Genomic DNA, 72,089 nt, shown 5'->3' with positions numbered 1-72,089 from the left:
AGCCTCATATCTCCTCAAAGTCATGGAGAAGTGCCTTCTTCCCATCCAAACCAACCAGATTCTGCCATGTAACTCACCATTCATTCACTACGCCTTGAAACGCAGGTCCACCATTACTAACCTACTGCAAACCACCAACACCATTCTGGGGGCTCTACAAGACAGGGCTGAGATGGCAATTGTTTATCTGGATATCCAGTCTGCATTCGACAGCATAGACGTCCAGCCCCTCCTGCAACTTTGTGAGGATGGATACCAGATAAAAGGCAATATACTGGAATTCTTGAAGTCGCTACTTACGACCAGGGTCCTTCACTTGACTGTGAATAAAAAATCTTTCACAAGGAAAGTTTGTGTAGGTGTACCCCAGGGCGGAGTTCTTTCAGGGCTCCTCTCTACGTCTGCCATCCACCCATCTCTGTGCCAGCAAACAGAATTAATCAGTTATGCAGACGACTTGATGTGCTTGGTGACTGGAAATCCAGATGCAATAGTACCTACAACAGCATTGTCGCTGTTGTAGGTACTATTGCATCAGGCAATCATGGAACCATTCACTGCAATAAAGATATTAATAATCAACCTTCATTATCTAAAAATATTACTAGATTATTAAAATATCTCAATTAATTTAATATTTTAATAAAATATTTAGCATTTTTGTTTGCACTATATTTTGTAGCTGATGGATACTGAAATAATATCTCTAATGCACGAACTCATAGAATCATCTCGATTGAGCATCAGAAAACAAATGGGACATGACATCCACGACATGTTGGTGAACTGCACATTTTCTGGGTTGACCGACGTCAATTTTACCAACTGTTTTAGGTAAGTTTGGAAAATATTTGACTCTCTGTTCTAACCATTCAACCTCCAATTTAAGGGATCAATGGCAAAGGTGTAAAGTAACCTCACCTTCAGATCATAAGCAGCATTTGGAGCGTTATTAATCCGTCTGTATAGTGTACTGGTTTCTCTATTGATTAGCTTCTTAGGGTGATGTTTTTGCTATTTGCTCGTTAATGGGTTAACTGAGTTAAGAGTGAAATACGCTCTGCAATAATTCGTGACACCCTTCCATTAAGTGTCCTCAATCATTTCTGGAATCGATTGGCTATAAGAGAAATACTGCACGCGAAACTACCAATATTCGCGAGAGAAATATGTAGTACTGTGAAGACGGAGTCCAAAACAGAAAATGCATGCATTTGAACTGAACTTTTGAAATTTTAACCACCATTTTGAATTCCAATTTGAAATTCTTCTCGATTTAAAATCTACTTTATACATTCCACCTTCTTTGTCTTCTTTTATAGACATGTGGACAGTTTTTATGATCCCGAGTTTGGAAACTGCTATACCATCCATCCTATTGACGATAATGGGGACTATCTGACAGTTGCAGAACCGGATGTGTGGCAAACCAAGAATGGTCAGTAATAGCTCAAAACAGTTAATTAATTAAAGTAATTACTTCCACATTACTATGGATAGAGCATGATGTTGGAGTAATCAGGAGTGTGATAAGCATACACTCATTGGGCAAAAATTAGAAACCTTTTGAAATTAACATCAACAGATAAAGCCATGCATCCAGACTGTCTTGTGTCCACCACAGAACAGCTGGAGGTGATATCATGGTAGGTTCTGTTGGTACGGACGGATCCTCTATTAGAAGGTAGTGCAACTACCCACCGTGCAAAAATTGTATATGAATGGCCTGAGAAACATTTCTAAGATTTTAAACATCTACCCTGGTGCCTAATTCTCCAGATCTGCATCCTACTGAGAACGTCTGAGACAAGAGCAATTCTGCTTCTAGTTCTCTACCGACCGCAATGCAGAAGCTGAGAAATATCATGATTCAAGAATGGTAAAATCTGGAGTTAGACTCCCTCAGACACCCAGTGAAATCCTTGTCACGACGTGTTCGGGCTGGAATTCGAGCAAAAGATGGCTCTACTGGATATTGAATAAAGGTTTCTGTTATTTTTGGCCACTGAGTGTAAATTAAAATGATTTCGAACTAGAAAGGAGCTATTGAGTTTAGATTTTTTTCTTGTGTTTATTTGTAATAGTTGCATCCTCTAACCAAGATTCCATTTCACAGAGATGCACCTGGTGTTGAACACCGAAACAAAAGAGCACCTGGAGTACAACAAGGAGCCTGCGATAGTCATAACCATTCATTCCCAAAAAGTTGTTCCTGATTTACTGGTCGATGCAGTTACCGTTAGGCCTGGACAGTGGTACACGCTTGGTGTGCAGCAAGTAAGTACCATTTGGTAGGAAAATGTTCCGGTTTCAACAAACACTCGCTTCTATAAACAGATAGATTTTAAAATTAAGTGTCGTGCCAGAAAACTTGTGGAGGCCAGTGTATGTTCGATATGTTCTTATGGACGCCCAATTAATAACGCTGTGTTTTAAAGAAGGGAAGATCGATATGCCACAAATGGCAAGTTCTAATTATGACCACAAAATAGATGGGAGCCATGACAACGAAGTCAACAATCAGAAGTAAACGCCTTGCCTTTCCTCCGATACTCGATTTATTTCCAGTACACGCAACAGACACCCGGGCGAACAAAAAGTAATCACACGCAGAATATGGAGTGGGGGGGGGTGTGCCGGCACCTCCCAACCCCAGATCTGCATCAAATATTTAAATTCCGTTTCGATGGGAGATGCCACTTTGCTCTGAAGGCAATAAAGCCACTTTCCAGCAATTCAGATTAAAACTTATTACATAACAACGCCGTGTAAGAAGCACCAGTAAGGGTGACACTTGATGGTCAAGTACCACCTCCTGGCAGATGAATAACATGATGGGTGTCACTCTCAGAACGACTTCACTTTGAAAGCATTCCAGGCAAAGCCAGAAATGGAAGCGGCAAAAGTTTCTGGGATTTTATACCGAAGAGACCATACACTCCATACTATACACACCACACCATAGATATCTTGACGTCTCTATAGCAACCACAGAAATTTTGGTTTCTATCTGACAATTCTTTTTTTTTTTTTTATTTGCAGCTCTGAATGAAGTCAAGCATCACAATGGATAAAGTGAAATACAGGTCAGTGATTCGGTTCCTCTTTCTTCAAGGGAAAAGGCGAGGTAATCGGATTGAGGTGTATAGGGCTTTGAATGGGTTGAGCACGCTGAATTCTGATGGGATTCTTCCACTTGCTCAGATTAAGGGGGCATAAATTCAAATTGAGGATGTAGAATAGATGTGCGGAAATTTGCCTTTAGCCAGCGGGTGGTTATTTGCTGGAACAAACTTCCATCTGTCGTTGTGGAAGTTGATAGCTTAAATAAATTTAAGGAGAAACTGGACAAACATTTGGAGGGAATGGTTGTGTAAATTTATTATTTATTTTTATTTTTTGGCTGATGCTGCATAAGCTCATACACTTGCTTTCTTACATCACATGCCTCCATTACTATTATTATTACTATTACTATTAAAACAGCTTCTCCCTCAGAAAGAGGAACTGAAACAATCCATGAAGAAATTGTTACTGTTTATAGAGAGGACCTCCCAGGTTACAGTGTTGTTACACATTGGTATAAACAGCTGAAATGTGGAAGAACCTCAGCGCATAATGAAGTCTCAAGACGCCCAAAGATTGTTGCAAAAACTGAGGCATTAATCTTGACAGATCGCTTATTAGAGTCAAAGAAGGGTCTGTGAAGAACATCATCCATCAGCGTTGCATATGAGCAAAGTGTCTGCTAGATGGGTTCCCAGACTTCTGAACTCTTACCAGAAGAAAGGGTACAATGTGCACATGAAATTTTGTCGATGTGTTAGGAAAACCAAGAGGAGTTTTTTTTTTTGTTTTTTTTTATCATGGTTAGTCACCATGGATGAAAGTCTGATCCGTCACAATGATCCCGAAACTAAACAAATGTCAAAACAATAGAAGCATCCAGAATCACCACCCTCTTTCAAAAGGGCTTTACTGTGACGGCGAAGTATTATTCTAACCCCCCTCATAAAGCTGTGCTGCTATGAAAGAATACATAAGAGGAAAGCGGTCAAAAGGTGTGCGCCTGCTCCATGATAATAGCCCTGTGCAACCCTTGCATGCTGCAGTGAGGTCTGCCCACGAATGTGTGTTTGCAACATTGATGCATCCTGCTTTATTCCCCTGGCCTTGCATCCTCAAATTTATTCCTCTTTCCTGCCCCTGAAGTCCTTACTTTGTGGAAAACACTTTGATGCTGATGATGAGTCGATTTCTGCGGCCAAGTCGTGGCCTGAAAGACAGTCAGAGGACTTAAGTGAATGAATAAATAAGTAAATTATCTTTATTATTGCTAAGTACGATACGAGTGGTGGAGACATATTACTCATCACGGCGACATGGCCAGGAGTGTTCAGGAAAAGTGCGATTAAGTAAAATTAGGAAATAGTACAGCAGTATCTATTGCCAGGAGCGTTGTACACTGCATCTGAAAAATATGGCATCGCGCATAATGCCCAATATTCAGGCAGTTGGAGATGGTTGCTTAATATGGGGACTGTTTTGCTGGCAAGAACTAGGACCCTGGGTGCGTATGGACCAACGTTTCACTGTTGAGATCTACGGGCAACTCTTAGGAGACGATCACCTGCACTCTGTCATGGTGAATTTTTCCCGGACAAAAAGAGGATCTTCCAAGATAATGGACCGTGTCATCGGGCCTGCACTAGCGATTCCAGGAGCACAGTGAAAATATCATCCATCTTGATTGGCCTCTAAATTCGCCTGACCCCAATCCAGTTGAACACCTGTGCGATGTTCAACTGGATTGTGAGGCGTATGGACACGCAACCTTCATCTATTCCGATATTGTTCAGAGCTTTACAGGCTGCATGGCTGGAGATCTGTACGGACGTCTTCAGACATCTAGCGGACTCAATGCCTAGGCAAATATCAGTTGTTGTCTGTGCGAACAGTGGCCCAGTGCTGCATTTAGCAAGTGGTCATAATTCAGTGATCATTCAGTGTATATCAGTTCATTGAGAACAGGAGCAGTTTAGTGAGAAGTAAAATACCGAAAACAGCTTGAATAATTCATTTAGATCTCATACAATTTCTGCAAATGAGACTTTAATAGTAATCAAGTGTTTGTGGCCTCCAGTTTTTTTTCTCCTAACATTGGCCGCTTTGACACACCCATCCTTCTGGGTTAGCTTTCCACCAACGAACGGATTTCATCCAGTTCCATTTCATTGCATAGAGTTCTAATCGGCACTCTGCGCCAGCCATACGAAATTTTGAACATTTATGTCTGTGAACCATTTATGAACATTTATGTCTGCCATGGGACATTATCCTCTTGAAACAAAACTAGTTCTACACAAAGCCACATGGAACTGTCCAAAATGATAAGATGGGCGTCCATATCTATGGTTTCCTCCCATACCCACCATAGATCCTACATGAGACTTAAGTAGACTGCCTGTAAATCGTATGTGTTCTCTGGTCGATTTGCTTGTATGCTGGAAGAAAGAATCCGTTTCCAGTGAGGGAAACCATGCTCCATTGCCCGAGGACAGCATGGTTTTTTATTCCCACTAAGTGGACCACTTTCTGCCTTGCTTCATTGAGGATTCGAAATCAGATCTTTTTCACCCATTGTGGGGAAGAGAGACGGTTATTTGGGTAACATGGTGGAAGGTTATATCCACACCAATATGTCTTGTTGCATTTTAAAAACTTCTAGAAATTATACTAGCAATCCTTCATAATCCACTACAAATTACCATCGGCACATATGTTCGAAAAGGTAGTGTTCCCAGTAGATAATAATAACTGTAACTCCTTGAAGGTGTCGTTATGATAGTCCTTCAAAACACTCTAATTTTGTGTAGTATTATTGTACATTATTGTTTCGTTCATTTTCTATTTTTTGGGAATTTAACTTTTTGAATCTTTGCAGATTACGACGATGTACCAGCCCGAGCCTTACAAAACCAACTGTACTGAGTTTCAATCTCTGGACTGGTTTTATGAAGGAGACAAGACATTTACTTCTAGAGTAAGTATCCGGTTTTCTCTTTTAAGGTGCACAATAAAATGAATCATTTAAAACACACACAATACTGAACCTGACTAACCAAAATGCTCATTCTGAGCCCCTTGAAACATCTTTTTTCCAGTACTGTACCGTGGCTTGTTCACAGCATTTCCAATGGAACCGATGTGGCTACATTTCTGGTCAAGTTGCACTCTTTCTCAATGAGGTCCTCTGGAACAACCATAATGTCACACACGGTGAGTTCTTCGATTCTGGAGTTATTCACAAGAAATACAGAATTCACTGGTTTGGGTGCATATTGAAACCTGGATGAAAAACGACTTTTCTTATCTTCTAGGTATGAAGACCTGCGCACGCAGAATAGAGGAAGAAACGAAAAATTATTGTCGCACAGAATGTGCTTTGCCTTGCAAGTAAGTACGTAATGCGTTCGATCTTTTCAGCAAATGTGAAGTTTGTTTGTGTATCCTGTTTATTGCTAATTAGCTGGGATGAGTTCCTTTTGCCACAGGCGGGTTAAGTTTTTTATGACAGCCCCAAAGTTGTTTGTACTTACATTAATTTAGTAGTGTGTATAGGTTTGTTTAGGGTAAGTTTTAATTAGCACCAAGGTAACGTGGACCATGGAGAGAATATGTGATATTGGAGTGGGGTTTCAGTGTTACCATGAAAACCGAATGGCTGAATTAGCCTCCTAATGTGCAGTTTGGTGAAATGTTAATAAATAATTGCTTTAAAAAATTCTTAAACTTTGAGGAATCTAATCTCTGGCCTTGTTTCCTTAGGGATGTTATGTTTGATGTTAACGTTGAAGCATTTCCAATGACGTGCCATAAAGAGGTAGGTGCTGACCTCAAGGTCATATTTTTGCTTTTAATTTTTGTCTGGTCTGTTGATTCTGATCTGGTATTCTTTCTTCAAGGTTGGCAAGATGGACTCCTTGGGTAGATGGAAGAATGAAAGTTGGGACTCTATTATGTAAGAAAGCGCTATTTTCTTTTTCAAGACTTAATTAAAGTTAAATTAAAAATGTCATTAAAGATTCATAACATTGCAGATTTATTTATTTTCTGAAGAACACAGAAACAGAATAATTTAAAATAATTTTATTTTAATTCATTTATTTTGGACATTAAGAATATCTCTTATTTTTCTGCAGGAGAAATCTGGCTAAGGTGTCGATTGGGTTTGACACGACCGAGAAGAAAATTTTCCAGCACGTGCCCAAATATAATGTAAGTTTTTGCATACACTGAGTGGCTGCTTTATTAGATACACCTACCCTTTCCATTAAATGAGGTATAAGAGTGGAACCCACCCAACTAGGTTCCATTCCTGACACTAAAAAAACAAGAGGGTACGACTACAGTCCAAACTTCCACTGTCCATTGGTGGTATGCTCAGAAATACCAAAAATGGACAGTGGAAGCTTAGAATTAAACGCGGTGTAGGGACACAATGTTCATGGTACGCGATGGAATTTTAATTTTTGTATGAAAACACTTTTGTTTTAAAATAGGGCCGGCGCGTTAATTCTAATAAATGAAAGCGTTAATTAAAACGAAAATTGATGAAAAGCACTCAATGAACCAGTGAGAATTATTTATTAGTACGTTTTTTTTTTAATTCCAGTCTCTCCAGATGTTCAGTTTCCTTGGTGGGTACAGTGGCGTCTGGTTGGGATTTTCATTACTCACCCTGTGCGAATTTCTGGAAATAATTTTCAACGTGTTACAATTCTGGAGGCAAAACAAGGTACAAAATATGTCACAGTGCTACAACCCGAAGCTCTCCAGCGTGGAAAATTCATCAAAAAGGCATTCTAAGAACTTTTCGCAGACTTGAATCCCAGTCCACTCTACGATATCGAAATGCTAAAGAAAAGGGTAACAGTCTGCCCCATCAGAACACAGATGGCTCAACAAGAAACTGCTTGACGATGTAAATACGATCTGTAAACTATTCTAAATTAAAGATATTTCTTAAAATCGAACCGGTTGTTTCCCTTAAGGTGGGATTGTAAGCAGATAACAGAGTTAATTGGTGTTTATTAACAGATTGATGCAATTTGTGGACCAGTGATCTACGATTATTTTCTTTTTAGATATACAAAGATTTTTCAGAAGGGCGATGGACCTTTTTTTTCTTCAGCAGCTTGGTTACTTCCCTTCGGACCCAAGTGATCAGTACCATGAAGATAATCTCCAAAAACTCGTAGATGGTAAGAATGGAATAGCCGAGCCACACTCCACTATAGCTTCCCAAATAGGCCATGAGCTCCATTCTCTATTAGAGAAAAGTAATATCTAAATTAACGTTAATGACATTAATTAAAATAAATCGAAATTAAATAATAAAGAGCATAAATTAAATTTCACTTTTAAATAAATTTACTTTATTTTTATAAAAATAACACAAGATTCCAAGAAGATTCCATCAAGAAAAATCTTACGCTATACTTGGGAACATGGCGATAAATCCTTTGATCTATAATCGAATAGTAAATGACCACCTTGGCAAAATCTCTCCTGGCAACGAAAAATGCAAACATTAGAACTGGTCGGTCAAGTATTTCATCTTAAGGGATAAGAAACAACATTATGAATATGAAATTAAATTTTAAACATTCACAATATTCATGGAATTCGTACAGTGTTCAAAGCAATAAGGACATTCTGCATAATCAGTTGGGCAATCTACGGTATTGATTGCTTGTGGGTGGTATCAATGTCCGTGGTCGTACAGATCCCGGTTCGTACAGGTTCACGCCTCACGTTCATCCTTACTATTGGTGAAAAAACTATAAATTGAGACTGTGAGACCACATAGCTTTTTACACCGTTCCACAGTCCACTCTTTGCGTTGAATGCACCACTCATGTCAAGTCTCTATTTTTTACAGGAAGAAGTAGCTTTCACATACTTCTTTCTGTAACGTAATAAAGAAGTGGTATTTCGTACCAAATTGCAGATTCTTCAACTCCCATAGTTCTGTTGGAAATTAGTCTTTCTTTGCCTAAATTATTGAATTTTTCAGCCATTTTCTGCCCACTGAATCTTCTATTCTAACGCACAAAATTCGCTTTAAATTTTTCTGCGGACTCCTCCTTGGAGCACCGTCTTTCTACGTCATTCCTTCCTTTTAGAACTATTCCTTTTTATCAGGTGCTTTTCCCATGACTGCATCGACTAAGAAAGCCCATGAAGCGTACAGTATTCATCTGTATTCAGTATTTATACTGACGATTTTTTTCTACTAGTTTCTCGATCTTCTAGATGTGACTTTCAAACATAAGTGGCAGATATCGTTGACCAAACCGATATCTGCCACTTATGTTAAAGAGCCAAATAGTATGAGGAATTAAAAACATGGTTCTTCTGGCATATCCATATCTCCAGTACTCAGGATGGCAAGACATCGTCATTTAGATGATTTTTTGAGATGGCTGGCCATTGGACAATTTGAAGCCGGCGAAAATAGCACATTGGGTTAATGTGTCACGCAGTATCATCTCGGCCCTATTGAAGCAGATTCAAGAGAGAGGATCCATTACAAGAAGAGGTGTCCAAGGACGCCCGGGGACTTCGTCAACCTGAACAGACCGCTATCTGGCTCTAACAGCAGGACAGAACTCTACGATGTCCTGTCATCAAATGTGTCTTGAGGTTGCCTCTACCACAGGTGAAAACATTTCCAAACTGGCTGTTTCAAGAAGGCTGAATTCATGTGAACTCCATGCAAAGTCAGTGGTTTTAATCCCATTAACCCCAAACTACAGTAGAGCCCGTCGAAACTTGTGCCATCAACATGTGCCTTGTAGCCTTGACAAATGGAATGCAGTTGTGTTCTCTGATGAGTCCAATTTTAGCCTACAAACAGATTCTAGACGTTGTTTCATCAGATGATAACCAGGAATGCGGTATCATCGCTTCAACGTCAGAGAAAGGGATATTTACGGTGGAGGCGGTGTTTTCCTTTGGTGTGGAATAATGATCAACGGCACACCCCCCTCTTTACATTTTTGATAGTGATACTGTAATTGTGCACAGGTATCGAGAGCAGATCCTCGAACATACGTGCGACTTTTTAGAGGATATGGTTGGCCCAGATTTTCTTTCCATGTACGAAAACGTCACTGCACATAGAGCTCAAGTGGTGGAGGAATATCTTGAAGCTGAAGTATCCAATGGCTGCCATTACCAGCGCGGTCACCAGACTGAAATCCGATCGAACGTGCGTGGGACGCCCTTGGGCGTTGCATTGGACGTTGGGCGTTGCATTGGACGTTGGGCGTTGCATCCAACTCCTCTCCCTTGGGCGTTGCATCCAACTTCTCGGTCACTTAGGGAACTCTGGTGGAAGAATGGGATTTGTTGGCGTAGAATGTTATAGACCCCCTTATGTCGAGCATGGTTCACCGCTGTGAGGCCTGTTTAGCCGTTGGAGGGGATCATACATCGTACTGATGGCATGTGACCATATTTCGATAATCTTGTATCGACTTGTGTATTGTGACCTTTTTGGTGATTCTTATACAACCTCTATAAATGTCCAGCATACCCGAACGAAGTTTCTTCTGTCACCTCATTTCATCGTTATTCTATGGTACACCATCGTAGTAAATTTCGTTCCACTTCATCACAAGCTGCATGAGTTACACGAGTTCCATGAGTTCTCTTAATTTTATCGAGCAGTGTAGAACACAAAAAATTGATCGCTAAAATGCTAGCTTATCTGGAATCTCTTCTAAACTACTTATTGCTTCTAAATATATATATGTATGTGGTTCTACAGGGTGCACTTCTATTATTAAGCAACACTCGGTGGTACTCATTGCTGCATGCTACTTAGAATCATCAATGCTTGTGGAGCAGTTTCACCCTCGTGGGTAGAACAGTTGGTTGAATCGTCGTCCTCCCCACACCGGGTGGAAAAGACCTGAGTTCGAGTCCCGTCGACGACGAGAGGAGTCTTTATGGGCCTTTTTCACAACATGGCCGAGTTATTCGGTCTCAGGCGAAGGTGGCATGGTTTTTTTTTTCCTTGAAACTCTGGTTTTTCGTCCAGCAAACAGAAAATCGACTACAGAACACACGCAGTTTACAAACAACATACACGGAGCAATATGCCTTAGTTGCTAATGCTGGTGAAACCCTACTACAACAACAACGAGCAGTTTCAACGTCTGCGTGCAGGTAATTGCAGTACAGATGCCTCTAAATCTATAGCTGTTTTCTCTGGCTTGTCGTTTTGCTGCTTCAGATGGATGGTGCTGGCAAAACCTTCTGACATGGAACGTAATATCTTGGTTGATCCTAAAAGTGAAAAGAAAACAAACAGAAATTAATGAACCATCTGGCAACCTGTTGTTGTAGTTTTAGCAGCAACAGCGACTAAGGTCATATTGCTCCGTGTGTGCCATCTGTAAATTTGCTTGTGTTCTGAGGTCGATTTTCTGTTTACTGGACTGAAAACTCGAGTTTCCGGAGGAAAAACCATGCTACCCTCCCTTGAGACCAACTAACTGAACCAAAAAAGTACATAAAAGTTCCTTATATCATTGACAGGATTCGAACTCAGGTCTTTCCCACCCGGTGTGGGGAGGACGTCGATCCTTCCAACTGTGCTACCCACAAGTGTTACCGGACACGATTGAGTTAGACTTGACGTTGACTGTTATGAGTGCCCTCCTCATTTTTGCTGTGATCTTCTTTAATCATTTTAAGCAGTGTACATTGTGCTATTAATTCATCAAAACAGATTGACTACCCTATCCCTCCACGTTAAAATTAATACGTCTTAAATTGCTAAAATAAAAGATTCCCATACTTGATGACTTCTACTGGCGTTTGATTCCTTGCCTGAAACTCCTGCAGATGTCTTCGCTGTAATTAGAAGATAAATATAACATTATTATTATTATTTGAAGTAAGAAATTGAATTGCATAATACAGGGTGTTTCAAAAATGATGGTCAATAATTTAAAGGTGAAAAATACAAACTAAAATAAGCAAAAAAGTCCCAGTGAACATCGGGCCCCAAAGGAACCGTTTTTGAGATTATGCACATTTTCTGTTAAGGTCCAACACTCACTTTGGCAGCACTAGTTTAGCAAAAAGCTGTGAATCCTATGCTAAGGGTGGTTTCATTAAACATAAGATAATTCCTTTTTAATTTTTGGTTTCAACACCACAGGATCTTACAGATGTTACAAAAGGTGTCCTTGCATCTGTACGCGGCTTTTTAGTCTTCTGTTCATTGAGTTGCGAATCCTATCAGGCATTCCTGGGTCATTTATGATTTTCTGAAAGCCTTCTTCAACCCGACGCTGCAATTCCTCAACTGTGTTAATGTCACAAGTGTACACCAAGCTTTTTACAGATCCCAGATACAAAAATCCATAGGATTTAAGTCTGGTGATCAGGGAACCCACATTACAGGCCCACCTCTACCTATCCACCGTTGACCAGATATCGAGTCACAACTCGAGCAAAATGTATCGATGCAACATCATGCATAAATCACATGTTCTGACGTTGCTGAAGTGGAACATTATCATCATCGAGGAAGTCTGGAAGAACATTCTGCAAGAACTAAAGGTACAGCTGTCCTGTTTGGCAGAAAGTCTGATCCAATTAGATGGTCTCCCAGTGCTCCTTCCCAGACATTCAACGAGAAATATTGCTGACGTTCGAGACTCGTGAATTGCATTAGGTTTTTCGTCAGACCAAACGTGACAGTTATGAAAATTAAAAATACCATCACGAGTAAACCAAGCTTCGTCAGTGAACAAAATGTTGTTTAAAAATTGGGGATTCAGGACACACTGTTGTTGCATCCACTGGCAGAAGTTCACTCTGGGAGAGAATTCTGTAGTGTTGAGACTTTGTACGCGTTGGATATTGTAGGGGTACAGCAACTGGCGATGTAAAATTCGCCACACACTGCTTTAATTCAGTACACGCTCTTGCAGAGCAACCCCCTCCTTGTCGAAATACCTGGATTTTGTTCTATTCTTTCTAACCCTTTCCTCAACATCAGATGTTATGCTTTTGGGACTTCCTGCTCGTACTCCATGTGCGAAGCGCCCGTGTTCTCTAAGGTTCCATGCGCCCACGTTCTCCATATTTGTCGATGTACCCTGGTGAACGTGCGCTTATTGGGCTGCCTTCGGCGGGGAAATGTGTCTTGGTACAAAATGTGCAGCCTCGAGTACACTACCATTGGCTTTACCATACATGAAGTGCATATCCGCATATTCGTTGCTGTAAAGTCTGCGCGGCAGCGCAGTGGTATCGTCACCATCCTCCCCACACCGGATGGAAAAGGCTCAGGTTCGAATCCCGTCGATAACGCAGGAACTTTAATGGGCTTTTTTCACTCCGTGGCTGAGTTAGTCGGTCTTAGGCGTAGATAGCAAGGTTTTTCTCCCCAGAAACAGACAAATGGACCAGAGAACACATGCAATTTACAGATACAAATACGGGTTAATGCATTCAATTACTGGCAACCCTAAAATAATAATAATAATCTTCGTTACTGTAACCTCTTTCCATGTTGGCTATCCTTTGACAAGTACCAGTATGCCTGCTACGTCTCAGAGCATTGAGAGAGGGGAAAGGGAGAAAATGAGCATAACCTAACCTAAACAAACAAGTCAGTGGTGGATCCCAACTAGAAATGTGCAATATCTCGAAAACGATTCACTTAAGGACCCATGTTTACCAGGTTTTTTTTTTTGCATATTGTAGTCTGTACAGTTCACCTTTAAATTATTGACCATCACTTTTGAAACACCCTGTATATTCTTAGAATTATGAACTCGGACACTAGGCTATTTGCAATTAAAGGTACTTAATTACCCGAGGATATGTTTAGTACAAGAAAATCTCACGAATCCAATCTCAATCTAATATTTGTATACTCACTCTAAAACTTTCTGGAAATGGGGAGACCTGTAGGTTTACTTGATACTGGATATCCCTGTAGGGAGGAGAAACACAACCGAGTATTATTTGCTATCCATGCCCCCATTTGCTACTTATTACTAATGTTCGGTCAGTGTAGAGTACATACGTACAAATACGTTTTCTGAAATCAAAAATCAAATTCAAAAATGTAAAATGATTCGGTATTTACTTACCTACAAGGTAATCCACACACTTCCAAGCAATGCTGTTTAGTGTGCATTTTTGTGACGTAAGCGCAGTTTTTCTTTTCTGGAATAAAAGTGAATCCCACATGAAATGTCTTTCGCGTACTTTCCAGTCAAATTACAACGTGACATTTATTTATAAAAATAAATCGAATAATAAATTTAGTGAAACAACATTTCCTACAACAACATATAATTTCTTACAATATGTGACTCACTGAATTTAAAAAATAAAAAATAAAATAATAACCCAACGAAGGAAAGAAATCCGAATAAAAAATTAGACATTCAAAGATTGCTTTCATTGTTCCCCGATAGATGGCAGTAGTACTCGAATGGACTCGTTTTCTTTACAATTGTGGTTACCAAGAACTCCAACATCATAAACAGACTTTTAAAACTAAGTACTGTCCAGTTCTTCTTGGTAAAACGAATCTGAATTAGTTGGTCCACTGCAGTTGGGAGAATGCCTGGACGTTATTCCTCAGCTGTTCTCTGGATTCATCTTATATTGCACAGTCGAAGAGTGCGTGGGACCAGTTCTCCTTCGCTCCACAGAAACAGAAGTCTGACTCTGCAAGCCTAAATTGAAACAATTTCTCATTGAGGGTCCCATGTCCTGTGACTAGGTAGGAGGTTTCCATTCTGAGAGTAATCCTGAGAGTAGTGTCGTGTATCGTTGTTCTTCTGGCCATTTAGCCGCTAGACCCTTGCTTGGGCCCCAATGTTGCAGACCAGGTACACAGTAGTTTGAAATTTTTACTCTGGCAGGCCCTGCCACCTAGTGTCCTGGTAGTTCAGTGGCTAGTGCCTTAAAAAAGCATCGTAGGGGTACACACTAGATTTTGTAAGGCCTAAAAGTTTTCGCAAGTTTGATTTAGACATTGTTAGAATTTTAGTGTGGGACGTGCGCTGCCATATAGATAGAGTGGGGGGGGAGGCTGAAGGCTGGGGATTGAAAGGTTGAAAGAAGTATGGGGACGGTAGAGAAGGCGACCCCAGATTGTCAGTGGGCCAGGCCCATGCCTCACCAGACGGAGAAAGGGAAGGTGGTGGGGTAAGGAGGCGACCACGGAAACTGTCTCCTGCTCCCCCCCGCCAGGGGAAGGGGAAAGATAGGACCACACCACGGAGTGCGGTCATAAAAGCCAATTTGGCCATACAGCAACGCTGTTTCTCTCTTTTGCAGTTATGTTTTTCCTATCCGGGTCACCAGAATTTGGGAGTCACTCGTGGAACCAGATTTCCGTCCGGTGTGGTCAGGGCTATATAGGCTTTGGTTGCACTTTGGTTTGAGGTGTGGTCTCATCCATTTTCCATTTGTAGGTGGAGTCAACTTCATCTCTGTGAACGTATTGTGGTAGGTGAGGCCTGGAAGGTTCTTTGTCCTCATGCTGGTGCCCCCCTCCCCTATCCGGTTGTCACTTGAGAGTGGGTGGAGGTCAGAGCTCTGATATAGCTCAGTAAAAAACAAAGTTCAGTGAGGGTCAGTCTTGCGGTCGCTCTGAACCTTTGTCCTTTCAGTTCATTGGTGTATTGTCAACGAGTTGGGTGCACTTTTGATCCTTAGTCCTTGCGTTTGTAGTTCTGCTTTGTGGTTCCCTGCATCATCAGGTAGCAGCTTCTGTCAGCTCCATGGTTCTGTCTCCCCGTTTACTTGACTGTGTCCGTCCGTGTGGTGGTAGCGCGTTCCGCGTGTTGTTTTAAGGGGCCGCTCGCTGTCTTCTTCTTGCAAATAGTTTTTGTACATATTTGCTGAAGGCTTTACATTCATCCTCGAATTCAAGGAGTTGGTGTTCCCAGTTTTTAGACAAGTACATGATTTGCGTAATGAGTATACATCTTAGGTCTTCGTATAATGTGCATTCGTACATCAAGTCTTTCCATGATTCTTCTTCGCTGCAGATGCATGTCCCATCTTCGATAATCCCAAGCGCTGTAAGTATGGCCTTTATCGGTCCGTCCCCATCAGCAAGAAGGTTGCATTTAGCCCTAGGGAAAACTAGCTGGGAGGGGGGAATTGGGATACACTCTGTCTACGTGCGGTATGAATTTTTCGTAACTTTTCCCTTTGTGGATGCGGACCAATGGATCTGCCACACGTGCTGTAAATGCGTCAACAGTCACTTCTTTTCTGTATTGCAAGCATTTGTGGGGGTCTGTGGTACATCCAATCAGGTTTGTTGTTTTCCCTTTGGAAAGGTGGTATACCACGGCGATTGACCTCCAGATCCAGCAGCAGGGCCCCAGTCAGAACCTGAAAGGCGTGTGTGCTCACTGTCCTGCAGGCACTTGTTATGTAAGGAGTATGGTTCGCTGTATAGTGTCAAGATGTTTTCTATTAACCAGGGTGATCGCTTTTCTGTACCAGATGGGTGTTCCGTAGATGATCACAGGGATGAAAACCGTCTTGTAGTACAGAGACAGGATGCGTCTATTTAGTCCCCAGTCTCGCCTTGACACCCTGGCAATCATGGCCGGGTATTTCCTTATTTTTTCTTTTAAGTAGGTGCGGTTTAAAGGAGAGGTTGTTGTCAATGATAAGTCCAAGATATTTCATTTGCTTCATCAGCTTTATCGTGTTCTCTTGCAGCTTAATTTGAGGTGGTCTTCTAATATCAAGCGTGCCCTTCAGTAGGATAAACAAGTTTTCGTCGATGATATCTTTAGGCAGTGAGTCGTCATCCATTCCTTCAGGATCCCCAGCGCGTGGTTTGCCAGGACCTCCAGTCATGCCCTTGAGTACACTGCCATGGTTAGGACTAGGTCATCAGCAAAGGCCTGGGATCCAACCCCTCCCAGATCCATTGCAAAAAATTCATCAAAGACTATGTTCCACAGGAGCAACCCCAGCACTGATCCCTGCAGGCAGCACCTGTGGATGCTCTTAGTCACTTTTTGTAATGGCGCGACTACCTCTGTCCTCCTATCCTTGAGGTAGGTCTCGTAGAGGTTAAGTGGGATCTCCGCCACCCGGAGTCTGGCGAGGATGCTCGGCCACAAAAGTGAGTCGAACGCCCCGACAAAGTCGACCAGGATGGCGAGGAAGTATTTCTTGGTGCATTGTTGTTGTGCCTCAGTCTGTTTGTTTGTTTGTTTGTTTGTTATTTGGTTTTAGGAGCACTAGCAACTAATGCCATATTGCTCCGTGATAGGCGGTGATCATTCCCTGACCTTTCCGCATCCTCCGTATTTGGTGGTCACGGGCTCGAACCTCGGTCTGATCAAGAAGCGTGTGATACGCACTGCTGCTCCTTCCCACCTGGCTACGGAGGCGCCTACCTCAGTCTGAAGTTTCTGGATGGCTTCAACGGCAGACTAGGCTGAACAGAAATTGATTAGGGTTTGTGAGGTTTGCTGCATTGTAGTAGGCTGTTATTCTGCTGTGAAGTAATCTTTCGCATAATTTATTCAGGGTTGAGAGAAGGGCTATAGGACGGTATGAGTCCGGTTGGTCAAGTTGCTTGGTAGGATTTTTTAATATCAGCTTCAGGTTAGCTGTCTTCCAGTACGTTGGATATTTCCCTGCTCGTATGCAGTGTTAAAGAGATAGAGGAGGAGTTCAGGCTCATATTCCACAGTCTTTTTAAGTATCTCTGGTTCTGTCCATTCCGGGCCAGGGCATATTTTGTTCCTAATTTTCAGTGCTGCGGCCCATAGCGAGAGGATGTTCCTGCCGTTGAGTTGTGTAATTTCGATTTGCATCACATATTTCCTGCTGCTTAGGCAACATTAGTTTAGGTGGTTCCTGGAATATTACATTTAGGATATTGGTGGTGGACTCCCTCCATGTGTTCGTTATTGTGCCTTACGGCGTCTTCGTGGCATTGTTCACCTTCGCCCTGGGGAGCTTGTTTGTTGTGATTTTGTGCACTACTTCCCTGGGATCCTGTTGTGGAGACGAGATTGCTTTCCGTAGAGTGCTGTAGGAGGTAGGTAGTTGAGGGTTGGTTCAGAACAGTGAAGGATGAGGTTGAGGGGAATCTTGGAGTCCACTGTTGGTGACACGCCATGCTGTCCTGCGTTCGCTGTGCCACACCGGTGACCTGCAGTTGACATCGGCTCCAACGATGACTCTACAGGTGCGGAGGATATTTTGTGCTGCATGTAGGTATGTTATGGCCAGATTTATATTTTCTCTTGGTCGACTGTAGAGTGAAATAACAAAGATTTCTCCTGCTGAACTGATGATGTGGGCACATGCTGCCCAAGCCGTGGTACGTCCTAGAATCTTAGTTATTTCAGGGTTGCGAACCGCGACTGCCGCCCATGGGGTGCCTTCGTCCTTCTGTAAAGCTTTATAGGCCAGTGGGTAGCCTCTAACCTTCCCCATGTGTATGTGTAAGGCTGTTGTATTATTATTACATCTGAGATTTTTTCATCCGCTTTGGTCCTCCTCACCTTCTCGGCCGCTGCCCGGGTTCGTTGTGCATTTATTTGATGTATGCTTAGCACTCCGTGGTTCTAACCTTTAGGGCGTGTTCCATTTAATCAGTTCTTAATTGGTATGTGCTTTTTGCTTTTAAGTATATAGGGCATTTCGCATCCCTGATAGAATGCGCATGGTCTATTTTTGCAGACCTGCAGTTGGCACATTCGTTCCTTGGTCTCGTTTGGGCAGTTACTATAGTGATTCCCTTTCCCCGAGCATTGACCACAGGTTGGCTCCAATTGAGCACATGTGTGAGAAGTGTGACCGAATTTGCAGCACTGTAGCACTTTGGTACGACCATACGCTCCCGGAATCTGTGACTTCCCCATTGATCACCTGCCAGGCCTCGGGGACCAGTTCCACGATTCAGTTCGTGTTTCCACTGTACCTGCATTGGTTGGAATATCTAGTATTTATTATTTGGTCTTGGTCTTGATCCGGTAAGGTATCTTGCAGGTTTCGTCTATATATCTCATCCTTCATTTGTTTTGGCGTAAAGTCGGGGCTAAGATCAAAAATGATCACTGTTGGCCCTTTTCTCCTTCGTGGGAGGGAGCTGGGCGGTGAATATACAAGAGGAAAAGAGTGGGAGAAAGAAGTGGACCTTGGAAAACACTAGCATTAGTCCAGAAGTCAGAAGACAGAGAAAGTCAACAACCATCACTCGCAGTTTGCAGTCAGAGCAAAAACTGGATATCCGATTGCAAAAAGCAGTCGACATTCCATATGATGGAAGCTTATTTAGATGTTTATGCCAAATAGGATCAAATGACTCTGAAAAGTCAAGATCAACTGCTTCAGTTTCACCAAATCTTTCCATTGGAGATGTCCATAGATGGGTAACATAAACCAGTAATATCACCAGTGGATAGACAATGGCTGAAACCCCTTTTGGAGTTCATTGCACAGATGGAAGTTTTTCTAGATAGTTTAGGAGTTGTGGTTACTCCATATTAACTGTCAACTGCCATCAAATTATGTGGCATCAAGTTATTTAAATATGTATACAGGATATTATCTTCTAATGAAGAAAATCCTTAGCTTCAAAAAAGAAACGCTATACTACGTACATTTGAACATGAACTAAAGTTCCACAACTCTTCAGGGTTAGGATCAATTAAGGACAAATTTACCTTGAGTAACCACATGTGGATTCCAAGGTGAAGACTGCATGAACATCATGATTTCTTCTGTTACAAAGGAGCAATTTTTCATTTGATAGTACTCGGAGCATTTTACAGTACACATCTGAAATTTGAATAAACATTGGTAAGAAATTCTATTTGCATTTATATATAATTAAATACACTGTCATATAGCGAGAATATACACTTCTGCATAAAAGTTTGGAATCACAGCGTATGACAACAGTTCGTTCATTTTTTTTTTAAATTTAGCTATGTTACGCGGGGTCGTTCTGATTGTGGTTTGTCCTTCAAACTGCCGGTCTCCTGGAACCTTCGAATGGTAGATTGTACTGCTTTAAATTAAAAACCTTGTTTTTAGCCAAATACTTCTCGGGGAATTAATTTGTTTATACAGAGTGATAACAGCACTTCTTTTTTCCTTATTTCTTATCATGTTTATCACGAAATTCAAAACTTGCATCAAACACTCTTTCTCAATGGAAGTTACAGCTCTTTACTCCTCAATTTGTATTATTGCAAAACACTCTAGAATCATCTGCAATCTCCTATAACATTGAAACAACACTCCCACTTTCTACAATATTCTAGAACGTTCAATTTCTAGAATATTCAACAACGTTCAGGACTCTTCTACAAGGTTCTACTACATTCAGGAGTCTCTGCACCAATCTGGAGTATTCTTAAATATTCTAGAAATTTCTTAAACATTATTTCAGTTGTTTGATTTTTATACATAAAATTAAACGTGATTCCAAACTTTAGAACGTAATTAAACTAGCAATACACCTATTACGGTTCTTTTTTAATGTTTTAGGAAACTTCCTGCTCCTTACCCGTGATGTCAGCCTCCTTGTATTTGGTTTCGACCAAGGTAGCTCCTCGAATTCTATGCAGTTTGTCACATAAGGAGAAGGTAGAAGCTCTACCATCGTCTGTAAAGAAAATAAGCTGTAGTTCGTGGAAACTCCAGAACTTGTGGTTGTTTAAATCCCATGCATGGTATCAACCCATTCATTAGAGAAACACAGAGCTTTCAATGTAATCTTCAATTATAAAATTACCACGTGAATATTAAGATAATTTATTTAGCTATTAACTAAATGCCTATAAATTAAAGTGATGTTTCGGGAACCTTTCTGGAACCTATCCTCAGACGATACATAAGCTGTTTTCAAGGACAGAAAGAAAAAGAATAAACCAAATTATTGTTATATTAAAATTAATATTAAATATACAGCACTTCTAGTTAATAATTACCATGTGTAATTTATGCAATGTGCATTACATGTTATTTATTAAATTAGAGATTATTAGATAATTTGAAATTAAAAAATTTCATCTGAAAAGAAATTAATCAGAGTTGCTTACCTCTTGCCAGCCTGCTTGCCGAATGTCTCAATTCCATGGGCAAGTTCTTTGAATTGAGACATTGAGACATTGAGAGATTGAGATATTCGGTAAGAAGGAATCTGGCAACAGTCGGGTCTGGAGGTCTCATTTTAGGAAGGATAGAGCTGCTGGAATGGGTACAGAGAAGGACAAAGATTGGTGAGTGGGACAAAAGGTGCAGTTACCAAGATAAGCTCCAGTTCTGCAAATTGCAGCGTATGGAGACTGGACACCTTCGAGGAAATCTGATTTAGGTGTTTAAGGCCTTCAATGGAATGAACAAGCTTGGTACACGAGGGAGCATAAATTCAAATTGCGGAAGGATGGCTGCAGGATAGATGTGGGGGAAGCTTGCCTTCAGCCAGCGGGTTATTGGAGCAAGCTTCCATCTGCTGTTGTGGAAGTGGGTGGTTTGAATAAATGCAGGTAAGAACTAGATTATTATAGGAGACGGATAGGTGACATGGTTTTTTTGTGTTTTCTTTCTTGCATTATTTGCCACTACTAAAAATAATAAGCAATTTCGAATTAGCGTTCACTTCAGTCATCCAAGAAAGTTTAGTCAAAGTTATAAAGAACAGCTACGAAAGCTAATTTACCTGCTTAATCTCTAAATGGTACTCATTTCCGGGAGTAATTATTATTCCATCAGAAAATAGATCTGGCTGCACTAAATTGGAATGAAGGGCCAGTATCAAAGATGGATCCCTCTCATATTCTATGTGCTCTTCGGTTTGGGCATTCAGTACCAATCGAAATTCTATACAAAATAATTATTGCGATTTGCAATCATATAATAATGAAAACAGCGTTAAAAAGATACTTTTCAAGATTGTAATGATATATTTAACGCGAATATTGAGTTATTGAAATGCATCTGCAATTAAACTTAATTTCTTTCGATCTGCTGTATAAAAGACCAATGCTTACCAGTTCTTTCATTCCACACGTCCGGTTCCCTGGCTTGCAAAGTCTCATTGTGATCATCAGTTGGAGTTAATGTATAGCAATTTCCAAAGGAAGGATCAATGAAATATTCGGAGTGTCTAAAACGTGTATAAAAACAATAAACGTTGCCATAATTTTAATTATGTTAATTTTTACAACTTAATTTAATATATTCAAAATTTATTTAAACTTTAATTATTTTAAGACCGACTAGAACACTGGGCTCTAGATAGCAGACCTTGGCAAGCTTGATGAAATTTGAGAAGGATATCTGCTCGTAAAACGCGAAAATTGCTCAGTAATGTCTGCAAAATGTTTTGATGAAAGAGAAACTTCGAGAAAGAATCATCAGGAAGGGTGCAATGTACAGGGATAGACACTGTCCTAGTAAAATACATTGGACGGGGACTTCCCTCTAATTGCAAGAATCCACCCAAAAATTTTGCTTTTAATCGTGTTCAGCGGTAACCTGGAATTTATTTCAAAGGACTGGAGGTACCAGGAGAATGCCTGCTACCTGAGTGCATTGTCCCATTGGAAGGAGCAGGGGATGTCATGTATTGGTGTATATCTCGTAGTATGAACTTGATTAACTGATCACCGTCCGTGGAGCCATAGATGCACAGTCTTAAATCGATGTTCTGGACCATTCTGCGTGATCCTAAATTGTAGCAGTTTAGAAAGTCTTTACGACGCATTGAATTCATTCAATACTTTATTTTGTTCAAAATTACCAACTTGTCCCATATCCAGGTACTGAGACGTGTTAGTTTATTGAGATCTTTAATAAAATGCAAAATGAGACTAATCAGTACTCACCTCAGGCAGGCTTCGTATGTCACTTTATGATCTCCTGCGAACATGCAACTGATCATTATGTCCTCCATTTTGTAACCGATATCTCTTAGCTCATCTGGCATACCTTTTTCTATCATGCTTTTGTATATAGCTGCAATATCCTCATCATCAAGCTGACAAAAAAAGGGCAACCACTTAGTGTTTAAAGATTATGGGAAATGATAAAAGTTATCGACTCTTACATTATTAGGTTCCATTAAAACCACTTAAGGCAATTCAGCATTCTGGCAAAGTCTCTGATTAACAAAGTTTACCTCGAAATAAACATTTACCTCTATTTGGCGTTCATTGGTACAGTTCTTGGGATAACTGTCACAGTATTTCGACAATTTTATCCTGAGTGTATAGAAACGATGTTGTAAGTAAATTACGCACACCTCTTGCATAAATACAAGCAATAGTCAGTGTATAGAAGCAAGCAGAGATCAAATTGAAAACTATAAACTGTAGCGCAACGTTGTTACTTACCGGTTACTGTTGCAAAATGTGACTGCGGGGAAATCCACAGACCCCTCATTTCTCACTTCTGTGATAACTATCGTCGGGTACTGGGAATAGCTGTACAAGAAAACCCCTACTTGGTAGAGGAATCCCATCAAGCAGCAGAGAAACACGACTGTCCAAAGACATTTCCTGATCAGAGTGATAGAAGAGAAGATTATATTGATGCCGTTAAGGGACGAGTGCCTGAAGGCCTGAAGGATGCTTTCGTTGATGCTTTGCTTCCGTAACTTCTCCCAAGATATCCTACCGAGATGATTTGCATCTGGAATTGAGTATTTCCGGCTACTTCTAGTCAACTGGGTTTCGGCTCTTTTTCTTCTAGGAGGGCTTTTGGTTAAGACCCACCCAGTGGTGGACAAACGTAGGTTGTTGACGCTAACTGCGTGAACCCGGCTATTGTCGGAAGCCTTCATTGTCCGATGATCTGTTGAGGGAATTTAAGAGGAAATTGAATGAGAAGCGTGTTCGTGCAAATCACATTCATATCAGGATTATAAATTGTGTGCAAAGAGAGAAACGGAAGCAAAGGATAGATGCAATTCTAAGATAATACAATAACAGTGAGGCTAAAGAATCATTACCTTTTAGCATTATCATTATCAATAAGCATGTAGAATCAAGGACTATGTAATTGTAGGTATCCTGCAACTTGGAATTAACGTGCAGAATATGACTACTGAAAAGAAATACTTAGGTAATAACGCAGACAAGGCCACTGCCATTTCTTTGAGTAGACCACATCATTTCAATTGAAATAACTCTTACTAATTTCTAGACACAAAAGTGCAAAGTTCCTGCTATGCAATAGAATCACTTGGTATTGAATCCAACCCAAATGAATTGCAACATAAAGAGGTCTTAGCATAAGTGCATTGAATAATCTGACTGAAATACTCCAGGCCATGTACCTTCAAGGATAGGACAGCGGTTGTTTATTTATTTATGCATGAACTTCTAACAACATCGTGTGGACAACCTTAAGATTGACTACAAAATGTTGTTGGGAGATATTTTAATTAAAACGAAATAAAATAAGTTCTTTCATTCGCCATAAATTTTAATTGTGGATAGTTTGTTCGTAATTGGGATTGGATGATGAATTTCCAATTGGAATGGGGATAGAACCCACCTTACCAAAAAGAACTTTAACATAAATAAGTCTTAAAGATATTAAAGTTTCTCCCCGGCATTGCGTATAGATGGAAGATATTTACCTACCAATCAGAAGATTTTCCACACTGTATCTTTGAATCGTCCACCCACTGCAAAACATGATTTTCCCCTCTTCCGGTCAGAGGACGAGGATTTGTAGTTTTTTTTTTGTAATTTCAACTGTAAGATGAACATGCCCGTTCTTAATCAGTGGGAGAAGGGAAATCATTGTCCGTCGTATTGCCTTCAAACATCTCCCTGAACGACAGCGACTCGGTTTACTCTGATCTTTGGCGCCAGTAAAAGTCAGATGATCGTGGCAATTTTATAAACATTATGGAGTGAGCAATTGACTCAATTATTCACAACGTGTGCTCAGCGGGATTCACTAAATAAACAGAAATGCCAAGAAACGTTGCAATCAATTCAGAGTTGGATTGGTAAATGCTCAAAAGACTTGGTCCGTCCCATCTATCTGAACGATGTAACAACGTTCATTGATTTATTTAGAGCAGTGTGTACACAAGACCTTGCAGAATTCATTAAGCGTTCGTGATGGTCAACTCTTTGCGGTTGGTTGTGAAAGAAGTACACTGACGTGTTATAAAAGGTGCATTGTAAACGAACAAAAGTGTTTTTGCCTTTCTATCTCATATTTATTTTATATGGAACCTTTCCCAACTTTGGATAAAGGCTGAAAATTATTTCAGTCACGTAAGAGAAAATCGAATTAAAAATCAACAACGAAATGGTATGGGCTTCCACAAACAAGTGAAAATAGTCTTTTATATGACAATATACATATAGATGTTCTGTTGTTGGGGATCTATGCGCATCAGCAACAGACCATATTGCTTCGTATACATGTCTGTAAGTTTCGTGTGTTCTGTGGTCGATTTGCCTATTTGTTGAACAAAAAAAACGAGTCTCTGGGACAAAAAATAGTAGTGTCCCCTCCTGAGACCAACTAACTCAGTCGAATTGTAAAAAGGCCTATTCATCGCTCCATTGACGGAATTTGAACTCGGACCCTTTCCACCGAGTGTGAGAAAGATGGTGATAATACCCAGTGCAAGCTGATAATGGGATGAAGAGAAGAGAGAAAAAAAAAAATAGCAAAGTTAAAGAAATGAAAGCCAACTTTTCGAGGAATGGGGCCACTGCAACTTTTAGATCTCTTCCAAGGCAGAATCAAATACAGAATGAAGAGAACACGATGGAATATCGGATCGATAGGAGACATAAGAAAATATATTTAGTATAGCACCAATAAATTCTTGGTCGCGATAAATTTCCTTATCTCTGGAATGATTCCAGAGATATGGTATTGTATATAATCGAACCAAACTCCAAAGTGAACAAACCAAAAAATGATGAAGACCCATCGTCATCGGATACATTTTACAAAAAGTGTTCATTAAATCCAATAAACCCACGTGGAAATCACACCTTGGAGACGAAAGGGATGGAGAAATTTTTTCCATTTCCTTGTTTCCACGGTCTGTTCATCAGAAAGATGAGGGGTTTTGATGGAAGTCTGGAAGTCTTTTTCACCATCTAATACAAACTACAGAACATAAATACTAAAGTATGTTTCCCAGAGCAGTTCCAACTTTTTTTATGAAAATCCCAAATACGAAAGGTATTGCGACCTACATATAGTACTTAGTACGGTGTATGGGAAACTTGAGAGAATGAAAGAAGATACTTGCTGACATTAGGCTTGAATTGCCACAGATTGCAATATTTGGGAAATACGTGTGAGGAGAGGTTATTCTAGAAAAGTGGAAGTTGAATGAATAAATAAGGAAAAAGAAAAGTTCTTTCTGCGAGTTTGTTAAAGTTGGTCGATAAAAGGATGCTCATTGGCTACGAAAAGTGTGTTTGGGCTGCTTTGGAAGAGAGGGCGGGAATTATAGAAGCCAACTTAGAAGAACAGTGTCCATGGAAGTATCTGTAGAAGAGGCATGCAGCAGAAACAGTACGTCTATGAGACAGCGAGTGGAGGGACTCTGTTAGAAAGGAGTCATTAATTAACCTAACTACCCTCCTCTGAATGGAATCAAGAAGCCTGAGAGAGGTTTTGGGGGAACCACCTCAGATGTAGGAACAGTATTCCATGGTAGGGCGGATTTGCGATTTGTACAGAGGGAACAGCTGTTTGGAAGAAAAGTAACGCTGAGACCGAAAGAGAAAATCAAGTTTTTTAGATGCAGAGGAAGCAATATTTGTAATGTGCTTGTGCCAAGAGAGATTAGAAGTCAGGGTAATCCCCAAAAGAGATATATCATTTTGCCTAGAAATTGGAGTGTCACTAAAGATAAGCATAGCAGCAGAAGAATCCTTTTTGCGAGATATAAGACAAGACTGAGTTTTAGAAGGGTTGAAATCAACTAAGTTGTCTTCGCCACACTGGAGAATTACCTGAAGATCGGTATTTAGGGAATTGGTAGCAGATTTTCGAGAAGTTGAAGCTGATTGAGCAGGACAAGGTTTCTCAAAATGGAAAGGGGAATGCAACGTGCTATCATCGGCAAAACTATGGATAGGATTTCCAGTCAATGGAAGAAGGTGATTAATATACAAGAGGAGAAGAGTTGGGGAAAGCACTGAGCCTTGGGGAACACCGGCATTAGTGGACAAGTTAGAAGCCATCTACCATTGTCCGCAGTGAGCGCTCATGGAGAAAACTCAGTTACAAAAAAAAGGTTAGCAATTCATAAGATGGAAGCTTGCTTAGAAGATCTTAATGCCAAAAACGATCAAACGCCTTAGAAATTCTAGTAACAGTTTCTTGAATTTCACCAAACAGTTCCATTGAAATTGTCAATATAGGGTAACATCAGAATATCACCAGTGAATCGACGCTGACTGAATACGTATTGGCGATCATTGATCAGATGGTAGGTTTCTAGGAGTTGGCGGTTAATGGATTTCTCCTTTACTTTAGAAAGGACAGAAGTGAGTGCAAAGGGATGGTAAGTGATGTGAGGTTTGTGAGGCTGCATACGAGCAAATTTCCAAGAAATTACTGGAGTTTTATATTAATCCGATTTCAAAAAGTATTTAAAATCGGCTTTAGATAAAACCTTTTCCTTTCGTTTGCTTTAACTTCTTCCCCCACCACATCTGACTTCTTTCCATTTAAACTTTTATCTAGAAGGTTTCTATATTTAATGATTTCAGAGTTTAAATCTGAGAGTTTTTCGACTCTCAGACATGTGCACTGACAGCGATTTTAGTATGGCATAATTTTATATGGTATTAATGTTAAACAGCAATACTTTATGTTGAAGTAGGTTTTTTGAGGGTTCTTTGGTATAGAAATGCGTTACATTTAAAATATTACTCCGTGTTTGTACACTGATGGGAGGGAATTCATGGGATTCCTGGTTCGTGGGCAACGCGACGCAGTCATCCCTTTCGGTAGTGGACGAACCCATCGCTTGACAGGTATATAGGTGCAATGCATTCACGTAGACGGGAATTCGATGACAGTATGGATAATATCAAGAGTGTATCGGGAACACACCATTTCCGGAATAACATCTCGTAGTAGATAGCGCTGTGGGCGGAGAAGGGTGGTGGTTGAACGAGGCCGTCTGTCTTGCATTGTTTCAGCTAACCGAAGAGCGACAGTAGCACAAATCACCACCGACTTCAACGAGGGAGGTGCCAGAAACATCTCCACCAAGACCATCAGAGATCATTAGCCGCAATAGGTTATGGGAGCCGCCGACCGACCAGAGTCAGTCCCATTGCTAACACGGCAACACAGGACTATAAGCCTCAAGTAAGCGAAAGACAAAGGACCTTGGATGATTGGAGGCGGGTCTCCTGGTCCGATGTGTCCCGTTTCCATTTATTTCGAGCGGACGGGAGGGTGCGTATCTGGACGATGACCATCCCTTCATGGTCATTGTGCTCCCACCGAGCAATGAATTCTTCCAGCAGGACAGTGTACCTCCCTACAGAACTGTGATATTTATACCATGGTTCGAAGAGATTCCGCAGGTTTTGTCACCATGGAATGTCCTCAACGTTCACCGGACATGAACCCTGTGAAGCATTTTTGGTGTGGAAAGGGTCCTTTGGTTCCTCCACCCAGGATTGCGATAGAATTATGGACAGCGGTGCAGCAAGCATGGATGGAAATACCTATGGAACACTTCGTGAACTAGTGGACTCAATGCCTCCCCGTGTAACTGCCCTTATTCGGCGAAATGTGGGCCTACCCGTTACTAGGTAGGTATCCAATGATTTCTGTCCACTCAGTGTACACCTCTTAAGGAATTTAATGCTGAAAGACAACAATCCAAGTTCCAGGTCTATATTTTTATTGTGTGATGTAATTTCTGTTTTGAATAACTCAATATCGCATTCGTGGATGTTTCTAAGCACTCAGGGCTAGTGATCAAGTGCAATATTCTACCCTCAACTGCTTCCACTGCAACAGACGTAAAATTTCAACGTAAAACAGGATTCATGAACAATCCTGTTTATAAGAAAAGTTAATCAATTTTCTAAAAAAATTAAAAGCAAACAAATTGCGGATGTTCTCTGATCGATTTGCATTCTTTTCTAGATGAAAAATCTTGACGTCTACGCCTGAGCCCGACTAACTCGGCCACGGAGTGAAAAAAGCCCATCAAAGTTCTTCGCGCCATCGATGGGATTCGAACCCGGGCCTTTCCTCTCTGGTGTGTGGGAGGTGGGTGATGATCCCACTGCGCAGATGGCCACAGTGTCCACGCACGGCTTTCACTTATTACTACACTGCTTGACAAAATTAACGGAACAAAATGTTTTTAATGAATATTTTATTGTGAACAGTGCCACTGAAAGCGAATATTTGATTTAATAGGCACCGTGGCGTGCAAATTCCGAGTATCCAATAGAAATGGATCTACCACCTTTCAGAGCCACACATTATGCAAATTATTCATATGCCTATTGAAACACAGGTTGCTACACGTCACTTCGTTACCGCGTCTGGGCTTGCTCAGTGGGAAAGCCACATCTCCAGTACTCACTATGGCAAGACTTCGTGGTTTAAATGATTGTTTCAAATAGCGGGCCGTTGAACAACTTGAAGGGGGATGCAGTCGCAGATGGTGGTGTCAGGCAGTGTCGTCTCGGCACAATGGACGCAGCTTCAGAAGACTGGAACCATTGTCCGCCCAGGTAGCAGAGAACAAACCCAATTTACAGACACATGTATCACGTGGTTATATGAATATGAAATAGCTTTCTGCATTTGTGAATAACCTGTGGGAAATACCCTTCTTAACATTTCCAACTGGAATGTTAAGAAGGCTCAGTTAAAGTGGATCCTATGCAAGGAATTCAGTACTTTATATCTCATTAACCCGAATCCACTGCAGAGCTCTTAGAAATTGGTGCCAAGACTTGGAGTCCTGACAAATGGATACAGTTCTGTTCTCTGATGAGTCCGGCTTTGACCTACAAACAGATTCTAAAAGTTATTTCATCTGGAGACAATGAGGAATGCGGTACCCCATTCTTCGTTGTTTCCAGATGGTAAGTGTCCCTTTCTTAACATCAGAGAAAGAGACTCTTACAGTTGAATTGGTGTTCTCGTGTGGAGCGTAATAGTGATCAACGGCTGCACCCCTGTTCATGTTTTTAATTAGAATACCATAACTGCCCAGAGGTACCAAGAACCCTATGTGCGACTTTTTATGAGTGCGATTGGCCCAGATTTTCTCATCATGCACGACAACGCCACTGAACATAGACCTCAAGTGGTGGAGGAATATCTTCAAACTGAAGATATCCAAAGACTGCCCTGGCCTAGCGCAATCACCGGACTTCAATCCGATCGAGCGTGTGGAATGCCATTAGTCGTCGCATTGCACACCGACAGCCAACTCCTTGGTCACTTGGTGAGCTAAAGTCTGCGCTAGTGGAAGAATGGGATTTGTTGTCGCATATCCCATAGATACCCTTATATCGAGCATGGTTCACCTTTGCCAGGCCTGTTTAGCCGTTTGAGGGATCATACGCTGTACTGATATTTTCGAGCACCTTGTGTCGACTTGTATAATGTGTCCCCTTTTTGGTAATTCTTATGCAACCCCAATAGATGTCCCTTATGCCAAGATGTCCTTTGTACCTCTGCGAAGTTTCTCACTGCTTCTTCATTTGATTGCTATTCTGTGGTATATCCCCATGCCAAAAATTTTCCCCGCTTCATCGCAATTTATACGAGTTACAAATGGACCACGAGTTACACCACATTTTCTGTGTTCTGTTAATTTTGTCCAGAAGTGTTTTTGCATAGATATTATAACTTTAAGGAATTCAGGAGAACAATTTTCAGGAGCGAAATAAAATCCGTCTAATTGTAAATCAAATTTCATTTAATCACATTTTCAAAACATATTAAAGACCATTTTTATTCACTACTGACTTCCTACAGTTCCCCTAAAACATACAACAGAACGCATAGATGTTCTTAGATTTCTCAGATGTTCAAAGTCTTTGCAATGTGCACCGTGCTAATCCACCGCCTCTTCAACTGCCTTTTCTTCCTCCGAAAAGTGAACAGAATTATCTGAACCAGAATCTCAGAGAATTCGTAGATCGTCAGCAAAGAAAATCCAATCCAGATTCCACTGTAACTTCCCAAGCTCGCCATCAGCAGCATCCCCTGAGAATAAAATAAAAATCATCATTATTATGAAACATCTTATTCGAGTTCATTAATTCTCAATGGTGTCTCATACTTACATCATATTTGGGAACATGTCGATATATCTTGTGGTCAATGATGGAGTAATAAATGACTACCTTAGCCAGATTTTTCCTGTAGAAAAAATGGAATTAATCCATATCTGATTATGAACTTTTTGATATTTATTTACTTGTAATAAATTCACTCGGCCAATTTCTTTTTAGGAATTTGCCGAGAGGAATGCAACCATTCATAATCCAACAAAACGTATTAAAAAACTGATCTCGGTGATATTTTTAATGATGAACTTGGTTAAAGGATTTATCAGGACAGCGTTCAAAGAGTTTATTTGATTTTGGTGAAAGAAAATTGAAATGAGAACTGCACACTAAAATTCATTTCTGAACGTATAAATTGATATTAATAACCCACCAAAAGCAGTACCATCAAACTAGTTCTACCTAGCGTCTCCCACCTCAACGAACAACCTTGACTGGTTCTTCTGACCGGACATGGGTCATTCAAAGAGCGACTACAGGACCTTGAGCTTATAAATGATATCCATTGTGAAGGTGGAGAACTGAAAGACTGGCACCAGTAATGCACTCGTGTAACATCTCTCTGACCTATGCAACTCTTACTGGATCTGAATTTAACCACACTCAGTTCGGAAAGCAAACTGTTAGATTCAGAAGAAGCGTTTTTAGCTTTTAACAGATATGCCTCTGCAGTATTCAAGAGGCGCTGGTATCATCTCTCCACATCTGATCCAACAAATGAGGAGCCTGCTGTTCCCTCATCATCGGCTACAACCAGAACTGAATGAACACCCAACTGGACATCTTCCTCGTAGGAACGACTGCACTGATCTGAAAGCACCATCATACTCACTTCTTCCAGCTAACCAGGGAATACACTGGTGGGGTTTTAAGGGGCTGACGGTCGATGTCAGCTCTGCTCTGCTGCACCACCCTAATCATTCCAACAGTCTGCACTCTTGCAACAGAATGCAAGCAGCCCAACAGGCGTTTTTATACTGTCCCTGGTCCGGCTTCCTTTGCTGTGGACCGTTTCTGGGAGGTCCTTCCCTGGTGCTCGTGCCTCCCGGTAACTAAGTGACTAGTCGAACGACCCACATCCACTGGCTTTGCAAAGTTGCGCAGCATCACAGAGTACTTAAAGTTGATTTGTGGGAATCCACAGGAAGTTAACAAACACGCTATGTCCAGTATTAATAATGTACCAATGATAAAAATATTTTGTTCACCAAAATTTCGTTGACATAAAAATTAAAATTTTCCACTCACTTAATTTCTTCTGCTGTTCTATTAGTCCCATCGTGGAACTCATCCATTTCTCGACTCTATAAATGAACAAACCTCATATACTTTTATTTAACATAATTCAATTTTTTACTATTTTTTAAAACTTATTTACGTACTGCATTTATATTTCAAAAATAACTTTTCTTAGATTGCCACTTACCTTAAATTCATCTGGCAAACTATTTTTCTGGATATTTATTTGGAACTGTTGATCGCTGCAAAATAAACCAGACAGTTCAGACAGTAGAGATCAATTTAAAACTTTTAATTTATAATCTCAAAGATGTTCGCAATTAGGAACACATTTAAATTAAACCGATTGCCTCCTACAAAAAAAAAGATAAAATATTCCTGGAAAATGTTTTATTTATGGACAGAATTAAATTACGAATGATCTGCTACCTTGTTACTGTTGTTGTAGGGTTTTAGGAGCATCAGCGACTAAGGCCATGTTGCTCCATGTATACTGTCTGTAAATTGCTTATGTTCTGTGGTCAATTTTCTGTTTTCTGGACGAAAAACCCAAGTTTCTAGGGGAGAAAATCAAGCTCCCTTCATCTGAGACCGACTAACTCGGCCACGTTACGAAAAAGGCCCATAAAAATTCCTGCCATCATCGACGAGACTCGAATCCAGATCTCTTCAACCTGGTGTGGGGAGGACAGCGATTCTACGAACTGTGCTACTCACGAGAGCACTTGCTACCTTGGTTACAAACTTCAATAAAAACCCTTTAGAGTTCCAGGATGAATGGAATATTAAATTTATTGTAAATTTATAATGGCCATTCTCTGTACCACAGCTCTCTATCTACGAATACAAAACACGACCGATCGAAACTGCACTTGCATTAAGCACAGAAGGTTAGCAAACACTTCCAAAAGCAAAACCCAAGCCAGCGCTTCCATCTAGTAAGAAAAAATCCGTCTTCAAACTTTGTCAGGCGCAGTATATCTTTGCAATGGAGTATGCTTTTTGATTAAGAAAATAGACGGGACTTACCTACATGGTAATCCGCATAGATTCAAACAGTGTTCTTTGGTCCTAGTCTTTACCTCATCAGCACATTTCTTGGTCTCTGAAGAAATATTAAGAATAAATTTGAAAAACTTTGCCATCAAAGGACGTCAACATATAATTGCTGAATGCTGAGTGATTAATTACCTGGAGTTACGATGTGTGGATTCCATGGAGAAAACTCCATAAAAAGCATTATTTCTTCAGTGACATACGAACATGTTTTCATTTGGTAGTATCGGGAACATTCAACGGTGCACATCTGAAGTAGACAAATGGTTAAAGCTCTGGTGTGAATCCGGAAAGAGTCCAAAAAGTGAAAATTGGACGCAGTTTATAGCTGACATAAATAAACATACCCTGGATGTAAGACGTCTTTTGTTGTCGTGTGTCCATTCTAGTTTTTCGAAATCGGTGCAGTTCGTCTTGTAGGGCCGGGGAAGCAAAATCACTGTGGTCTGTGAGAAAAAGAAAAAAGCGAATTAGAATATTGAATGAACCTTGAAGATTAGAAGTGGAATGGAGTTTGTAAAACGAACTCTCTTTTCTACGAATGTGGTGGTTCGGATTACATATCCGCACGACCACATGCCCCCCTGGATAAGTGTAAATTATAATCTGTGCAATTAGATTGTTAAAGGTCTGATATTCAAATCATTACTCACCCGTGTGATCTCCAGAAAGTACTCATAACCTGGTATCAGCATGATGCCATCCGAAAACACATCAGGTTCCACCTGATTGGAGTGCAGCGTTATCATCACCGAGGGATCTCGTGTGGCCTCAAGATGATCGTTTGTCTCCGCATTCACAATGAGAATCAATTCTGAAAATGGAAAAACTCACAGCAGCATAATTTCTGCAATAAAACATTTCATATTATTTTTCAACTCAAAAGGGTTGGGAAATTTTGGAACTCATCCCCAAACGGTCCTTTAAGACAATTTCTGGACAACAATAGCCTGGTTAGTTGAAATATTTGTATGAAAAATGTCAAATGAAAATCATCTTATATCAAGAAGACACAAGGAGAGTTCCATTAAATGTACTTACGATTTCTTTCATGCCACACATTTGGCTCCCTTGCCTTGAGGGTATCATTTGCTTCATCGAAGGGATTAAAGGTGTAACTATTTCCAAAGGCAGGATCGTAGAAATATTCAAAGTGGCTAGAAAAGAAAAGACATAGAAGTGGATTTTAATAATCCACCAATCTAAGAGATGGTGAGCTTTAATTGTTTCATCTGAAAGAATGAGAAATATCTGGCCTACCTTAAACACACATTTCTTTTAAGATTCTGATCTCCTTCGAAGGTACAGTTCACTAACATGTCTTCGATCTGATGGCCAATGCTTCTCAACAAAGTTGGTTCTCCACTGTCAATTAGTTTTTGGTAAATGGCAGTAATGTTTCTGGGATACAGCTAATAAAAAAATGGAAGAATAAGCTAAAAGAAAATTATTCAGAGATATGCAATTAAGAAGAGTCAGAAGCAATTTTATTTGTGACCAATGTGTTTCCACCGACCTCTGTATCTTCTGAACAGTCAGCTCTCTCTCTGCAAAACCATGATTTCTTGATTCTGTCAAATATACAATAAATATCAACTATTTTTTTACGCAACTTGGCACATAAATTGATATAAAATACAGACATACACCACCCTTTTAAAAAGTATCCGGACATGTCGCGTTCACATTGACGTAACTGCTACTGATTTCAATAGATTGTCAAACCACTATGCTGCACTCCAGCCAGCTGCATAGGGCTTGTAGCAAGTATAGTCCTCCTGAAGAACATTGATCAATTGAATACCAATGTGGTACGTGTTGATTTGGCCTTTACCAGATGTTCCAGTTGACTAAATATATATCATAAACCAATCTTGAACTGTGCCTGCCGTGTAGTATGGAGAGTGGGGAGAATAATACTGTTAAAAAATGTGGGTCTGTCCAAAGAATTGCTACATCGTGGGGCGCATGGAATTATTGACAATGTTAAGATAGTTATGGGCGTTCATGGCTCACCGCAAAACCATCGAATGTCATAGGCCATTTACCACAAAAAACAGGCTCAAACCATAACCCCACCTCTTCACCTGCTAGAAGATTGTTGGAAGAATGTCAAAAGAAATCCTCCATACCCACATCCTCCCATGTGATTGCAGTGGGATTGTGGCAAAGTACGTCATTCCAGAGAAGTGATTTACGCTGTGCTAAGTATTAACTGAGGCGTTCGTTGCACCATGGAAGGTGAGACCGCTGATTATAGTTAATGAGTTGGTGGCGTCTTGGGATGGTGTAGTCTATCAGCAGCTACACGAATCAGCAATCAAAGAAAGCTTGAGATTCCCGGATACATTTTGAAAGGAGAAGTACTCTACATCTACTTTTACTAGCCAAAAACATTAGAAACCTTTATTCAATATCTAGTAGGGAAGCCGTTTATCCGAATTAGAGCCTGTACACATAGTGGCATGGATTCCACTAGGTGTCTGAGAGAGTCTAGCTCCATATTTGACAGTTCTTCCATGAGGATATTTCTCAGCTACTGTATCAATAAAGAAATCCAAAGCTAAACCACACTTTCCAACATTCCAGACGTTCTCAATTGGATACAGATCTGGAGAAATAGACGGCCAGGGTGAATGTTGAAACCTTGGGAATGTTCCTCGAATCATTCAGGTACAATTTTTGCACGGTGGATAGTTATGTTGTTTTTGAAAGACCATCGGAATTCCAGTACAAATTGCTCTCAACACACACCAGTAGTTTCCTTTGTTTTCTCAATCTCTTGCTTAACTCACTCCAACAAGATCATTTGTCTTCCCCATGACCAGATCGACTAAGAAGCGTACAGTATCTGAAAGCAAGGAACTTGTGATCATGCCACGTGGCAACTTAGATTTGCATATCGTACCTTTAATTATCTCTTGATGCCAACTACAAATGGTTTCTAATGTTTCGTCCAGTGGGTGTATATCAACCCAATACCTACATGCATACATCTAGAGAAAAACAGAGCATAAACTAGAACAGAACATAAACATAGGTCTGAAAGCATGTTTTAATGCTTGATATGAAGGTATATAAACATAAATACAAGGATACGGACATAATGTTAATAATGTTACATACCTGTTGCTATTGCAAAGTGTGATTGCTGGGAAAACGGCATCACCTTGATTGTCTACTTCTGTTATGACCATTGTAGGGTAGTCATAGTACTGCACCAGACAGACGACGATCTGGTAGACGAAGCCTGTCATGCAAAATGCAAATATAGAAATCCAGAAGAATTTTCTGAGCAAGTTCTGAGAGGAAAAGATGTAGTTGACACCACTCATGGACGATTTGCTGAACAGCTGGTTGCAGTACTGTCCAGGACTGTTCTGGAGCTTTTGCCCTTTCTTCTTCTTTTTCCTCTCCTTCCTCTTATTCCTCTCACGAATGCCCCCAAATTCTTTCGATTGAGATTTAAGGAACTTATTGGCGTAGTCTTCATCGGCCTCTGTCATGGGACGACTTCCTACCTCCATCCTTTTCTCATCGGATGCAATTTTTGGAATGAAAGACAGATGCAATATTTTTAATGTTTTTCTATTACAGCCTATCGTGCCTATTGAATGTTTTAATGACTTTTCAGAAGTATAGAAACTTCCCATTACATTGATGCTTTGATGTGAAATTTGTATGCTGTTTCTATGGCAAACATTGTTTGGCTTTTTCTCTGAAGAACCCAAGCTTTCTTTGATAGCGTTTTGAATAGATTTTTCTATTTAGTGAATGGCTGTTTCATGGTAACCGCTTTGTGGTTAACCGCACAACTGTTGTACATCACAAAGCTAAAGCAACTTCACCCAAATAATTCATCGTTGTATTGATTGCAGAAGGATGCAATCAATGAATTATTATTCATTTTTTGAGTTTTTTCAAACTCTCCACCTTGATCGACTTTGCAGGTCTGTCCAAAAATAAACTTAATAAGATCTAGTCCACTGTTTCTCACCCATCAACGAAAATATTCATTTTACTTATAATATTTAACTGTCATTTTTGCCCTTTCCTAGAAGTCCTATTTAAGCGTAGCCTCCAGACCTAGATAAAATATTGCAAATATGGTTGCATCATCTTCTTGTACAGTGAAGTTCCCAGCTAGGAATTGCAGCGCCTTCCGCTTATGACCAAATTACACTGGTGTGTAAAATTTAAGGATAGTCAGGTTCTCACCTGTAGCTTGTCATAGGAGTGGCCTGGATTTGGGAAAAGCATACCAAAGTAACCTCGTGAGGTACAGATATGATGAAGGACACAACACCGACACAACAACGGAAACAAAATGGCACAGAAGGACTTTATTCAAAAATGGCAACATAGCACTGGCTGCCATGATACAGATGCATCACTGCCAAAGATGGAACTAAGGGAAGAGGTGGTCATCAGTAAGAGATATGGCCACCTCTAATGTCGATGCAGGCTTTGCACTGCCTGTCCATACTTAGAAAAATGTTGTTGATAGGTTCTTGGGGTAACATCGTCCATTCCTCTGTCAGCGCCACCTTCAGCTGGTGAACATTTTCTGGTGGGTGTGGACGTGCCGCTAGGCGTCTCCCCAGAGCGTCCCATATGTGTTTGTTGGGATTTAGATCGGTGGAACGGGCAGGCCAATCCATACGAACAATGTTCTTACTTTCCAAAAGCATATCAACAGCTGTGCGATGGGGTTTTGGCGTTATCATCCATAAACACGAACTCGGGGCCAATGGCACCTCGAACAGACCCACATGGGGAAGAGTTACCTCAGTACAGTAGTGTGCAGCGGTTACAATACCGCCTTCCAGTATCTGGAGTTGTGTACGTCCATCCAAGGTAACGCCTCCCCAGACAAGAACACATCGATCCCTTTCGTGATGTTTGCGTGGGGGGGATGATACCGTGTGCCAACCTCGCGGCAGATTAGCTGACTTCCAGAATCGGTGCTGAGACTGAATCTACTCTCATCAGTAAAGAGATTTTGTGTAACTTTCAGAAATAGTGTTGATCCTTAAGTTTTGCACACCAGTATAATATGGATTTCTTTTTGCTGTGATATGATGATTAAAGCTTAATGATTCCTCCGAGGACTGCTTATCCCGAAAGTTTAATGATTACACCTAAAACTAACGAACAAAAGTGGTCAAGCACTGATCCCTCAGAAACCGACTTTTAACTCCAGTCCACTACGAAGAATGCCTATTTTTGAGCACACTCTGTTTCCGTCCTTCAACCAACCCGTAATCCGCTGATGGATTTTCCCTGTTTAAATCCTAAAACCTAATGATGATTAGGATCTGGGATTTAAATATTCCCATTTAATGAAGTTACCCTTGTTCCCATTATTGATTTGGATGCATTCGCTTGCTACCTTTAGTCTAACTGGGAGTACACCATCCGCCCCTCTGTTTTTTACACCATTCAACCTCAGCCAATTTTCTGACAGTGTTTTTTAAAACAGGTCAACTCGGCTTCACTCGCCACTAATCTGATTTCAATAGTAAAGATAGTTGCGAAATATCTGCAAACTTGGCTGTCATTTCGCCTAGACTGATAATTATAATCGACAATCCATCACTTTGATCATTCAAGGGTCTATCGAATTTACTTTCTTCTTCTTTGCCCTCATATATGAGTAGAACTCCTTTTACCCCGTTTTTAACTCTCTCTTCGCCAGCGATTTTTGATGCTCAACTTTTGAAATTCTTACCACTTGGGTTTGTTATATATCTACGTATGGTTATCGCGAGCAGCAGTTAACTCCTCCATCCCATTTCAGTCCCATCGATGACGTGAGGATTTTTTATGGGCCTTTTCGCAACGTGTTTGACTTAGTCGGTCTCAAACGAGGGTAGTATGTTTTTTCTTCAGGAAACTTTGGTTTTCCATACAGCAAAACAGAAAACCGACCTCAGAACGCATGCAGTTTACAGAGTTCGCTCTTTTTGTAATTAAAGCCCCATGGGCACAGATCTCTGCTCAGGTACCCCCATTTTTGACATTATGACAGCTAAACGGTCACATTTTTGATCAAGGATACATCAGCCCCCCCTTTCGCTTTCTGTAACTTGTTCAAAGAAATAGTAGTCATCTAGTGGATTCAAGAAACTACTCCCGCTGTGTGTATTGCATACCCCGATTTACCAGGGCACAAAAGGGAGTTAAATTCGCCCATCGGAATGCTGCAAATGTATCCCCAATCCAAAAAGGGGGACAAGTAATTACAGACCTGTTAGTTTAACTTCTGTTCTGTTAAAGAAGCGTTGCAGGATTATCTACAAGACTGCAGTTATAGTCAAGACACAGTATGGATCTGTTAAGGGGAAATCTTGCCAGAATTGTTCCAATGCATCATAGCATCCAACTTGATTGGATGCTATGATGCAGTGATAAAGTAACTGGATGCAAAGAATAATTTTGATATCATATACTTGGATTTCGGGAAGGCTTTGAAAATGTTGCACATAAAAGGCTGCTGTACAAATTGGAGCAGTATTGCATTAAGGGCAAGTTGCTATAATGGATAAAATGATGATTGAGTGGGAGAAGACAGTGGTAATCAATGGATACTGCCCTTCGTGGACTAATGTTATTAGTGGAGTTCCCCAGTGGAGTTCCCCATTCGGTGTTGGGCCCATTGTTGTTTTCGGTATTTATCAATGATATTGATGAAGGTATATCAGGACATTAATCCAAGATGAAGAAGATACAAAGGTTGGTAGAGTTTTTAATGACAGTAATGACTCTACGCTGCTGCAGAAGCATCTGGAAAAGTTGGGCAGATGAACTGCGAAGCGCAACTGAAGTTTAACATTGACAAATGCAAAGTACTGCATTTGTAGGGTAGGTGTAACCGCAGAGAAACGTACCGACTAGGTGGTGCTACACTCATAGTAGTGGGGAATGAAAGAGATCTAGGGGTAATTGTTCAGTGAGATATGAAGTTTTCAGAGCAGTGCAGACAGGCTGCCAAAGCAGCATATGGGATCTTGTCAATGATATATAGGAATTTTGGTAGCACGGGTAAGGAGGTGCTTATCCGTTGCGGAAATCGACAACTTAAATAAATTCAAGGAAGAAGTGAAGAAACCTTTGGAGAGAATGGAAAGTGGTATTTTTTTTTTTTTTGTATAATTTCTCTCTTGCGTCGTATGCCACTCCAAATGCTAATGATCCACTTTCTCTACCATACAAGGGTCGTTTTTACCATGACATCGCAGATGCGACAGCTTCACATTTTTAAACAAGTCTGTTTTTGTGAAGAAGTCTCTATAATCTGGTTTTAAATTCTATTTCGCCGTCATTGATATTGATGAAGGTACATCAGGCTTCGTGTCTAAGTTTCCATCCGATACAAAGGTTGGCAGGGTTGTTAATGACAGTAATGGCAGTGTGCTGCTGCAACAGGATCTAGATAATTTGGGCAGATGGGCTAAGAAGTGGCAACTGAAGTTTAACCTTGACAAATGCAAATGCAAAGTACTGCATATGGGTAGAAGTAACCCCAAGAGAAACATACCAACTGTGTGGCACTGCACTTAGAGTGATAGAAAATGAAAAAGACCTGGGAGTAATTGTGCAGGCAGATATGAAGTTTTCTGAGCAATGCAGACAGGCTGCCAGGAAAAGTCATGGGGTTTTGTCAATGATATTTAGGAATTTTGCTAGCAGGGAAAAGGAGGTGATTGTCCCTCTGTATAAGGCAATGGTCAGGCCACGCCTTGAGTACTGCGTACAGGTCTGGAGGCCTCATTTTAGGAAAGATGTAGATTTGTTTTAGCGTGTACAGAGAAGGGCAACAAGGTTGGTGAGGGGAATGAAGAGATCCTCTTACCAAGAGAGGCTTAAATTCTGCAAATTGCAGTGACTGGAGACTAGGCACCTGCGCGGTGATCTGATTGAGGTGTATAAGGCCTTGAATGGGTTGAGCCCGCTGAATTCTGATGGGATCCTTCCACTTGTTCAGATTACGAACCTAAGCGGGCATAAATTCAAATTAAGAAAATACAGATGTAGAATTCTGATGGTATCCTTCCACTTGTTCAGATTACGCCCTTGAGGGGGCATAAATTCAAATTGAGGAAAGACAGTTATAAAATTGATGTGCGGAAGTTTGGTTTTGGCTAGTGGGTAGTTTATTGCTGGAACAAACTTCCATCTGTTGTTGTGGAAGTTGATAGCTTTAATAAATTCAAGGAGGACCTGGACAAACTTTTAGAGGGAATGGTTGTGGGAAATTGTTGTTGTTGTTTTTTTTTTTTTTTTGGCCGATGCTGCATAAGCTCTTATTACTCATGCCTTTATTACTACTACTGCTATATCATGATCAATTTGAAACCAATAATCAGTATTAAAACTTATAGCCGATTTTGTAAACTGCTTCGATGAAAAGTTTTGGTGAAAAGAGCAATCAGTTTTTGGTTTTGTGGACTACGAACACCGATCATATACGATGACTGGCCACTTTATTAAGAACCCTAATAATAAAGATTATTTATTAAATTTTCATGTAGTTACAAATAAAGCATAAAATATTGATTATTATTAAAGTTCATTTTAGTTTACTTTCTCTACCCTCAGGAAAACAGAAAACAGTCGTTTCTCTTCAAACTCAATAACGTGAATTAAAAGGGTGGATTTTGTCCTTTGTACAGTCCTTTCAGTATTTTGGGACCGTTTTCAATTTCTTGCGCTTTTTCCTTTTGCATATTTTTATTTTCCTTTTGCCGAAACAAAATAAAATCACCATGGTGGCAAGTTCAAGAAACTCGTACACAGTAAGTATCGAAAATCCCAGCCACACACCGCTGTAGCTTCCGAGACAACCCAACAGCTCCATCTTCTGCAAGAAACAAAATGAACGAATTCATTAAACAGAAACTTCAAATTATTCATGAAAATTAACAATTGGTTAAGCCTAAAAGTCCATCATACCGCACTGCATTTTTGTTACAAACAGAACTCAATATCACTCACCGTATACTTTGGGGTGTGTCTGTAGATGATGTGGTCAATGTCGGAGAAGTTAATCACAACTCGGCTCAGATTTCCTCTGCGAAGATAAAGAAAGGGAAAATAATAGATCGAGAAAAACGTGGGATATTTTTATTCAAAGAGATTGATTCTGTTTAAGCACATGTTGGAGATTAACAAGATTGACTTACTTGATAACATCCCAAGATGTATTTTCCCACTCTCCAAATTCCTCGGATTCGAATTTCTGCCAAAACAAAATTGTATAATGAGCTTTGATGATAGTTATTGATCAAGACGTGGTTAAAATAATACTGATATAGGAAAACATTCTTTATATATACATATTTCAAGAGGGACTTCCAGCGGGTACCATCCAAGAGGAATACAGCATTAACTTAAGACATAATTTTGTTTAAGTTCTCTACAGCATAAAGTTTTGCTATCGCATAATAAGGGCCCTAAGATTTTTTTTTATTTTATTTCACTGGTATAACGTACCTGCAAATAATCGGAGAATTCTGAAGATTCATAGGTGACCACATATTGTGTAGTCCTGTTAAATAAAAACATTAATTAATAATCTGCGGAAGATATTAGCATTTCAACATTCCAACAAAACAATGAGTGGCCACTTTATAAGATACTGCCTAATAATGAGTAGGTTCTCCTTCAACCATCAGAACAGACTGGATTCATCGTGGCATGGATTTAACGAAGTTTCAAAAACATTCCGAATGGTTACGGATCTCTATTCCAAAGAGTTCCACCCTTCCATGGATATTCAATTCTCTCACGTTCCTAGAACCAGTTCTGTAAAATTTCATTCTTATGACAAGGTGCAATGTCTTGTTGGATGAATTCATTCATAGATGGATATCTTTCAGCCATGAAGGTATATGCCTGGTCGGAAACAATTGTCAGATGTTGTTTGTGTAGGATTTTTAGGAGCATCAGCAATTTGAGCCATATTACGCTGTATATTTTGTCTGTAAATTGCGTGTGTTCTGTGGTCTGTTGAACAAAAAAAAACCGAGTTTAGGGGAAGAGAAAACCATGCAACCGTCACCTGACACCGAGGGTAGCACGGTTGTTTTAACTCGGCCAAGTGAAATTCCTAGCGTCATCAATGGGATTCAAACTTAGGTCTTTTACATCTGGTCTGAGAATGCTATTCGCTACTGTGCTACTCACAAGGGTGCCCATTCTTTTACTGAAGGATCCTCTACTTCATGAAATGGCGTACCTAATAAATTTCCCACTCATTGTATGAGCAGTTTTGAACAGAACAAAGGTGTACTGTTATTATAGAGAAACTATGACTGCTAATACAAACTAAAATCCTAGAATTTCGAAGTGAATCATTTCTGAGTTAACAAGACAAATCCATTTACCTGCAAGGCAACCCACAAACTGACTGGCATTCTTCTTTGGTCTGAGCATTTACTCTTTTGGCGCAGCTTCTCATTGCTGTTTATCAAAGAAATAATTGTAATTAAATAACTCAAATGCATCTTTGGTTTCTAGAAATGGTCTTTAAATCAACGTACAAAATGCAAAAACAAGCGATGGAGAATTTAAGCAAATTTTGGGCTTACCATCTGTTATGTAGTTAGGATTCCATGGAAGGGATTCCAAATGAAGAATAACATCTTCAGTAACATATCTGCACGCTTTCATCTGGTAGTAACGAGAACATTCAACTGTGCAAGCCTGGAAGATAGGCAAAAGGTGTATCCAATTTGTTTAGGACCAGGAAAGATAAAGCTATGCTTACAAAATAACGTTTTCATATTGTACATTAACAATGCCCTACTATTAACATCCGGGCACTTTCATTTCTACCACTCTGCTTCCATTTGCAGATCACATCATCAATTCGACCTAGAGATCTTCAGTGGCGTTGAATGCCACCTAGTTGGTTGCTTATGTGACACCCTACTGTCATTCCACGGTGGAATTCTGTTAACTCCCTCGATCGTTGTAGATCGAGGATCTGCAATGGATCTGCTGGCTCCACCAACTATCTATTGAAGGCTACCGGATGTTAATGATAGGGAAGTGAAGTATTCAAATTTTAACCCAAAAATTTTAATCAAAATTTAAGTGATAAATAAACATTACCCTAGATGTCAGCTGAGGCAGTTTGTTAACGCTCCATGGCAACTTGGCGAGATCTGTGCAATTGGTGATGTAGGGGTAGGGTAGCAACTCTATCGTTGACTGTGAAAAGAAAATTATTAAGATTGGTAAATTGTTAAGATTTTCTCCTTGTTTTTATTTCATATTCTTACTGAAGATTGCAATATTTTTTTCTTCTTGTACGTAGACGTCCATTTACCATTTTTATCTATTATTATAAATTTAAAACAAAAGATTGCAATCTTTGGAAAGGAAGTTAGTTTTAAAATCACAGCTCATTAAAAGCGCGGAACTTATGTGGAATATCGGAACTGCTGTTCTCATCTGATAGTAAGATGATGAAAAAGGATGAGAGATTTTTCTGTTATCCTTATTAATTTAAACTTTATTAATCCTTTCTTTAATTTAAACCTTTTTAATCCTTTAATATTTAATCCGTTATTTTTCAATCCTTTAATCGTTTATTTTTTAATCCCTTTCTTTAATCATTTCTCTAATTTAAACCTTTCTTTAATCCTTTTATTTTTAATCCTTTAGTCATTTATTTTTTTAATCTCTTTCTTTAATTTAATCGTTTTAATCATTTCTTAGTTTAATCCCTCTAATGGTTTATTGATTTAATCCTTTATTTAATCCTATAATCCTTTCTTTAATTTGGCCCTTTAATTCTTTCATTAATTTAATTCTTTAAAATCCTTTCTTTAATTCAATCGTTTTTTAATTCTTTAAGTTTAACCCTTTATTTAATAAATCTTTCATTTAATTATTTTAATCATTTATTAGTTTAATCATTTATCAGTTTAATCATTTATCAGTTTAATCCTTTTAATAATTTATTAGTTTAATCCTTTTAATCATGTATTAGTTTAATCCTTTTAATCATGTATTAGTTTAATCCTTTTAATCATGTATTAGTTTAATCCTTTAATGTTTTCTTAGTATATCCGTAATCCTTGATTCAATTTAATTATTTCTTTAATTATTTTTATCCTTTATTTAATCCTTTTAATCCTTTCTTTAATTTACTTTCACCGCCGTGCTTTCCTTCACTCACCTGTTTGAGCTCAAGGACATAAGTAAGACCAGGTCTCACTGTCACGCTGTCTGTGAAAAAATTTGGCAACACATTTTTTGAATGAATGCAAACTAGTATGGATGGTTCTCTTTTAGTCTCCACGTACTGCTCAGTTTCAACGTTCAAAATGAGGCTCAATGCTAAAAATAAAAATAATAAAACGTTCAGACCTTTTTCCTACCCGTTCACACAGTGGTTAGAAAATATACGAGTAAATACGGTACATAATAAGAGAAAAGTGAATGACTTACAGCTACGAAAATTCCACAGATCGGGTTCTTTAGCAGTCAGCGCATGACCACCATCATCCATCGGGTTTAATATGTAACAGTTGCCATAATAGGGATCGTGGAAGTATCTGAAATTTCTAAATTGGGAAAGACAAAGAGAGTCACTTCAAATTCTTATTTTCTTAAATAAGTTACGAATCTAAAATTGAATATTGCAATTTGATATTTGTATTTATTAGAAATTGCAGTATAAAGGGTCAAATGTATATTGTTTGGTATTCTTCCACAATAGTGTTGTTATTTTTGTATCTTAACTTATACCGTGAGGTGATATTTGTGTTCTTTTTTGGAATCAGAAATGAACCCAGAGCTTCCCCAGGAACAAATAGGACAAATAGAACAAATAGGATGCTCGAAAATATGGTCTCATGTCATCGGTACGGCGTATGAACCCATCCAACAGCAAAACAGGCTTCCTGACAGCGGTGAACCATGCTCGATACATGGGTGTCCATAAAATTCTGTGGCAACAAATCCCATTCTTCCAGCAGCGCAGACCTTAGCTCACCAAGCCAAGTGACCGAGGAGTTGGCTGTCGACGTGCAGTGCGACGCCCAACGGCGTCACACATACACACACACATGTTCGATCGTATTTCAACCTAGTGATCGTGCTGGCCACGGCAGCCGTTGGATATCTTCAGTTTCAAGATTTAAAATGAATTCGATGTGCGGTGGCATTTTCGTGCGTGAAAATTAACTGCAGCCCAACCGCATCCCTAAAAAAAAGTCGTACATAGGGTTCGAGGATCTGGTCTTGGTACCTCTGCGCAGTTATGGTACCCCCTATCAAAGCACGAAGAAGGGTATGACCATTTATCATTATTTCGGCCCACACGAGAACACTGCCTCCACCGTAAGCGTCCCTTTCTTTGAAGTTGGAGAGGTCGTACCGCATTCCTCGTTGTCTCCTGATGAAATAACGTCTATACTCTGTTTGTATGCTAAAAGGTGAATCATCAGAGAACACAACTGTACTCCTTTTGTCAGGCTCCAAGTCACATGTTCGTGCTACCAGTTTCGACGAGTTCTACGGTGGATTGGGATTAATGGGTTAAAAACCACTGGCTTCCTTGCTTCAGTTGAATTGAGCCTTCTTAACACAATCCGATTGGGAAAACCTCAAGAGACAGTTGATGAAGCGGCCCGTTTTGCTGTTAGAGATAGATAGCAGTCTGTTCTGGTCGATGTAGCCATCGGGCGACCTTGGCCAGCTCTTCTTGTAATGGTTCCTGTCTCCTGAAGCTGCTTCCACAGTGCCGAGACCACAGCACGTGACACATTAAGCCCTGCAACTACCCGGCCTCAACCGTCCACCATCTCAAAGAATCATCTAAACTACGATGACCTGCCATCGTATTGGAGATATGGCTGTCCCACTTAATATGCCAAAAAAGGGAATGAAGTGAAATGGTTGCACCCCTTGTTTTTATGGGAATGGATCGATTTCTATTGGATACTCGGAATTTGCATGCCAGGATGCCTATTATATCAAATATTATCCTTTGGCAAGATTGTTCACAATAAAGTATTTATCAAAAACATTTTGTTCTGTTAATTTTGTCGAGCAGGGTAACCTACCTGAGACAAATTTCTCTATTGAGTTGCTGCTCGCCTTCAAAGAAGCAGTTGGCAATTGTATCAGTGATGTTATGGCCAAGTGTCTTCAGTACTTCCGGCCTTCCTATTTCGACCAACCTTTTGTTAATATCCATAATCACATTTTCTCCTATCTGGAAGAAAAAAAGTGTTTAATATTACAAAATAAAACACAATTTAAGCCAAAACTCTAAATTTGCTCGCGCACAAATTAAAAATGAGATAATATAATAAATTTTTAAAATATAATTAAAGAAAAAATTTTAAATATAACTTTTCTATTTTAAAATATAAATATTTGAATTAGATCTTTATTTCAATATTTTAATTAATATTTTAAAATTTAAGATATTAATTTGAATATTTTAATTAATATTTTTAATGTAAATTGAAATATCGTCTATTTTTTATATTTATTTTTTTTAAATTAAAAGTGAAAATTTAAGAAATTTCATTCACTTCTGCCAATGGTTGTCCTGAGGAACAGTTTTCAGGAAACTCTACACAGTACTGGGTCTTTCTAATCCTGTAGGAATGAAATTAAAACGATTATTTCTTAAATATAATTTTATTTATTATTTAAGAAATTATTAATCATTAGTTTATAATTTTATTTTTAAAGATTATATAATTATTTGTTTATGATAATACAAAGTTGGTCTGTACAGAGGTTCGAAATTTGATAACGTCTGAAGAAAGATGGATGCATGTCGACCTTTCTTCAGACATGGACTCACAAAAAATAATACGAGTCACTTGTTAAAATACCAACTCAAAGGACATAGAACTTGATGTTCTACAAGCAGAGAAAACAAACAAGACGAGATTCTTGAACAAAAGGTGGCTTGTTAGATGATAACCCCGGTTCATTGGAGTATATTGAGCTGACTTTCCTTAATAGGAAAGAGATTCGGCAAGTGGTGTATAACAAGCAATCACCACCTCTAATAACATGTCACCCCAATAGGAAGAATCAAAACTACTGAAACGGGCGCAGAGAATGGCAACCAGATTGGTGAAGGGAACAAAAGGGTGCTCTTACCAAGAAAGGCTTCAATTAGGGAAGATCGTATTGAGGTGTTTAATGCCTTGAATGGATTGTAGTAGTAGTAGTAATAGGGTTTTAGGAGCATCAGTGACTAAGGCCATATTGCTCTGTGTATATTGTCTATAAATTGCGTGTGCTCTTAGTTGATTTTCTGTTTGGTGAACGAAAACCCGAGTTTCTGGGAGAAAAACCATGCTACTCTCCCCTGAGAACGACTAACTTAGCCATGTTGTCAAAATGACCCATAAAAATTCCTTATGTCATGGACGGGACTCAAATCCATGTCTTTTCCACCCGGTGTGGGGAGCACAGCGATTCTACCAACTGTGCTACCCACGAGGTCTGAATGGATCGAGTAAGCTAAATGTTGATGGCATTCTTCCTCTTATTGAGACTACACAAATAAGGTGGACACAAGTTCAAGTTGAGGAAGGACAGTTGCACAATAGATGTGCGGAAGTTTGCCTTCAGCCAGGGGATGGTTTATTGGAAACAGGCCTCCATCTGTTGTTGTGTAAGTGGGTGGTAATAAATTCAAGGAAGAACAAGAGAAATTCTTGGAAGGGAATAGATGGAAGAAGTGTGTGTTTTTCTGGCTGATGCTGATAAGCTAACTTTTTTGTATCATTTGCCACTACTACTACTACTATTTGAAATTATATTCATTATATACTACACCATTACCTGTTACTGTTACAAATAGTAACTGCTGGAAAGTAGGCAATTCCATCATTCTCCACAGAGGTCGCTATGATCGTGGGATACTGGAAATATTCAATCAGGAACACCGTAACTTGGTAAGTATATCCTGCAATGCATAGCAAGAAGAGAAGAACCCAACCGAATCGTCGACAACAAGTCTTAGCAGAAAAGATGGACCTCACCCCATCTATGGAGGACGAACCAAACAGCAACCTGCAAAAACTGAAAACACTTCGCATCTGGTGGTAACGATGTCCATAAGGGATCCACCTTCTGAATAATTTATCTTCGTGGTCAGTAATAAAATCTTCCTCTTCAGAGGGCGCGACTGTAGACAGTGATCTAGGGTTCGGGTGATAAAGGCTGGAATCCACCAATGGAGTAGTTGCCCTTCGATAGCTCCGTGCTATGGGAGACTTCACATGGTTTTTGTCCATTTCTTCTGAATCTCGACAACGACACCTGGTGTAATAGTTAGAGACTTAATTAATATCATGGCTATGCTTTCAGATACTAAATCTCTAATAATAGTAAGTTAATAAACCATTGCGTTAACCATAAACCCATTAATCAATGGATTCATTGATAAAATGCTTAGAATGCTTAATTTCCCTCAGCTGAGCCACCAATCGTGCTACAATTTCATTTCTCAATAGTAAATGCATTTTATTTTGACGATTCAGTGAAGTTTCACACATTTTAACTCATAATCTCTAGATTATTATGTTTATTTATCGAAGGAACAGGTAGGGCCTTGCAGACAGCGCAGTGGACACATCCTTAATTCATCATCACCTTGTGGAAAAAAAACTGGTTCTCTTCCTATGAGACAGAGGGATCTTTCATAAGGTGAGAGAATTTGTCTCAGAAGAAAGTTGCACACTTTCCCCTCTTGGAAATTTAGGTTTTCCTTCCAACATTAGAAGTGGTATTAGTCGTATATTAAGCTCCAAATAATAAGACTATGAGGCGTCAGTAAGTTATGGCTGTTATTGCGTGCATAAAAGATTTCATTCCTTTCAAGAATGATTTCCGTCCTCCATTCTTCCATATCTTAAAAATTGTTGGAACGTGGAGATCAAGGAAAAGTGGAACAGCAATCAAAAAGATTTCTAATTTGTGACTTTTAATGCCATAGCAACCGAAGCTGAGAATGTCTATGAAAGAAGGCTCCATGGAAGAAAACGCTGTCAAGTTATATCCTGACTTGTGTAGGGGAGAGTTAAAATTCACTACGTATATGTGCTTATACTATGAAAGGTTTATGGCAAGAAAAAGATCAAGAATATGAAGTAAACAGTCAAGACTTTGGTGTTCTAATTCAAAAAAACTTTCCTATTGTCTCCTGAGTGTTGCTCAATATGTTGGTAACAAACCTTGCAGATTTTGACTCTGCCTAACCCTGGCGGATGGCAGAATGGTTAGGATCATCGTCCTCCACACCGTGTAGAAAAGGCTTGGGTTTGAATCTCCTCACGAAGCTAGGATATTTTATCTGTCTCATGTGCCTCTGAGCATCACAGTGGTTAAAATCACCGTCCTCCCACATCCAGTGGAAAAGACTCGCGTTCGAATCCTGTTAATGATGCGAATAACTTTTATGGCCTTTTTTCATTCTTGGCTGAGTTAATCGGTTTCAAGCGTGGGCATCAAGGTTCCCCCACTGCAGAAAACTTGGATTCTTCGTACAGCAAACGAAAAAACCAATCAATGCCATGCAATTACAGACACAACATACTGACATCTCATTGCCTGAGTTTTATAATCAGGTTAAATCTCATGGCCTTGTTTATAAGTTTCTAGTTGTAAACCGTTCTGCTCATTCCTTAGCCCCCAAGCTGGTAAATGATCCTTTAATTCAAGCACGCAAAATAAGAATTATTTATGCATATAATGCTTGAAACTGCTCTGCAGATGGAATTTCTCTATTACCGTCCGAACAAGAAAACGTCACACTCAATTAAAATCGCGGTCATCCTAGTCTGAGTCTCCTTTCGCACTGTTGACCCACTTAGTGGGACTGGTTTACTGACCAGTACTATTAAGTGGGCTAATGGATCAAACCCTCATTAGAACCCAAATTCGAACGCACAGAACACACACAATCATTGCATAAAAACAATCAAAATTTAAACTCAACCATTTCAAATGTTTATTCATTAGAAAGAACCCCCCAACATTTTACTCACCTGATGTAAGCCTGCTTGCTCAACCGATAACCAACCTCTACAAGCGGAAGTTATAGCTGCACTTGGGAGAGTTATTTTGAGCTCCAATCATGGTAAGCGAGCTACCCCCGCCCCACCCCTTTAGTCACGTCTATCCGACTTTAGAGTCCAACAAAGAGGCAATGATTTGAATTCATATAATATTTATGCGCTATATTTATTATTTTCGTGTAAACTTTTATTCTTATTGCGTTGTGATTTCAACACGCTCGGGCGTGTTGTCATGACGTCATTGGTGATAATATTTTCCAAAATTTCTTTGTTGGTTAAAATAACTATTTCGATTTCAAGCTGGGCGTAACTAAGTTTGCTTTTCATTTCTCTTATGGCTTAAAATCGAACGAATTTACCTGAGTGACCACTTTATTAGGAACACTGTCCCTTTCGTCAAAGGTGAGCCGACGTATCCTATAACTTTTGACAGTTGTAGTGCATGTTCTTTTATTCAAGTGATTCACTGTTGGGAGAGACGCGGTTTCGATGTATGAGCATCTGTTACGTTACTTTTCAAACAGCCCTCGTATTTTCTAACCATCTTTGACGTAAATACTTTTTGTGCATACTTCTTCCTTTCCTTAGAATGGTGTGGAAGAGAGAGTAACTCCAATCACAGACAAAAGCATAAGTAACTGATAAATAAAGATTACTTGTTAAGAAGAAAAAAAAACTCTTCCGCATTTTTTCGAGTTCATCCAGAAGGGTTAATGCAACTGCTATAAAAGTCAGAAGCTACGATAAACACATCTACAGTAAGAAAAATAACTTAAGACAAATGGATTCATATTCTGTACGGTTATTTTTTGCTCTTCTAGCATTTCTGCGGTCCACCATTTCGTGTACTGAACCTTCTGATGCTTTTAATGGTAAGAATGGTTTATCTTTGTTCCTAACATCCGTTGTGCATATAATTACTTTCAATTTTTTATGTGTACACGCACACACATACACATACATCCACAAAAACACAGTTTACTTGTGGCCTTGATTTTTAAAACTAGAAAAACCAGAGAGCTTGTTAAGAGGATTCCTCACCACGAAGATCTAGGCCTTATTTGGAACTGGAAACTTTTTTTTCAAAGCATACAGAGAAACTTATACAAAGGCTGGTGGGCTATCAGACGGGTTTGATGAAACCCCAATTGATAATTATATACATGTAGAGGTGTCTTTTGTCTGGTTGCTATGCATGGTGCAATTATATGGTCATCGGTCCCACCTAAACAAATTCAGACCTTGACAGCAGAGTCCCGACAACTCAAATGGCTGAACAAATTACCCATAAACCGAACACAAAGTCCAGATCGATATTTCACATTAACTTTAACCTTAAGCCCTGGAAACATAGATTACAGGAAATAAAGCTAAGAACCCTTGCGAAACTTAGCAACGGTCAAATTGACTCACCAAACATTAATGGAATATGGCAATTAACGGAGAATTAGATGTCCAGAGATCAAAACAGAAATAATAAATAAGCTGGAGTGGAATTTAAAGGAATGAATGCACTTTGAGAATGTTCCCAGCAAATACACTTGGTTTATAAACCAGTTGCAATATCAGGACTGTAATGCAATTGCAATGTAGAAGGAAAGGAATTTCTTTTGTAAACAGGTACTGAAAGACCAAATTGTAAACATTAATTTAGTTTAAAATTATCCTAAAGTATAAAATTGTATAAATAAGAAATTATGAGTATTTATGAATCACGCTCCCACCCCTTGAGACTGTACCGGGATGGTTTATAATAAATAAATATTTATATATTATTTATTTAGAAGGAAAAATATGATATACACTCACTGGCCAAAACAATACAAACTTTTATTCAGTATCGAATCGGGGCCACCTTTACGTGCGGCGCAGATGGATTCTATAAGGTGTTTTAGTGTGTTTTGGTCTAATTATAACCATTCTTTTAGAAAAATATCGCGCAGCTGAGACAACGTTGGAGTAAGAGGACTTCGTTGCCGAATAGCTCTCTCCAGCATGTCTCACACATACTCAATAGGATTGAGATCAGATGAATGTGAGGACAGGGAAGATGGTGGAAATTCGTCCTGTTCTCTGAACCATTCTGGCACGATGCACTGTTGCATTTCCATCCATAAAGTGGCCTTTACCTTCGGGATAAAAGTGTAACATTGCAGTGTGCAGTAGATCTGATACAAAATTCTTGTTCTCCCTGGATGACATTCGACTTTCTACCGGTATCAACGGATGGACCCAGTCCGTGCCAGCAAAAAAGTCTGATCTATCAGACTTTTCTTCTATCTTTGAATGTCTTAATACAAAATGTCGTATTTTTTCGGGCAGTGTATGCATATTAATAGAATATTGGATGTTTAGGTTGATAAAATGAATTTATTTGATTGTTTTGTATTTCAGATCGGTCTATGCGTGTCCTTTTGGAAGATCCAGGTGAGACACTTTAAATTTTGTTCAGTTACACTATATAAAAAGTTTAGATTTAACTGTTGCTTATACATATATATATATATATATATTTGTGTGTGTGTGTGTGTGTTCATGGCTATCAAACTAAAATATAAGTTATCTCCAGACTCATTCTGCTATACTTGTGAATATTATATATCACCATTACTACAAATGGTGAAAAATATCGGAGGACATTTACAAAAACTGGTGGAGAGAGTACCACCGAAACTAGAGGCTATCATAAAGGCTGAAGGTTTCAGTATACACTAATTTTCCCTATAAATAAAGATCATTTGCAGATGTGTAGGTGTCTGGATAATAATGGTAGGGCGGTGAAGATCCAAAGCAGCTGGAGCATGACATCGTTTGTTGCATCATGTTTGCAGTGTACAGGAAGTTCAACCTCACATTGACTACTAAATATAGCGCTGTTTCTTGTATTTTCTCTATCTTGTGAACTCCTGACGTATAAACAAAAAATTTATTTATTTTGGAATGCTTGTTAGTAATCAGGAGAGTTGTAGACACTTCACCTCTGCTATGGTAGTTTCAGGTCAGTTAGAAAGTTGGTTTCATTGTGTTCGTAAGTGTACGCCTTTTGTTATACCTCAAATGTGGAAAGAGCCTACAAACCCTCCTGATTACTGCTACTTTTGAATGGTAGACATATCAAAGTTTAAAAAGCCTGTGGATCGAAAGCCTGAAGTGCATCCCAACATAACATCCTCTATTGCACCCGTACCAGACGGCAAAGACAGTTTCAGCCTATTCCAGAAAAGTACAGTTACCTTCAACTGGTTGTTTCAATCCTCTAGATATACCAACAATTGGCCATCAAACTGTTGTCTTTCTTGAGAAGAAATACAAGCTTTTGATGGCCAATACTAATATTTGACTTAGGCTTAAACTCTAGAGTGCTACTCTTGCATTTAACTAATTTCTGATTGTCTTACCCACAGATTTATACCAAGGTGACATCTTGGGATACGATGAGGTCATGGTAGGTTTTATTTTCATCTTTCTATTGTTTTTGTGATACTTAAATGTAATACTAAAATTATATTTTCTTGATTCATGTATTTCTGTCCCAACAGCATAAGAATGGCATCTTGAATGAAGCTAAGCTGTGGCCAGATGGTGTTGTTCCATACGTAATTGATTCAAGCATTGGTAAGGGCTCATATTTTTATTCAAACACGCCTGTTTTTAGAGGCACTGGGGGCTGTGTTTCTCATTTATTTCTAGGCTATTTATCGTCTGGACGTTACTGTCATATATGGGATGAAATTTTTAAATTTGATTTGAAAATTTCAAGTGAGAAAATTTGAATTTCGCAATGCGAAAGTTGTTCCCCGAGCACGGGGAACAACTTTCGCATTGCGAAAAAAGTAGTTGATTAGTTATATTTTAAATTTAGAATACTCAGTGTATTTTTAACATGAAATTAAAAAAAAAATCGGCCCATGGACAAAAACAGCCCAATCTAAAAATAAGTGAGACCTAGTTTGCTTTTTTTTTTATAAACATCCTGTATATAACTGGTTATCAAACTTAGCATTGGTTGTAAGACTAATCTTTAAAAGATAAAAAATTAATTAAAATTATTTTTAGTTAATTTTATTCCATTTTTGTCTTGATATACTTCTTATTGTAAATTGTTATTAGTATTACTATCTGTATAAGCCAAAAGAGCAAAGAAAGATTTTGTTTGGGGCATTAGCCAAAACATCTAGATGGTCTCTCTATTCACTTGTATAATGAAACTTCCATCTCCCTAGATGCAAAAGGTGTGGTAAATCATTGATAAGACAAAATCCTTCCGACAGCACCCCTCCATTTGGAAACCTGTCATGTTTTTCTAAAGTATAAGTATAAAGATAAGCTTAACAACACCCACATTTTGAATTTAAGATAATTTTGTAGTAACAAAGAACAATTTCGAGTTGAAGGCTCAAAATATATAATTTTGTGAGTACAGATATTCAACTGTTTAGATTTGAAATCTTTACTCCCATTAGGTGATTGAGATTTTTTTGCCTTTAGCGAGATATACAAAGCCAATCATGGAAGCTATGAATGCTTATCATGCGAATACATGCATCAGATTTCGCCCGAGAGAACCAACTGATCAGGATTATGTATTGCTAACATCAATAAAAGGGTAGGTTCTTTTTATAAAATTTTTGAGTAATTGAGAAATTCAAGATTCGATCTCATTTTAAAGTGAAACAAATGTAGAAGCATATTATACAGCTAAAAATAAGAAAAACAGTTCCTATAAACATATGTCACAAAATTCTCTAACTTCCAATATATTAAACAATAATCATAAAAAACATTTTTGTTTAAATACACCGGCATGAATAGTGTACTACTGCAGGAACCACAATCTACTTCAATTTATACCTAATTTATTAGCATGTTCTGGTTACAGATGAATCATGTTTTACCAAACAATGGAATTCTCAACTCTCGAAACACTCATTCCTGGACCAAAGTAAATCCATACACCTTTGCCTTCACTGTGTGTTCTTGGGGGATATCTTATTGGTCCTTATGTTATTATCATCAAGGCTTTCGGAAACGGAGTACAGTTTCTATTGGAAGAGATATCTTGATAATTGATAGAGGACATTATATGTTTACAGGAACTTTTTTTCTTGTTTTTAGCCGTTAAATGTTGCTAGATTTCTTCCCTGCAATTCTGAAACACCTTTTATAATGTTTTTGTATTTTAAGGTGCAATTCCCATGTTGGCCGTCAAGGAGGACAACAAATACTGTCACTCTCAACTGGATGTCATTTGACACAAATTGTAATCCATGAACTTGGTCATGTGATTGGCTTCTGGCATGAACAAAGCAGATCGGACAGAGACAACTACGTCACCATACATTGGGAGAACATCATACCTGGTCAGTTACTCCATTTTAAAATATTCACATATATGACTCACAGATCTCCCCAAAGGTTTGCATGGAAGAGATCTGTTACTCAACCCTTATCATGACAATACACGCAATTCACGAGCATAATATATTTCGGCAGAAGTATTGATATTCTTGGTGGTCCTAGTGTGACGTTTATTACTAAATTTAAATCAATATTAAATATATTTGATATATCTGCATATAAATTATCAGATGACACAAAAGAAATTGTTGAAGTTAAACATAACGAAGGCACCTGGGATGTACGGGATCTATCCAGTCCCCATGGACTGGAGGTGTGGAAATGTATCACCAGTTCACAAAGGGGGTTCAAAAGGTAGCACAAGTAACTATAGACCTATTAGTTTAACTGTGCTCAGGGGAAAATAATGGAGTAACTGGTTAAAGAAGCATTGCAGGATCATCTAGAAAAGACTGCAATAACAGTTAAGACACAGCATGGGTTTGTTAAAGGAAGGTCTTGTCTGACCAGTTTGATTGGATACTATGATGTGGTCACAAAGGAACTGAATGTCAAAAATAATTTTGATATCATATACTTGGATTTCAGGAAAGCTTTTGATACTATTGCATATGGAAGACCGCTGTACAAATTGGAGAGGTATGGTATTAACGGTAAGTTGCTACAATGGATAAAGGGCTGGTTGAGTGGGAGACGACAGAGAGTGGTCATCAATGGACACTGCTCTTCGTGGACAAATGTTATTAGTGGAGTTCCCCAAGGTTCGGCGCTGGGCCCATTGTTTTGTATATTCATCAATGATATTGATGAAGGTTTGGCTGATGACAAACTTCCACACATCTCTCCTGCAACTTAAATTTATGCCCTCTCATTATGTGTGTAGCCTCAGAATGCCACTAACATTTAGCTTACTCAGTCTATTCAAGCTTAAACACCTCAGGTGTCTAGTCGCCAGATGCTGCAATTTGCAGAACTGATGCTGTCTAGGTAAGAGCATTCTTTTTTTCCTTTCACCAATCTGGTTGCCCTTTTCTCCACCCGTTCGAGCAGAACTACATCCTTCCTAAAGTGGGGCCTCCAAACCTCTATAAAATACTTAAGACGCAACCTAAGCTGCAGTCAAATAGAAACCCAGTTATGCGAGATCCAGTTATTATGGTGGGTTCAGAAACACCAAAACTGGACAGTGGAGAATTGCAAAAATGTTGACTGGTCTGTCGACTCCCAGTTTTTGCTGTTTCATGCTGAGAGGAGAACCAAAATATGATGAAACCAGAATATGAGTCCATATACCCATCCAGCCAGGTGTCAACAATACAGGCTAGTGATGGTGAAACAGTATGATGGAGTTTAAATGATGCACACTGGGCCCCCTCAAGACCGTTTTAAGAACTCTCGGGCTCCCCCGGCGAATTTCCAAATGTGGCCCCTGTTCAGTTTAAATTTTGTATTAATTTTTTTCTGGGTCTCTCTTAGTTGCATTCCTAATCCTAATTGAGGGTTAGGAATGCAACTAACAGTAGCCCGAAGCCCCTGGCGTCGGCCAGATGCGCCCATGCAGTATAGCAGCCCAGGGCCCCCTTGATACTAGTGGAGCGACATTAGGATGCTACATGTAATCTGGAAATTGTTTCAGACCAGGTGTATCCCTTTATGGCTGTAGTATATCCATCCGCGAATTGTTCTTCCAACAGAATAACGCATAATGTTATGAGGTCAGAACTATAGACCTGGCTTTAGAAACTTGAGAGCATTTCAGCATATGGTTACATCCCCAGTCACCAGATCTCAATCTAATGGTGCACCTATAGGATGAGTCAAATGTGCTCTGAGTAAACCATCCAGTTTTCAACAATTGCATCAGCAGTGACCAGCATTCCTGTGCTAAACTTTGTAGGTGGATCATTTATATCTCAGAACGAAAAAAAAAAAAACTATTTATTAGGATCACCTGGAAAGTATTTCATTTCCCATGTGTATTGTGTTTGCCTGTTTTGCTGGACAAAACACCCCGGGTTGCCCTCGTGGGTAGCACAGTTGGTAGGATGGCCGTCCTCCCCACACCGGGTGGAAAAGACTGGTTCGAATCCCGTCGATGACGAGAGAATTTTTATGGGCCTTTTTCACAACGTGGTTGAGTTAGCCAGTGTCAAGCGAGGGTAGCATGGTTTTTCTCCCGAAACTCGGGTTTTTCTTCAAGCAAACATAAAATCGATCTCAGAACACACGCAATTTACAAGCAAGTTGTTATACTCAAATAACAGCTTGTTTGTAAGCTACATATATTAGTTAAGTAACTATCTTTTTCTTCAGGCAATACACACAGAGCAACATGGTCATAGTTGCTGATGCTCCTAAAAATCCAACAGAAAATACCTTGCTGTCTACACCTGAGACTTACTAACTCAGCCGTGGAGTGAAAAAAGCCTATAAAATTTCCTTGTGTCATTGACGGGATTCGAACCCGGACCTTTTCCATTCTGTGTGGGGACAACACTGACGATACCCCTGTGCTACCCATGCAGTCTATCCCTCAGAACAATCTGAATTTGCCATGGAATGAATTCGATTCCATTCCATGCTGTTCTGAGATCTTCGCTATTAGGTAGGTGTGAATAAAGTGGCTTAGTAAATTGAAATGACTTATACAACTCAGTGTAGAAGTCATTTCAATAAATTTGATTTCAGCTAATAACTGCTGGCATTTAAAATATGGAACATGTATGGCCAACTTTTTCATGTCTTACCTCGGTAATATATCCTTATTTTTACCTTCATTACTTTGTTTCATCATTATATTACCACGTTCTCAGCTCAATTATCGTCTCATATAATACTTCTTAAAGTATGCTTTCTTACCACAAACTTAGCTTTTTAAGTGTGAACTAATAAATTTATAGAATACTCAATATAATAGCTTGTTCGTAAGCTGCATATATAGTTAAGTAACTATCTTTTTTCTTCTTCTTCTGGCCAAAAAGAAATGAGTTACAATTTCGACAAATTTAATGACTGGGAGAATCACCTTCTTGAAGAAGAATTTGATATTAATTCTGTGATGCTCTATGACAACTTTGCATTTTCCTTGAACGGATCCATGACTATGTCAGCTAAATCAGGTGAGCCCCTCCTACCTGTATGGATAAAGCCAGGATTAAGCACCAGTGACATTATCAGGATCAACAGACTTTATGAGTGTTTTGGTAAGTACCTGTTTTACATTAAATTGCATTAAGAGATAACAAAATTTGTGCATTCTATCACAAGTTATCAAGGCTATCTACAAAAAAAATTTCCTCCTTCTTTAAAAATATCATCAGCCATTTTCAATCCACTGCAAGACGAAGGCCTCTCCAGCAACTTTCCAGTTCCTTCTGTTTTGTGCAATGGCCGTCCATTTACTACCCATAAACTCGTGAATTTCATCTGTCCATCTCTGTCGTTGTCTTCCAGGTTTTCGTCTGGCTCCTCTTAGGTACCATTCTGTTATTTTCTTAGTTCATCTGTCATCATGTCGTCGAGCTATGTGTCCTGCCCAAGACCATTTTAGTTTTGATAAGAATGTCCTTTACTTGAGTTTGCTGCCTAATCCATGTGTTTCTCTTCTTATCTAATAGTCTGATTCCTAATATAATTCGTTCATTCTTCGATGTGTAGTTCTCAGCTTATCTTCCATTCTTTCGGTGAGTGCCCAAGTTTCACTTCCATAAGTCATGGTGGGGAGTATACATTGGTTCATTATTTTACGTTTCAGGCAAACTGGGATATTGCTCTTCAGTATGTGACTATATTCCTGAATGCTATCCATCCAAAATTTATTCTTCTCTTGACTTCCAGCCATTTATCATTACAGCTAATGACTTGTCCCAGATAAGTATATGAATCCACCTTTTCAAGTACTTCTCCTTCAATGATTGTATTCCTTTCTGTGGCATACTTGTTCATCATTACTTTTCATTTAGCCATATTCATCTTTATGTCCGAAATACTTACTGTAACTCTGCAAAACTGATTAAGGTTTTCTTCTAATTCTTTGGGATCGTGGCTTATGCTCACAATGTCATCTGCAAATCGTAAATGGTTTAGGTACTCTCCATTCACATTGATTCCTTACCGTGATCAGTCTAATCTTCCTCAAGGGCAGCAGTAAACAACTTTGGAGATAGTGTCTCCTTGTCGAACTGCTTTCTCAGTTTTAAATTTTATACTGTCTTTGTCTAGTCTAATAAAGGAGATAGCGTTCTCATATATTTTCTTCAAAATCATAATATATGGGGTATCTATACCTTGTCGTTCCAATGCCCAAATACACTGCCTTATGCTGTACAGTCAAATACCGTTTCATAATCCACAAATGCCAAGCATAATGGTGTTTTATATTCATTTGCTTTCCCCATTAGCTGATCCATGTGGGTAGATCAGCTAATGGAGAACGATTCTCAACAATTGATCATTAGGTATTTAGCATTAGTAGAGGCATTTGATGCAAGAAAGCAAGCTTATGCAACATCAGCCAAAAAAAAAAAAAAAAAAAAAAAAAACACTTCCACTTCACCCCTCTGTTCGTTCAGAATACCTGTCCAGCTGAGCCTTAAACTTATTTAGGCTATCAACCTCCACCACAAGGGATGGAAGTCTGTTCCACCAACCAACCACCCGCTGGCTAAAGGCAAATTTCCGCACGTCTATCCTACATCTGTCTTTCCTCAATTTGAATTTATGTCCTCTCAGGTGATTATTCTGAGTGAGAGGAAGAATCCCATAAGCACTGAGCATGCTCAAACCATTCAAGGTTTTATACACCTCTTTCGTACACTGTAATTGCAAAACTTAAGCCTTTCTTCGTAAAAGCACCCCTTTGTTCCATTCACTAATCTTATTGCCCTTCTCTGTACTCGTTCCAGCAGCTCTACATCCTTCTTGAAATGAGGCCTCCAGACCTGTATACAGTACTCTAGGTGTGGCCTGACCATTGCCTTATACAAGGGAATAATCACCTCATCCCTGCTAGAAAAATTCCTATATATCATTGACAATACACCATGAGCTACTCTTGCAGCCTGTCTGCACTGCTCAGAGAACTTCATATCTCCCTGCACAACCACGCCCAGGTCCCTTTCATTCTCTACCACTGTCAGTGGTACTACACTGACAGTGGTAGAGAATGAAAGGGATGGTGATCCATTGTTGAGAATCATTACAGCTTTAGGACAGGATTCTTGTGTTAAGTTTAACTTGTGTACTGGAGAAAACAATGGAGTCAGTTTAAAAAAGCATTGCAGAATCATGTAGATAAGACTGCAGTAATAGTTCAGACACAGCATGGGTTTGTTAAGGGGACGTCTTGTCTGACCAATTCGATTGGATACTATGATGTGGTCACAAAGGAACTAAATGTCAAAAATAATTTTGATATCATATACTTGAATTTCAAGAAAGCTTTTGATACTGTTGCACATGGAAGACTGCTGTAGAAAATGGAGAGGTATGGCATTAAGGGTAAGTAGCTACAATGGATAAAAGGATGGTTGAGTGGGAGATGACCGAGAGTGGTAATCAATGGACACTGCTCTTCATGGACAAATGTTATTAGTGGAGTTCCCCAGCGTTCGGTGCTGGGCACATCGTTTTGTGTATTCATCAATGATATTGATGAAGGTATATCAGGATTAATGTCCAAGTTTGCAGATGATACAAAGGTTGGCAAGGTTGTTAATGACAGTAATGGCAGTGTGCTACTGCAACAGGATCTAGAAAATTTGGGCAGATGGGCTGAGAAGCGGCAACTGAAGTTTAACATTGGCAAATGCAAAGTACTGCATAGGGACAGCAATAACCAAGAGAAACATACCGTGTGGTACTACACTTAGGGAAGTGGAAAAGACCTGAGGTAATTGTGCAGGCAAATATGAAGTTCACTGAGTAGTGCAGACAGGCTGCCAGGGCAGGTCATGGAGTTTTGTCAATGATATATTGGAATTTTGCTAGCAGGATAGGAAAGTAATTATCCCACTGTACAAGGCAATGGTCAGGCCACACCTTGAGTACTGTGTACAGGTCTGGAGGCCTCACTTTAGGAAGGATGTAAAGTTGCTAGAACAAGTACAAAGAAGGGCAACAAGATTGGTGAGGGGAACAAAGGGGTGCTTTTACCAATAAAGGCTTAAGTTCTTCCAATTGTACTGTCTGGACAGTAGGCACCTGTGTGGTGATCTGATTGAGGTGTATAAGCCTTGAATGGGTTGAGTAAGCTAATGCTGATGCGATTCTTCCTCTTGCTCAGATTAAGAACCTGAAGGACATGGATTCAAATTGAGGAAAGACAGTTGTAGAATAGATGTGCCTAAATTTGCCTCTAGTCAGCAAGTAGTTGATTGGTAGAACAGAGTTCCATCTTATTTTGTGCAAGTTGATAGTCTAAATAAATTTAAGACCAAGCTGGACAGGTATTTGGAATGAATGGAGGGGTTTTTATTTTTTGGAGCAATAAGCTCCGAAATGGTGCCACATGGGTGATAGTGTCAGATGAGAATAAGTAACAACAGTTTCTTCCTATAGTGCAATATCGTGGCAACTCATGAAGGTATTCACAATATGAGATATACTTAATGATGCCAATTTATAACTACTTATATATTTGGGTATGTACAGAAATGATGCAAATGCACTAATTTGTACATTAGTTAAACTATTTACGTAACCTGAGGCTTTAGCCCTAAACTATACCATAATCTAAATTACTTCTCTCACATTGTGGATTTATACTTTGCAACTAGGTTGTCATTATTGCAACACCAGGGTACCTTCCCACCCACCCACCCACTGATGAGATGCCAATAAGCTCCGAAACGGTGCCATATGGGTGATGGTATCCGCTGAGAATAAGTAACAAGTCTTCTCCTATGGTGAAGTGTTACTTATTCAAGGTAGTGAAATATCGTGGCAACTCTTTGTGAAGTTATTCACAATGAGTTAAACTTAATGATGCCAATTTATAACTACTTATGTAGTTGGCTATGTACAGAAATGATGCAAATGCACTAACTTGTACATTGGTAAGATTCTTATTAAGTTGGAATCTCTTGGCAAACCCTAAGGCAGAATGCGCTGGTCCCACAGGAACTAGTAGTTGTTGGTGACTCTATTGTCAGGGAAACGGGGAACATCCTTTGTAAAAAGGATAGGTGGAACAGAACCAGGGTATGTCTGCCAGGGGCATAGGTTGATGACGTTGTAGAGCGGATATCATCTTTCAAGGGCACAAAAGGTGATATAGTTGTACACGTTGGCACTAATGATATTAAGAGTAGGAGACCGGCGGAGTTGCTCAACAAGTACAGGTCACTGTTGAAAAAAAGCCGTGAAATAGGGTTGAATTTGAAAGTGTCTGCAATTCTGCCCAGACACGATAGGAGGGAGTACATGATGAGAGCCTTGTCGATCAATTCGGCCCTAGAAAGATTGTGCAAGGCTCAAGGGGTAGAATTTTTTTCAGCCTGGACTGTACTTGTTAACAGGAGAGATTGCTTCTACAGGGATGGGATACACTTAAATAGAAAGGGTGCAAGAATATTTGCTGATGCTATCGAGGCAGTGTTAGGTGGGTCGGAAAACTGCTAGTTTGGGGGGATACAAAGACTAATAGTTTAACGGTAACCGCAGGCAGAGGTGAAGGTGATTCTTGCACAACTTCTATTGGAATAAGAAGCGACCTGGAGCGAGGGGTGTTGGGGGTTTCAGGGACGGATGGCAGTCATCATGGAATAGTTGGGTATATGGGATGTGTTAGGGTAACAAGGAATAGGCATAGGAGCATGTATACCAATGCTAGAAGTATAGTAAATAAATTTGATGAATTTGAAGTGTTGGTCAAGACATCAAAGGCGGATATTGTTGGGATAGCAGAGACGTGGTGTCACAAAGATATAAGGAATGCAGAACTGGAATTTGGGGAGTACAATGTGTACAGAAAGGATAGACAGGACAGAAAGGGAGGGGGTGTTATGCTCTTAATTAAGAAAAACATAAAATCAAAGGAAGTGCACCCAGTTAATACAGATGAACAGTGCTCTGTTGAGTCAGTTTGGTGTGAGATAAGCACTGCGAAAGGAAAAATAAGAGTAGGAGTGTGTTATAGGCCTAATGACTTGAATGAGTACAATGAACAATTGTACAGAGAAATAGAGTGGGCCAGTAAATCAGAATGTCTTATAATGGGGGATTTTAACTTCCCAGATATTGACTGGAACTTGTGGGTTGGTCACTCACACACTAGTCAGACTTTTGTGGATTTATTGGATGATTGTTTTCTGCAGCAGCATATTCGGGAGGCAACTAGAGGGAGCAATACTCTTGATCTGGTTATCAGCAGTGATCATTCGTGTATTAAGAATTTGCAGATAAAGGAACCACTAGGTGGCAGTGATCACAGTGTGCTGAAGTGGGATTTACTCAAAGAGGTAACTACCGTCAGGGGTAAAGGAAAGGGTTTTTGCTTCCGTAAAGGGGAGTACAGTGGTCTCAGACAGTTTTTAAATTCTGTACAGTGGGATCAACTGACGATGTTACCAACAGTAAATTCTAAGTGGGAAGCATTCAAGGAATTAATCGTGGAAGCTACTAGACTTTATATACCGATTAAGAAATATTGTTCAAGGTTTAGGCCTAAATGGTTATCAAATGAACTAATGAGACTCGTGACAGAGAAGAAAAATGCATGGGATGCATATAAATTATCAGGTGACGCAGAAGCCTGTGGCAGATATAAACTAGTCTGTAATCAGGTCACAAAGGAGGTTCGGCAGGCGAAGGCGGATTACGAGAAATCTTTGGCAAAAGATGCTAAGAAAAACAGCAAGGATTTCTTTACTTATATAAACTCTAAAAGGAAGGGGATGAATATGATTGGTCCACTTGACATCGATGGTTCGACTGTTGATGATCCTGCTCAGATAGCAAACAAACTGAATGAGTATTTTGCATCTACATTCACACGTGAGAAATTATTACAGTTTGAAAATGGAAGGTTATCAAATTGTAGCAGTGTGCTTAATGATTTTGTAATAACTGAGAGCAAAGTGGAGGAGAAATTGTTGAAGTTAAACATAAGAAAGGCACCTGGGATCTATCCAGTTATTTTAAAGGAGGCGGCAAAGCAACTAAGCAAACCCTTAGCCATAATTATGAGAGCATCCTTGGACTCAGGGGAGGTTCCCACGGACTGGAGATGTGCAAATGTGTCCCCAGTTCACAAAGGTGGATCGAAGGGGGACACGAGTAATTACAGACCAGTTAGTTTAACTTCTGTTCCGGGTAAAATAATGGAGTCGCTGGTTAAAGATGCATTGTAGGATCATCTAGACAAGACTGCAGCAATAATTCAAACACAGCATGGGTTTGTTAAGGGAAAGTCTTGTCTGACAAATTTGATTGGTTATTATGATGTGGTCACAAAGGAACTGGATGCAAAAAATAATTTTGATATCATATACTTGGATTTCAGGAAAGCTTTTGACACTGTTGCGCATGGAAGACTACTGTACAAATTGGAGCAGAATGGTATTAAGGGTAAGTTGCTACAATGGATAAAAGGTTGGTTAAGTGGGAGAAGACAGAGGGTGGTAATCAATGGGTGCTGCTCTTCATGGACTAATGTTATTAGTGGAGTCCCACAGGGTTCGGTGTTGGGTCCACTGTTGTTTTGTGTATTTATCAATGATATTGATGAAGGTATATCAGGCTTAATGTCGAAGTTCGCAGATGACACAAAGGTTGGCAGGGTTGTTAATGACAGTAATGGCAGTGTGCTACTGCAACAGGATCTAGATAATTTGGGCAGATGGGCTAAGAAGTGGCAACTGAAGTTCAACCTTGACAAATGCAAATACTGCATATGGGTAGAAGTAACCCCAGAGAAACGTACCAACTGTGTGGTACTACACTTAAGGTGGTAGAAAATGAAAAAGACCTGGGAGTAATTGTGCAGTCAGATATGAAGTTTTCTGAGCAATGCAGACAGGCTGCTAGGGCCGGTCATGGGGTTTTGTCAATGATATATAGGAATTTTGCTAGCAGGGAAAAGGAGGTGATTGTCCCTCTGTATAAGGCAATGGTCAGGCCACGCCTTGAGTACTGCGTACAGGTCTGGAGGCCTCATTTTAGGAAGGATGTAGATTTGCTTGAGCGTGTACAGAGAAGAGCAACACGATTGGTGAGGGGAATGAAGGGATTCTCTTACCAAGAGAGGCTTAAGTTCTGCAAATTACAGTTGCTGGAGACTAGGCACCTGCGCGGTGATCTGATTGAGGTCTATAAGGCCTTGAATGGGTTGAGCACGCTGAATTCTGATGGGATCCTTCCACTTGTCCAGATTACGAACCTACGGGGACATAAGTTCAAATTAAGAAAGGACAGATGTAGAATAGATGTGCGGAAATTTGCCTTTAGCCAGCGGGTGGTTAATTGCTGGAACAAACTTCCATCTGTCGTTGTGGAAGTTGATTAGGTTAAATAAATTTAAGGAAGAACTGGACAGGCATTTGGAGGGAATGGTGTGATTTTTTATTTATTTATTTATTTATTTTTTTTTTTTTTTGGCTGATGCTGCATAAGCTCCTACACTTGCTTTCTTGCATCATATGCCACTACTACTACTACTACTTTGCAAAATAACAGTGTATCATTGATGAATCAGGGTAGGCCTACTCTAGATACTGGCTTTTTTCAGCTACTCTGACATGTCCTTCCATGCAGAAGTAAGGTAAAATAATTTTTAATGGTACAAAACTGAATTATTTTGGATTCCCCCATTTTTCATTTGGTCTTTTTATCTTTATTTTGGTTTCTTATGTCTGGGAAGGGGTCATTCCCATGGCTATGCTTTGTTTTATTTCTTTTATGGCTTCATACAAAAGTGATTTCAAGACAGCTATTTGAGACTGAATATTGTGTAGTATCAAATGGCTCATTTGTCGGCTCATACAATTTCTGAGTCTACACTAAACATTGTTGACCATTGTTGATTTTATCACGAGTTTGAAGCCTTAAGGACTACCATTCAGCAAAGCTCAGTAAGTTCACTCTAAGAGACCATGGAAGCCTGCTCTGAGTGACAAGAGGGTACTATAATCTCATCAGACATCCATGAGAAATGACTGAGTTTAAAGCAAGAGAGGATTGAAGTCTGTATGAACACATGACACGTGGATCCCCACAGCCTATTTTCATGAAAGCAGTGACAGATAAACCAATCATTACAATTCACAATTGGCTGCCTCAACTTGAATGTGCAATAATACTGTAATTAGCCACATCAAACAATGGAAATCGATTTGGTGAAGTGATGATCACACTAAACCCTATTCCAATCAGTTGAGCTGTCATGGGTGCAGATTCCTGGAGAACATTTGCTGCCAGAGCACACTGTACCATGAAGTTTGAAGGCGAGTTCCCTGATGGTCTTGACCCTTTGGTCATTGTGCAGAAAATCAACCTCATGGCCTATTTTAATACAGACTTGTTTGTTTCAAGAGCATAATACCCCATACCAATGTACAGAAGTTGGAATGGCATACAGTTATCACTCAACCACTTAACATAGACTGTCAGTTTTCACAATGTGAATAACTTTTCAGGGATATTGTACTTCATGGATTTGCACCAATATCAAAACAAAAATATATGCCAATTAGACTTTTCAGTCATTAAAACATTTAAACCATTGAAAAAATTATATATTTTTTTAAAATTTTATGTTACAGAGCTAAATTTCCAGCAAAGTATACATTTTTATGTTTGTGCATGGTTTTCATTAAATATATATACAGTAGTTTTATATTTTCCTTTTATTTTACTTTTACTATTTTTATTTTGGACTCTTCCCTCCTTGTGTCATGTTATGTTAAGAAGGGTTTATAATTAAGAGCCTGCACAAAGAGGGAAGGGCTTGAAATTAATAGCTAGCTTTTTACCCATTAAGTTTATTTTTCTAAATTTCTTTTAATCATCACAGCTGTAATTTCCATTTCCTACTCTTTATTTAAATCTCCAACAAGTTATCTTTCTTTGCTGTTAGTTTGTACTGGTATAAACTAATGGAAAACTTCCTAACATATTCAAGATACATGAAGAGGTCAGTATGAACAGCAATTTCATTGTGAAAATTTCCCCACTTAACTTTACTGGATAATACTTCCACCCAATTAAATTACCTTCAGAGCCAGTTCTAAAATTCATCACATCTTTCTTGCACTCTATATCAGAATATGTTTTAACTTCATGATGATACATTCTGAAGACTGCTAACACACCATATTAAAAAAAATTATAATAAACTCAAAGGTTTTACTTTCAAAATATTTTTATCCTAGGAAATCTTCGACCACCAGCTCCGCCCATGCCTGATTTTATGTGCGACTTTGAAGAAAGTGACTGTGGATTTTATAATAATCCAAACATCCCACCCAACTGGGTGTGGTCAAGGGGCATTCTTGGAGATAGATCTGGTAATGCTTTAACTTAAAATTCTCTATTTTCTCCCCCCCCCCCCGAGAATGAATGCTCTGAGCTAATTAATTTTACTTTAGATATATTTAAACTGGCACAATCTACACTTCTAAAGCTATACACTTCACATGTACTTTAAATATTACTTCAAAAAGTAGTCTAATATTATTGTTTGCAAGATTACAACTTAGATTATTGGACCAATCTCAATATATCCGTTTTATGTAAAAACCCCAGCAGGGTTGCAGTTTTAGAGTTGCTTAAATCTTTCATCTTTCCCATTGAATTTCTTACATATTCTTATTTATCTAACCATGTGCTTTATCGCATAGTGATAACATTAGCGAAAGGCCCCACCATAGCATGAACAGATAAGCATATCTAATAACATGGCTTCTCAGTATATCTAGAATAAAAAGCAGGAAAAAAAATTGAGTGAACTAAATTTAATTAGCATTATTATTTACACATTACATGTGATCATGCAACTTCAACATAATTGTTTTAAAAATATTCATCAGTAGTTCATGATGCATTATTTCCTCAATTCATAAAAAAATATTAGGAGTATTTTTGTTCAGCCATATTTTGATATGTTCTGTAGTAAAATGATAATGTGGGTCACGGGAACACTTCCTTGCCCACAAACTACACTTTTCAAAACAGAATTTTTGTATCAATGATTTTTTTTAAGATATTTACAGTTTAATTTTTTTTACATTTAACAAATTAAATATGAAAATCCCTCAATTATATAACAGTAATAATATTTTTATTAGAGAAAACTAAAATTCAGCACTTTACAATTCAGAATTCTTTAAAATCTGGCACAATTTAACAATCTAGAAATAAAGAAATCTGGCATTCATACCAGTATTGAGGTTCCATAACACTAACGGCTACCTAAATGGCCACACAAGATCTAAAGCTGTGGCTCTCTGGCTACCGATGAAACAGATGAGAGGAAGTGGTATTGGCAAGGCTGAGAATTGGTAAGTTGACTCCTGCCAGAGTTAACTTACAGTCAAGTCATTTTCTGGTTGACTATCCCTTACATTCAGCCAGGTGGTCAAACAGTTTTCAGTCACCCTCCACAGTGAACATCTCATGATTTATCTCATTTCTTAGGAAAAAGCAAATATAGAACAACTTTTAATCTATTTAAAATGTATTGGCCTATACAGGAGCAGGAGCATATAATTTAACAATTATAATATGATAATGCAAATTAACTGTAAACAAAATTTTGCCTCTGTAGCTCTTGTGTCACTAAAAACAAATAAACTGATTTTTGGTCATGTGCCACACAATGTGAAATGGGCAGCATGCAGCCTGCCCATTTCACAATTAAATTGGTGAAAACAAACACGTCTCCTTATAACAACAGTTTTCTTATATTTAAATTTTGTGTCAATTTCTTTGAGTGAATTTAGTGACAAAAATGTTCAGAAATAAAATTGGATAAAATTTCAAATAATAAATTGATGTTAAATATTTTTCTTTTTTAGGAACATTCATGGCTGTTTCAGCAAAACATACCCAGAATGAAGTTGCCTATTTAATCTCACCACTTATTAATGTCCAAATGCCTAGAATAGGATGTCTCTCTCTGAAAATCTTTTTTAATGGAGCAAGAGCAACTGACCTTTTGGTTTTTCAAGTGGATCCAAACCATTTGAAGCTGGTGTTACATCACAGAACACATTCTCATAGATGGCAAGATGTTAACATCAATCTTAATCTTGAAGATGAAATATTGAGAGTAAGGAATTCTTATATATTTTCACTTTATAATAATCACATGGCTGCTAAATATGCAAAACCATCTACACAACGAATATTTTATAAATATATAATATTGATTTTAAAAAAATCCCTACAGCATAACATGACTTCAGTACATCCAGTTGTACAATTTATTTAAAAATGGTTCAAATGTTCTTATATGTGATACTAATAGAGCAGAGTATATCTGCTGTTATTATTTTAAAATTTAGAAGTTAAAACTTTTCTCCTCTCTACCTCTCAGGTTGATTTTTTTGCCACAACAAGCAGCAGTACTGGAGATGGAATGATTGCCATTGATGACTTCAGAATGAGTGGTTGGCCTTGCTATGACAAAAAATAAACTAATAAAGGTAACAGAGTTCACTGATATTTATGGAATTTGTAATCAAAATAAAATGTACCTCTTAAAACCAAATGTGTCTTTATACATTTAGAAGTGTAAAATACTGATAAAATACCCAATAAATATAACTATGCACAAAAAAAAAGTCATAATTCATTCAAGGTTAAAAAATTTTAAAGTAAAGTACACTTTAAAGGATGACTTCTGACAAAAGGTTAGGTTTTCCCTAACATATTTTAATGCACTTCTTCCCACTACTTAAATCCAAGCAATAGATAAATTCGTAATAGTGTTAAGGTCTGTCAAGAAAAAGTTTTTTCTGAAAAAATAAAGATATATGAGAATTTT

At 39.1% G+C, this 72,089-nt stretch overlaps 2 protein-coding genes across 2 annotated transcripts; one reads left to right on the top strand and one right to left on the bottom strand.

The window, feature by feature from the left end:
• Positions 1–42,360: 42,360 nt before the first annotated feature.
• Positions 42,361–49,966, bottom strand: LOC150087549 (acid-sensing ion channel 1B-like). Its single transcript, XM_090372530.1, has 11 exons — positions 49,512–49,966; positions 48,239–48,305; positions 47,762–47,913; positions 46,143–46,258; positions 45,871–46,031; positions 44,273–44,387; positions 44,069–44,144; positions 43,176–43,230; positions 42,866–42,921; positions 42,678–42,753; positions 42,361–42,543 (listed from the first exon to the last, which is right to left on the bottom strand). The coding sequence occupies exons 1-11, from the start codon at positions 49,964–49,966 to the stop codon at positions 42,361–42,363; spliced, it is 1,512 nt and encodes a 503-aa protein (XP_090228656.1).
• Positions 49,967–50,023: 57 nt separating this feature from the next.
• On the top strand, positions 50,024–71,738 carry LOC150087548 (astacin-like metalloprotease toxin 1). Its single transcript, XM_090372529.1, has 7 exons — positions 50,024–50,059; positions 56,212–56,354; positions 56,933–57,108; positions 60,088–60,309; positions 69,475–69,609; positions 71,119–71,372; positions 71,640–71,738. The coding sequence occupies exons 1-7, from the start codon at positions 50,024–50,026 to the stop codon at positions 71,736–71,738; spliced, it is 1,065 nt and encodes a 354-aa protein (XP_090228655.1).
• The last annotated feature ends 351 nt before the right edge of the window (positions 71,739–72,089 follow it).

This window comes from Mastigoproctus giganteus, chromosome 4 (assembly GCF_048544385.1).
Source record: "Mastigoproctus giganteus isolate SK-2022 chromosome 4, ASM4854438v1, whole genome shotgun sequence".
Taxonomy (NCBI): Eukaryota; Metazoa; Arthropoda; class Arachnida; order Uropygi; family Thelyphonidae; genus Mastigoproctus; species Mastigoproctus giganteus.
The sequence above is the reverse complement of the archived record's forward strand: the minus strand, read 5'-3'. Positions and strand labels throughout refer to the sequence as shown.

Coding starts and splice junctions, on each gene's coding strand:
- LOC150087548 (XM_090372529.1), top strand. CDS start 50,024: ATGGCTATGCTTTCAGATACTAAATCTCTAATAATA. Junction 60,310..69,474: donor CAGACTTTATGAGTGTTTTG/GTAAGTACCTGT, acceptor TTTTTATCCTAG/GAAATCTTCGACCACCAGCT. Junction 71,373..71,639: donor TTGAAGATGAAATATTGAGA/GTAAGGAATTCT, acceptor TCTACCTCTCAG/GTTGATTTTTTTGCCACAAC.
- LOC150087549 (XM_090372530.1), bottom strand. CDS start 49,966: ATGGACAAAAACCATGTGAAGTCTCCCATAGCACGGAGCTATCGAAGG. Junction 44,145..44,272: donor TCCTAACTACATAACAGATG/GTAAGCCCAAAA, acceptor TTTGATAAACAG/CAATGAGAAGCTGCGCCAAA. Junction 42,922..43,175: donor AATTCTCCGATTATTTGCAG/GTACGTTATACC, acceptor TTGTTTTGGCAG/AAATTCGAATCCGAGGAATT.